A 72,089-nucleotide genomic window follows, 5' to 3' on the forward strand; every position below is an offset into this window, starting at 1 on the left:
AAAAGGTTCCATGCAGTATGGTAACTTTCTAGAAACCTACAACCTCCAGATGTGCCCCCGGACCAAATGACCATAAATGCAGAGGCACCAATCTCTAGAGAACACAAACTAGTTCCATCCCCCTATCTCATACTATCAACATCTCCTCCCAACATGGAAAAGTTAGAATGGCCATAGCCCAAATACCCCTAAACAGTGGAAGAAAGATTAAAGGTGATGGTGCAGTTATACAGAGAAGGTAGGGTTTAACAAATGAGTATGATTGTTGAATCATTACATTGATATTTTTTTTAGTCTCCTGTGTCTTAGAGAAACTAGAAGTAAAAACCTAAAATTGTGGAACTATAACCCATACCACACTCTGAAATCTGTTCTACAACCAATTGTTGTGGTGTGCTGTGAAATTCATTGCTTTTTTTGTATATATGTTATTTTTCACAAAAAAAAGGAAAAAAAATTTGGTTGTTATAAATACATAGCTATATGATGATATTGTGACCCATTGATTGTACACTTTGGATGATTAGTTGGTATGTGAATATATAATATATATCAACAAAAAATAAAAATAAATAAATATTTGCAAAGTCCCCTTGAGGGACTGGGGAGAAAGGAGGAAATATTAAATTTCCCTACCTGAGGAATTCCTGATATTCTCACAAGCAGTCAAGCCAACCAATTTAATAGGCCAAGCCCTCAATCCTGAAAGTTATTCCTGCAAAGGAGAACCTAAACCTACTTATAATTATGCCTAAGAGTAACCCCTAGAGAAACTTTTCTGTTGCTCAGATGTAAGCCAACTCAACAGGTAAATTCATTGCCTTTCCCCCCTACATGGACATGACTCCCAAGGGTATAAATCTCCCTGGCAATGTGGAGCAGAATTCCTGAGATGAACTAGGACCCATCATCATGGGATTGAGAAAGCCTTCTTGACCAAAAGGGGGAAGAGAGAAATGAGACAAAATAAAGTGTCAGCGGCTGAGAGATTTCAAATAGAGTTGAGAGGTTATGTTGAAGGCCATTCTTATGCATTATATAGATATCCCTTTTTAGTTTTTAGCATATTAGTATAGCTAGAAGGAAATACCTGAAACTGTTGAACTGCATTTCAGTAGCTTTTGTTATTGAAGAAGGTTGTATAACTATATAGCTTTTATAGTGTGACCGTGCGATAGTGAAAGCCTTGTGGCTGATGCTTCCTTTATCCAGGGTATGGACAGATGAGTAAAACAATAAGGACAAAAATAAATAAATGAACAATAGGGTGGGATAAGGAATGAAAACTTTTGGTGGATTGCAATATTAGTGGTCAATGAGAAGGAGGGTAAGGAGTACGTGATGTATGAGATTTTTCTTTTTATATCTCTTTCTGGAGTGATGCAAATATTCTAAAAATAATCATAGTGATGAATACCCAACTACGTGGTACTGTAAGCCATTGATTGTGTACTTTGGATGGACTTCTATGGTGTGTGAAGTAGCCCAATAAAAATGTTTAAAATAATTTGTCTCAAAAAAATAAAAAATAAAAAATAAATTAAAAAATAAAAAAATGATTTGTCTCTATTTTAGAATGCAGGAAACAACTTACAACATTTAAATGACCATTATTTAATGCTTAACTACTAAATGCACATAAATAACTGCACAACCTATAGCTTTGATGTCCGTATGTGATGGATTTTTCAAGACTTTCTGAATTTTTAAATATTTGGTTTTGCTTTCTATTTAAAAAATCTAGGCTCTGCAACTGACCCATGCAAATGCACTATCTACCATTAGGCCCCACCATGGAGAGAAGCTAAATTAGAAGAAAAAGCCCTAAACAAGGAAGGGGTCGGGGGATGAGTAAAGCTAATCTATAAAAGCAAAAGATCCCACGTTGCCTACTGCCTCTTGCCTCTATCCTTATGCTCCTTCTCTGCATGTTTACTCAATAATATTGTTTCTACCTACATGCTCTAAAAAAAAAAAAAAATTTTTAATGTAGGCTCTGAAATTGTCTGTTTTTAGCCTTAAAAATATTGCTGAAAAATATGATTGAAACAACTTCATCCCCTCCAAACCTCTGTCTAACCTCTTCTGAAATGTATGTACGTTTCTTCTACAGCCTACATTTTATCCTGTTTCTCGATTCCATCAAGCAAATCCATCATACTCATTTAAGCCATTATTTTTCCCTCAAGACTCAGCCCAAGCTATCATTTTTCACCATATTAAAACCATTCCCTCCTTGCTGAGACTAAGTATATTTGATCTACCTGACTTTACCCCTTTCTCTCCTACATATTGTAACTATAAAAAAAGTTTATCTTAATTGTTTAAAAATATAAATTCTTTTTTGGGGGGGAGGCAGGGATTGCATTTTTTTACATACTGTAACTTTCAACCAATTGTATATAAAAAATCTTGAAGTGCTGAATTAGCAAATGAATCAAGGCACCACCAATTCTTCCTTAAATGTCACATATTTTTATCAAGCTAAAAATATTTTGCCATGGTCTTGGCATGCAGCATGTGACATGGCATCTGCTCTGAAAGTGACAATGGAATTATAACAGACCTCTCAACTGCTATTTTGAGTAAACTATGCTGTCATCATAAAATCTTTTGTTAAAACGGGAGAGACTATAATTATTCTCTTTTTTTTAACAACATCATGAATAAAAATGCAATTGCACTTACAATAGAAAAATTATCATTGAATTGTCTATTAAGTTTACTTTGGAGTCATCTTAGTACTGTATTAACTCTTGGGAACAAATTATATTGTCCCCTAATTTACTTCTACCTCAATAATCTAAACACTACTTTGACCATAGTCTGTCCTTGAGGTTTTTTTTTTTTTAGGGGGACAATTGGATAATGATTCCTTTCCCAATTAAACAGAAACTGGGGAATGCAAAGATATCTGAATAATAGATTACCTAAACTGATACCAGGAAGTCTGGTACAATAGAAACAGACGGATGAACTGGCAGTACAATTTGTCCAGAGAATTTACTTGACTATAGCCCAGCTCTACATACACACACACAAGTACTTTTAGTTTCTAGGCTACAGATGATCAGATTAAATCAGATTAAACAATTAAACATACTCAACTTAATTTGTGCGTGATGCCAAAAAATAAAAATATAAATGCTTGGATTACTGTTTTGGTTTTCTAATGCTGCCAGAATGCAATATACCAGAAATGAGTTGGCTTTTAGCAATGGGAATTTATCAATTTATGGGTTATAATTCTAAGGCCACGCATAATACCTCTGCACCCACAAGAACGGGTTAGAAGAACATGGCTTTTCTGGGGTACATAACAGGTTCAAGTCAGCACAATTGCTGTTCCTCCTATGAAATGACTAGTTGGTTAATTAATTAGTAGGCTATTTACTAAGACTTTAAGAACAGAGTATTAATGATCTCTGAATTATGATTAGAGACAAAAGAAAAGTAAGTAGAAAATGAAGTAATTAATCAAGTAATTATACACATTTAAAAATCTAATGCAGAAGAATCAGTTTGTACCTAAATCCTGATGATGCTTCAATATCAATTTAGTTTGCTGTACAACTTCTCAGTTTTCAGTTTGAAAGATTGTTCATACTTCATCTAGCTTTTCTTTATCTGAGTAGCAAAATTAAAAGTGAGCATCCTTAAGTTTATTTTTCAGAATCTTGAGCCTCCAGAATGTTCCTTTGCCAGATAAGCCCTGAAACCCAGAGGGTCCAGTCTCTTCAAGAGCAGCAACCAGTTGCAGACCCTACTGATAATATCGACACCCCTTTTCAACAGGAAGCAGTTACAATGGTCTTTGCCTATATATCCCTGGAGACTGAGAGAAGGATCAAATGAGAAGGAGGAGGTGTAACTGGGAAGTTAGGATTTAAGAAAGGATTATGATTACTGAATCATTATATAGATGTTTCTTCTTAGTTTCTAGTGTGTTATAACAGCTAAAGGAAATACCTGAAATTGTGGAACTGTAATCCATACTATTCTTTGAAATTTGCTCCATAACTACTTGTTAAACTATACTTTGAAAATTATCACTGCTCTTCATATGTGGTATATTTCACAATAAAAAATATTTTTAAAAAAGTGAGGATCATGCCAGAGACTCAGGTTTGATTCCTGGTGCCTGCCCATGCAAAAGAAAAAAAAAAGTGAGGATCAACAATTTTCACTTTCTTTACTTCAAAATTTAAAAATCTTATATTTGATTTATGTAAAATTTTTCTCTTTGCAGCATTACATATGCAAGCATCTTTGTTTCATAATATAGTCTGGGTTTATGTCATCCTTAAAATCCATGCAACAATTTCACTCCATGGCATCTGTATTTCTGTTCCAATGAAAATACTGTTTTTCTTTCAAACTTTGAGTGAAATTGACTGTTAGGAAGGATGCCCCAAGCTTATGCTGCAGCTTTGCCCTCCACCTTCACACAACCAGAAGTCAAGATGTCCCTAGCTAGGGTCTTTCTCAACAGAGCTCTCAACAAAGGGCTGTAAGTCCCCCTATGAGGGCAGGGATCAGGTAGATCAGCCAAAGTTTTATTTCCTTCAGAAAGTGGAGTCATCACAGGTAAGGAAGATGCAGATGGTTTTCTATTTAAAGGTTTGCTGCTTTCCTTTTGGATCTTTAGCATATACCTATACAAAACAAATTCTTGATTTATCCATCTTCTAAAAATCACCTCCTCTCCTAGATTTCAATATCTGATTCAATGGAACTATTGTCTATCCATTTACTTAAGCCTTAGGGTTCTTCTCTTTCCTTGATACCCTGCATCTAACCCCTCAGCATATATTGTTTTTGCTGTATTTTACACCCAGCCATTTGCCTCCACCTCCACCGTTATGAACTAACCCTGAACCTGAAATTCTTTTCTTCTCTCACTTCAGTCAGATCTCTTCATAAATGTATCATTGTCAGGGTTGTGTTCATCTACCTGAAACTACTGGATTTGCCCTGCTGAAACTCTGTTCTCATACCCTTGTTCTAAATCCTTGTAAGCCCTTCTGCTCTCTTGCCCCTTTTGCAATGCCCCAACCTTCATTTTCCATGGCCAGCCACCACCATGGAAGATCTTTGGTCTGTACATCCTAATAAACTCATGCCTAACTCTGTGCCAAGTGTTTTCTTTGGTCTTTGGACTGCCCCAACCCAAGCCCTCCAAAAGCAGGGTTGGCACGTGGTACATGCACACAGAAACGTTTTGGCCATTGTTGTCCTATAATTGCTGCCCTGGCAGAACATTCTGGAGTTGAATGGGCAGTGCTAATCTTGGAAAGCTTCATGAATGACTTTGAAAAATTTCTTGCTTAGGAATGTTTAAAATCCTCTCAGAGTGTTCTAAATAAGCCTGGTGGACATAAATCAAACCTCCTTAAAGAGACATGACTCTACTGATAACAATGGGATGTGCAGTGTAGAATTTCATTTTATTCCCCCATTAAGAGGTGTGCAAAAATATACACAGCCAGCATTAAGAATAGTGATGTGTACATAATTTTAATATAAAACCTTTAACTATAAAAGCAAGTGACATAATTATAGCCAACATTCCTTAACCACTTAGTATGTGCCAAATATTTTTCATATACTATTACCAATATCCCATCAGCTATGCAAGACAGACATTATTAGATATTACATGATTCACTTGAAACCAAGTTGCTGAACAATTGGACACCTTAGATTTTCAATCCTATCCTCTCTGTTTCCAAAATCCAACTCATTTGCTCATTCCATCCTACTTCATTCATTCTTTCTTTCATTGAAAGAGCATTCCTTTAATACCTACCATGTGGCAGGCACTGAGCTTTTGAATAAAATAAAACCCCTGCTCTTATGGGGCTTGTAGTATACTTGGGCAAAAAGGGAATAAATCAATATATAATAACACAGAACATAGCAAAACATAATGCAATGTAATGTTACATAACAGTGTATTATTAAGTATGTAGTTGTACCTTCTATACATTAAAAACAAAACAGGGAGGGGTGCACGGGTAGTTCAGTGGTTAGATTGCCTGCTTTCCATGTGGGAGACTCGGGTTTGATTCCCAGACCACACACCCCCAATAAAAATAAAACAAAAAAAGCCAGGGGAAAGAGCTAGGAAAATATGTTCTATAATTAGTTCAGAAACATGTCTTGAGACTGGACTACTGAGGACCTTGTAGGCCACAATGAGGAGACTAGATTTACATATCAGAGGTTCCTTTTAAAGACTAAGGACTAATAGAACAAAGATTCCAAGTATAGTTATGTGGACATATCCAAAAACATATTCAGCTTCAGACAGAATTAATTCAACCCTTAATTTACTCATTCTTTCAGAAAAAGTTTATGGGGGATATTTTAGTTTCCTAGGCTGCCTTAAAGCAGTTAATCATGAAATGGGTCAGCTTAAGCAATGGGAATTTATTAGCTTCCAGTTTGAGGCCTGCCCAAATCAAGGCATCATCAATGTGATGCTTTCTTTCTGAAAACTGGCTTCCAGAGATCCTTGCCTCCTCTGCTACATGGCAAGTTCTCTGCCTTCTCTTCCAGTTTTCACTGATTTCAGCTTCTTGCATCTGTGGCTCTCTCTCTCTCTCTCTCTCTCTCTCTCTCTCTTCATTCTATTTTAAAACCCATGAGAAGATCCTACTTACAATGTGTCCACACCCACAGAAATAGCTTAAATTTAAGAGCATGTCTTTCCAGGTACATACAGCTTCAAGCCACTACAGGGAGAATTTTATGTCTCGGATATGGAGATGGTGTTGGGGCTTAAAAGCTGAATAAGTTATAGTCCCTCCCCTCAAGAGGAAAATAAAAATGTGAACAGAGATATTCATTCATAAGTTCAAAAACATTTAATGAAATTCTGCAATGTCCCCAATCTAAATGGTGTCTCAGACATTGAAAAGACGGCATAAGAAAGCTGTGCACTTAGAGAGAAGGGAGTATGAAGACATCATCACATTTAAGCAGAGGAGATAGACATAGGAAAGCAGAAAATTATTCAGGGAATTGCTATGTTTAGGGACAGTGAGATGATTAGGGTTGCTGGAATAAAGGGTACAATTGACACAGCAGCAGGAGCTAAGGCCTGATTAGTGGGTGGGTGCTTAACTCTGAAAGATACAATATTTGAAGTGTGGATTCAGTCTGTAGACTATGATGAGAGACTCTTTTAGACTCCTTTTGGAATGTTTCTGTGAAAAGGACCTTCCAGTGCCCTCTTACCCACCTCTTTTACTTTCCTCCTCAGGTGAGGAAGAGAAGTGCATAGGAAGATGAATTTGGGGAAGGAACACAGCATGTGGTGCCCAAGCACACCTCTCTGCTTCTGTATGAGGTAAGCTCATAGCTCACTGTCCCTACTGGCCAGTGATAGGGTGAGAGAAAGCCTATTTAATTCAGGAACAAAGTATTCAGAGACCATTTCCTGTGGGACTAAAGTTAGACCCTCAATCAGTTTTTTGAGTATTAAAGCTGACATTTCTATGCCCTTCAGTCTCTGTGACTTCTGTGCATGCGCTTTCTCTGTCTCTGTCTCTGTCTCTCTCTCTCTCTCACTCTCTCTGGGGTCATGAGTTTGAAGAAGAGTTCATTCATTGGCTTCCTTAAAATTCCAATGCACCTGTGCAAGGTAGAATAACGCTGGTCCCAACCCCAACCCCACCCCCCCAGTAAAGGAAGAAATGTCCATGTTCAAATCCTTGGAAACTGTGAATATTCTGGCAAAAGGGACTTGGTAGATGTGATTAAGGTTAAGGCCCTTGAGATGGGGAGATTATGATTGATTATCCAGATAGGCCCCATCTAATCACCTGAGTATTTAAAAGGGGAGAACCTTTCCCAGCTAAGTCAGAGAAAGATGCAAAAACGGAAGAAAGGTTGGATAGATGCAATATAAGACGGATGCGACCTGCTATTGCTGGTTTGGGAGATGGAAGAAAGAACTGTGGTGAATTAAATTATGTGTCCCAATTTAGAAATGTTCTTAATCTGCATTCCTATAGGAGTGAACCCATTGTCAATAGAACTTCTTGAAGATGTTATTTGTAGTGAAGGTGTGGCCCAACTGAATAAAAATGAGTCTTAATCTAGATTACTGGAGGCTTTATAATTAGAACTAGAAGTCAAAGGGGCTAGGAAAGGAAAGGACACTGTCATGTAATGGGGCCAGAGATACAAGCCTTCAGAATCCCACTCGTCACCAGAAACTACAGTTTTCAGGAAGAAAGAAAGCCTTGTTGATATCCTGATTTGGGGCTTTTTTTAGCCTCAAAATCATAAACCAATTAATTCCTCTTATTTAAGCAACCTGTTGTGTAGTATTTGTCATACCAACCTGGCAAGCTAAGACAGGAGCCATGACCCAAGAAATGTGGGCAGCCTCTAGATGCTGAGAACAACATCTGACCAAGATAATCAAGAAAATGGGGACTCTGGACCTACAGCCACAAGGAATGGAACTCTGCCAACAACCTAAAGGATCAGGAAACATGTTCTTCCCTTAAATCTCCAGAAAGGAATGCAGCTCTGCTTTTAGCCCAGGGAGCCCTGTGTTGGACTTTTGAACTTCAGAGCTTAAGATAATAATTTGTATTGTTTTAAGCCATTAAGTTTGTGGTAATTTTTATTGGCATCAATAGAAACCTAATAAAAGATCACAGGATACAAAAGAAGTTTTAATTCAAGAGAGGTAACGTGCTAGTAGAGGCTGGCTCTGAGAAAATGTTTGTGAGAGAGTCGATCACTTTTAATGACAGAACGCACAGGTGGTTGAAGGAGAAGGATATTCCAGATTGGGCAGTGGGTGGATGATCACACCACAAACCACGATGGAGATATCAGAAAGAGAGACATATTTAGAAGAGCAAATAATGAACTCAGTACTGACATATTGAGGACATTCCACTGAAGATTTCCAATAGTTATCAGAAACAAGTACCAAAGGTAAAGCAGAGGATGCCTTGGTAGTGGATAAGACAATGCAAAGTGAGAAACATTTTTAACTGTAGATCTAGGTGTGGTTTGGATCACGAACAAAAAATGGTCTTAAGCAATTTATGCATCTCTTCACTACTCAGTCAGTAATCTATAATGTTACATACAGAAAATATGTCCAAAGTTGACCTTGTAAATCTATAAGTGACTTCCTAAAGGTCACTTGAAGTCTGTTGAATTCCGTGACATATCCAAGATATGACCCGGCATTTTTATTTGTATTGCCATTGTATTTCTATATCTTCAAGTCATCTTTGAGAAGCTCAAGACTTTTCAGAGAATTCCACAAATAAACCCACCAGACCTCACCCCCAGAATCACACATTTGACATTGCTTTCAAATCATGTAAGCACCTGCCATTTTCCATGTTACATGAATATCTTCCTACTTTGGTTTTCCCTTCTGCAGTCATGCTAAGGAAAACATTAGTAAATTCTCTCATAGTTTAACTGAGTGTTGTCTGTGAAACTGTATTCAAATCCTTACCTCCAAGCTAAATTTCATTGCTCTAAATAGTATGCTTAAATAATATCTTTTTTCTAACTCTAAAGTTGAAAATTATCTTTGTTTGCACCCAGTGAGACCTAAACTAGCTTTCTATAATCAGAAACATTCAACATATAAGTCTCCCCTTAGAGTCTCACAGTAGGTAATTTTATTTAAGGCAAAAATGATCAGTTCTCAGGCAGGGACAGCACTTCAGATTGGCCAGATCATTTCCTTTACAAAGTTGAATTTGCATAAGTGGCTCAAGAAATACGTCTTCTTGCAATGGATGAAATTTTGAAAGTTTTGTTTTTAAACTTTTAATTTTGAAATAATTATAAAATCTCAACAAGCTGTAAAAACAGTGCAGAGTGTACCCCATTGATTAGCTTCCATCTGCAGAAACATCTTAGGTAACTATAGTACATTATCAAAACCAGGAACTTGATATTGGCTCCATACAATTAAATAGACTACAGATCTTACTTGGATTTCACTAGTTTTTGAATGCGCTATATGTTTGTGTAGGTCTGTGAAATTTTATTACATGTATAGATTTATATAACTACCATCATAATCAAGGTACAGAACTATTCCATCATCACAAAGGAACTGTCTCGAGCTACCTTTAATAGTCACATTCTCTTCTCCCCAACACTTGGCAACCACGGATCTGTGGTCCATTCTTATCATTTTTTTTTCCATTTTGAGAATGTTGTATAAATGGAGTCATACAGTACTTAACTTTTTTTTTCTTGTATGCTCTATGGTGGAGGTCACATTTCTTTCTTCTTTAAGAAAATCAAACCTTCTGCATAGCAGGTAGAGAATTCTAACATTGAACTACCCTGGTACCCCCAGTATGTAAGTTTTTGATATCAAATTTTTTAAATTCAGCATAATCGCCTTGAGATTCATTCTGGTTGCTGCAGATACGAACACATTTTTCCTTTTTGTTGCTGAGTAGTATTCCATGGTATTTTATCCTTCACCTGTTTAAGAATAACATTTGGGTTAATTCCAATTTTAGTCAATTACAATCGAAGCTGCTATAAGCATTGTGTACAGGTTTTTGCAGGAACATAAACTTTCAGTTCTCTAGAAAAGATCCCCTGGAATGTAATTGTTAGGTTATATAGTAAATGCGTGTTTAATTTTACAAGGAACTGCCAAACATCTAGAGAGGCTGTACCATTTTACTTTCCCACCAGCAATTTATGAGAGATCCAATTTCTTCACATCCTAGCCAGCATCTGGTACTGTTGTATTTTTTTTTTTCAGTCCTTCTAATAGGTATGTAGTGAAAAACAGATGGATTGTTAATGTTATTTTTGGAACGCTATGTAGACACTTAAATGAGCTCTTTACAGTGAATACAGTTTCCTATTCCCAGATATGAACATAGTACTTTAGGTAAGAGGTAAAAGAACAGGAGGTTGGATCACAACCCTTTATATTTGCAAGTGAAAATGAATATAGAATCATGGAAATTTAAGACTATCAACAACCATAAAGTCTTGTTTACTTGTAGCAGACTTCCTTTTGGAAGGCTTGTTTCCACTTTCTGGAGGCAATAGAATGAGGTCCCCCTGCTATTTACTTTGATGAACTGATTCTCAAGGGCCAAATAACTGCAAAGGAGTCTTTGGAAGCTTTTCCAAAGTTTGACATGCTTGGAGCAGAGAATGGTAACATCCAGGGAGAATCTTCTTGGTCTGAAAGCTCAGTATTCATTTAAAAACAGATATAGCTATTCGAATGCTATTAGAAAATACAGTTAAAATACTATCAGTTTTCGTCACTAAGGGAATTTTAGCTAGATAAATGAACTAAAAGTCAAAAGGATTAATTTTAAATATATTCTGTCCCTTTTAATCATATATTCTATAAATATCCTATTCCTTCTTCTTTTGTTGATCAACTAAATTAAGTAATGAGTACCTCAGCTACTTAAAACATTACAGCCTGCAGTATCTTTCCACTTGCAAAGGATTATATTGAAATTTTTCAGTGTCTGTTCTAAGAAGTAATAGTTACATAGAATGTGAATAAATGCTAAGACAAAGAAGAGTTCCATGGACAAAAAGGTAATAGCTTCTTTTCTGAAGATCTTCTCAAAGTCAGTATTAATTGGATGTACAATATGAAACTCCAAGAGGTCAATGAAATATTGAGAAATTTCACAAAACTTGTTCATCTATAGAATCCTGTTTTACACTGACTATCGCAAGGGACTAAATTAGAGACCCTGGATGAAGTTGATTTAAAACATGATTAATGCATAAATTATTTATGTATTGTGTAAATTGTTTTAAGGAGGAGGGCCATCAGAGTTGGTCTTATCTGAAAATTTAAAAAAAAATTAACTTCATGATCGTTTACATAGTTTTAGCTATGGTCAGTTGATAAAGAAGACTAGTTCAGATTTGACTGTTAGCATCTTGTGTAATTCAACATTTGTTCATTTGACAAGCCTAGATGTTATTTATTACATATGAGAGCTATAATAGCCATAACAAGAAAATAAATAGTGCTAATGATTTTTAGCTGTCTTATTGCTATTTTAAGACAAGTCAAAGTACTAATAATATTGTGGGATAAACAAACCTCAGGAGGAGAAAAGGCAGAAAAGCAGAAGCAAAAAGAACCCTGTGTAGGAAGTCTGGATACTTCGTTCTTTCTATATATTTAAGCACAAAGTTGCACCCAAAGATAAGATAGTGGTTTAAAAATAACATTGGAGATTTAAATTATCAGCACGTATCTAAAAAATATCACTGATTTTATTTAAGCAGTACTAAAATAAAAAGGAGATCAATGAAACCTCTATGATTTCTTTTTCTATGCTTTTGAGTGGAAACTTAGAACTTGTGAGCAGTACTCCTAGGGAATCTGAACGATCCCTAACAAACTACATGAAATTGAGCAAAGTGTTGATGTCCTCAGAACAGTAGGGACTTCTGTATGTTGAAATAAAAAAAAAATACTTATCTTTAAGAGATTGAAAGCATTAAAGAGCGTTTATGTGTGCATTTCTCAATCTAGCAATGATGATACAATGTAGTGGAAAGAACATGGGTTTTGAATCCATAATGACCAGTTTTAGTAAATAATTTAAACTTATTGTTCCTTAGTTTCTCATCTGGAAAACAGGTATAATAATATTGGCTCTAGGGAAGGTTTGGAAGATTGAATGAAATAATAAAATAAAATGTATCAACATAGTGCCTAGAAAATCAAAGTTATACATGCACACAAAATTATTACTTTCCATTCCTTTTCTTCATGGTGTGGTAAAAGTATGCTACCAGCAATTGTCTGAATAATAATGAGCATACACACTATCTTGTTTGCTAGAGTCATCAACCCATGGGGGTGGCCATAAGTTTGGTTATCTAGCCTAAAATATCATCAGTTAAATGACACTATACTATAGTGGAACTGAACTAAAATTTGAACTTAAACAATAATCTAGAAGAGTCTCACTTAAACATATATGTTTTACACATTCCTTCCAAATCCCTTTACTTATTTGGAAATCCTTTTCAAATACTAAGAGTCATAAAGTTAACTCAACTACAGAGCACACAGAACTTGAAGCCATCAAACAGAATTTTGTGATGTGTTCAAGTTGCATCCACTGTGGATTGCGGTTCTTTCTGTGTAGCAAGGAAAGAAAAAAAAAAGTGTGATTTGTATACATCATAGAGAAATGATACTGAGGGCCCTATAAGTTTACATTGGTCATTTTTAATATTAACCATAGATATGGCCACAAAGATGCTTTAATACTAGGTTTCTGGAGAGAAAGGAAATGAATTAGAAAGTGTTTATAAAAAGCTTATGCTTCGCATATTCCTTTATATGCTGTCAATTTATAAATGTAAATATACTGTTTTAAAATAAGGCTGACTGCTTACCCATTGTTAGTCATGAGCTTTGATTTGCTTCTGGTTATGGTGATGAATTGGAAATGATTCTTAACCCAGAAGACCAGAGAAGGGATTACTACAAATGGAAACTAAATACCTTGCCATCTCTCAGGATTAGTTTAGGGAAAGGAAGATGAGAAAACTTTGTACTAACCATTATGTACTTTATATGCAGTATTTAGATTAGAAGGAAGACTATGTGAAAGTGCTGTAAAGATGATGGAAAGGCCAATTTGCAAGATCTAAGGCTCAAGTCTCTTTTCTTCCAAACCAAACTAAATCACAGATTCAATTTTACTTGGGAGTTTTAATTCTGCACATCAATGATTTAAGCTCTTGTATTTTTAAAAATAGGCGCGTCCCCTTGCACTATTTCTACTATTAAGGGAAAAGAATAGTGGGGATGTAGTTTGAATATATGTGTAAGTGTAAATGTGTGGGAATAAATATCTATATGAAATATCAACAAAAAAGAATAATGTAGGGATCACCAGATTGGTTCTCTCTTGAGCAGAAGGCTCAAGAAACTGAAATGTCTCATTAGGTTTACTTATGCACATATTCTAAAGGACATATTTTCTACCTTGAACAAGGGCTTCTTAAACTGGAGATTAATCTTTATCTAGGCATTTATTACTGTGGATGTTAAAAGCCATATAATTATAGTCAATGCCTTTATCTTTTCTCAATAGGAAATTAGAATAAGAGACATGAAACTGCCTTCTTAAGAAAGGCTGCATTTTGCCTGTCAAATTTCATTGTTTCTTAATCATTTAACTATGCCTCATTCGTATGTTCTCAGTTAGAAAAGTATGACCCAACATGATTCTTTCGAAAAAATACATGTACATGTTTTTCTTTTGTTTTATAAACAGGATTTTGAGAATTAATCAAAGAAAGGTTGCATTGGGTTGGGGAGATGTCATTTGCCTCAACCACTGTGGAGCCTCCCTTTGGTGATAGTCCCTGGACCCAAAGGCCAAACTCAGCTCTTATACTGTGGAGTCTGGAAGTCCACAGTGGGGCTTTCGAGGGGTTCATATTCAGCATCATCTACAAACTATGTCTTTTAAATAGTAAACTTCCACAAGATTATCGCAGCCAGTCAGGGAATAAGATACAGATTCTTACTACTCTACATTTTTCATCAAAACATCATTGCTTAGCTGCAACAGGGCCTTCTTTCTTCAATAAAATATGAGATGTAAATATTGACATATAAATACATTTGGACCTAATACTTTTTATATACAATAAAATTAAAATTATCCAAAGTTGGCAAGAGGTAATAACTTGCCTTTTTTCCAAGTTATATATATATATATATATATATATATTATATATACTTTTCCAAGAATAGATTAGGAAACATAAATATTCTAGACAAGCTGGAAATTTTTAAAATTTATCGACTAGTGTTAAATTTCATCAGAGCTATAATTATCTGATGGAAACCATATATTTTTTATAAAAGTGTTATTAGTATTGAACTATATGGTTATAAGTAGCTTTCATAAAAGTACCTTAAAGTAATCCTTACTTGTTTTCTTGCACATGTAAGTAAATGAATGCATAGACCTCTACCAAAAAAAGAGTATTTTACTTAATCTAAATAACATTATTCAAAACCACCTTTACGCATATGGTGCTTATGAAATGTCTTATTAACTTTGTCCTAAAATCATCTCACAGGACTTATTTTTTTTACATTACTTTTAGAGAGGAAAAGGTTTGATTCATTTTATAGCTCTTTCCTTTTAATCCTTGATCTTTTTCCATGTTTGGTTCTTTCAGTGCTTATAACACATTTTTCTTCATTTTTTAATCTGGGAAAATTTAGCTTTGCAGCACCATCTGTTTCATAGTGAAGTGCTTGTATTCAGCTTCCCAGATGGATTGAATAATAGAAAAAGGTTAAGTGATTTAACTTGAATTCACACAGTGAGTCGTCTGCCCTGAGCCCAGGCATGACAAAGGGAAAGATTTTCACGTTTTTTTTTTTCCTTTTTCATTACACTAACTCAGAGATCACACATCTTTTAGCAGCGCCTTCTCCAAAGAGGATAGAATACCAAATACATTCAATGTTGTTGAATGATAATATGGATTCCAAATTTATTTATAATATTAAAGCAAGGCACTTTGTAAAAGTAAAAATTCCCTTTAGACAAGAAATTAAACTTAACTTTTTTGAGCCCATTCTACTCTTAGTTGGTATTCTAATCTCTCTTTTCTCTCTTTTCCATCACATCTTTTAAACTGCTCCCATATTAATCTTGCAACAACATGCCTTTTTTTCCATCTCTGCTGAAGAGTGGGCAGTTGCTCTCTAGCATCAGTGCATAGACCAGCAGCCCTCTAAAGAGTGTCTGAAATCCATGTTCTTCAGTGTTTTCCATCTAAAGTGAATGCTTCCATTCAGTTCCAGGATTTGGATAACAAAAAAAGCTCCCATTACAAGAGACAATGCAGATTGCAAGGGATAGCTGGATGGATAAAAGCGTATGTATTAATTCAATTTATTTTATTTTAATAAGATGAAAAGAGGGTTAGGATGATTTATTCAACCTTGACCAAGTTTCCTTGGTGTAGAGTTCTAGTTGAGATACAATCATGAGGTTCAAAAAAAGAAATAGGGTGGTGCTTGCCCTTGAGGAAATCAGCCCCTCAAAGGGGACCATAACCACTGGTACCATGAAACAGGTTATTTCCTTAGTGAACTCACTTCTGAGAAATTCATCTCCAAATCTCGTGGACTGATTTTTTTCCTGGCTTGCTCTTCTTTAACTGTTCACTCAGTTATGTGTGTGTTGATATTGTCAAAATATAGGAAGTTACCCTGCATAATAACTTTATGTTTTATGCACATAGTTTATACATAAGGTTTATGTCTATGCATAAAGGTATTAGTCTTATTTGATAGATCTGTAGATGCATCTTAATATATATTTGAAGCTATAATGACTCAATATAATTTACTTGCTTCTTAAACAATCTGAAAAAGAAGAAACCCTACTATTTAGGTAGCTTAAATAAATAGATTTTAAAAAATAAAACAACTGTGTTATAGGGGACTTACAAATGCCTCTTAAAATTATATATGCATGTATATATATATATATATATGTGTATATATATATATATATATGTATATGCATATGTAATGTAGCACTATGCCTGGAATATCTTTACCTTTACAGGAAATGTGTATTATTCACCTCTCCAATGATAGTATCAATTTAGATAATTAATCTGAGTATTTATGCCATGTAAGACAAAAGCTTTTAATAAAAGCAACATTAAAGATATTTTGAACTTCCAACTTTATTTTTGAAAACATGAGGTTTCATATATAGTTATCCCTTCACTGGGCCTCATCTTTAAATCGAATTACTTATTCAATTTCTTTCTTCCCAGCTACACTGTAAGCTCTTGAGGACACAATTATGTCTACTTGTTCAGGTCTGTCTCTCCAGCCCCTGCACTAGCATCTGGAATATTGTAATAATATTTTGTTGACTTGAATCGCATTGAAGATTATTTGCCTTCCATTTTAGGAACTCACAGATTATAGGAGAGGAGACATTTAAAAAAATTTTTTAAAAAATAAGCAGTTCAATACGGGTATGAATCACAATATATGCAGAGCTAGTTTTACACAAGAATTCACTGAGGAGGCAAGGTCTAGCCTGGGTCTTGATGGGTGATTAGGAGCCATCCAAATAAACGAAGGGTGTGTAAGGTATTCATTACAGGCTGAAAGGAAGAGACATGCTATTCAATAACCAGAACTGAAGAAAGATCTCCTTTACCTTATCATTTACCTCATCTAGCCAAAGAGATGTAAAATGTTGAATACATTTCTTTTAATCACATACAATTTAGAAAGATGCCAGCAAGACCAGATGGATGGTTTTCAGTCACTCTTTGGAAACACACAGTGCTTCTCTGAGGCAATTGTGTACTGTTTCTTTTAAAATAGCAGAAAGCATATGGGAACAGGATTGGATCTTTAAGCTACTATCAAAAGAATGACGAGACTTTTCAAAATAAATTAAATCAAAATCCTATAAAAAATTTTTGTCACATTTTGAAATTCTAAAATTTTACATTTGTAGCTACACGCATATTTAAAAAGAAAAAAAAATAACCTCCTTTCTTTTTTTTTTTTTTTGTGAAATCACAATCCTTGCCAGAGCTGCCAAATCTGAAGCAAAAAAGAGAGACAAGGTCAGTATAATGAGAGCGTCTGAAAGAATTTAATTGATCAAGTGTTATTTTCATTATTCACCAGTATTTCACTTAGTTTGTATGTATTTCACCAATATTTTACTTAGGAAAAGTTAGGTGAAATATATGCAAACTAAGTTTGTTGTAAGTTTACTTAGGAAAAGTAAAATATTGTAAAAAGTAAAATATTGGGAAAAGTAAATTTTTCCTAAGTAAAAGCATGTATAGAGAAATTTGTGTATTTTCCTCTGATGTCTCTAGTTTTTTAAATAAACAGAAAAACAACATCAAACTTATATGTTTGAAGTCTTGCTTTAATTTAAGTAATTAGGTATTATAGTTGTCTGTTGCAAGTTAATAAAAGCTTTATGCAAAAGCATCTCTCCCTATATCCCATTAAAGCCTTCAAGCAGAGCTGGGTGCCTTCCCAACAATTTTAACCACAATGAGTCCATGAATGAGTTTTATAACCAGGTCAACTCTCCCTAATGTTGGATTCATGACTCCAACATACTCTGTTTTCTATGGCAATTTAACATTCCCAGAATTATTATATGGTATTTAAGGTGATTAAACTTCAAGGAGAGTGAAGCCATAAGTTTGAACCCAAGGAATTAAAGCAGCTTTAGATATCAACTTTCTATTTTAAGGAAAAAAATTTTTCAAGGAGGATGACTTACTTTGCCTTTTTTTATCCATGCAGGTCCTTGATCTCAGATAAAGTAAAGGTTCTGCCTGGGGCTTCGAAGTCTTCCACTATCCTTTTACCATCAGGAATTTGCATTTCTGTTTTTAAGCTTCACTTAACACCTAAATCTGTAAAGTGTCAATATGAAATTTAAAATATTAATTCTGAAATGCTGGTATGAAAATACATTAATATGTTACTCTCATTAATTAACATGTTCTCTGCATAACATTTATTAACTTCTGGGCTAAATGTTCTAAGGGCCTCCTGGAGGAATTAGATAGATATATCTCACCCTCAAAGCGTTCACAGGCTCACAGGAGTACTAAGACACACAAATGACCATGGTGCAAGGAATACAGTGTTAAGTATCATAATGAAGTTACATATGAAGTGCTGTGGAAGTTCAGAAGAGCGAGAGCTGGTATTAGAGCTTTGGCATTCTTAAACATTTGCTTGATCTTTTTTTGCTGAGGGTATTAAAAGAATCCCTTAACACTGTCAAAATGTTTCAGTCAAAGCCAGCATGTCAATGAGCACAACTAGCCCATGAAGTTTTATGTTTCTACATGCTTCTAAGTCATTACAGTCACCATTACGATTCCAGCTTCTTGTCAAAGTCCTTCTGATACTTTGTCGTAATGACAGACAAAAGGAGAATGTGACTAAGAAATAACATATACTTTGTTATTTATGGTATTTATGGTTTTACAAATGAGATTGCCAATATTTAAAATCCAATTTTTATGTAGCTGAAACTTCAATTAAAAATTATATAAAAAAAAAGCTTTCGATATTGGTCTCAATTTTAGAGGTCCAGTGTTCTCAATATAGAAATATTTATTTGATTATTAATGGCTAAGCTCTATTTATGTTTTCAAATTTACTTTTCTAAATGACATTAGAAACTGGAAGACTCAAAACCTGATATGCTTAAGAAGCTCTTGTTAATATAACTTAAAATATTGAAAGCATGTGCATTTATATGTCATATTTTTGTAGTGTGGCAAACCGAGAAGAGGTTTCTTAAAGCCAGATTTAAGAGGAAAGAAGCAGCAGGATTATTGCCAAAGAAACCAAGATGATAACTGGAGAATTAAGCTTCAAGACTAGATAACAAAGTAAGGTAATGTAAGAAAAAGCTCAAGGTCAGTAGACAAGAAGATGAGAAGAACAAAATCTCATTTGATGGAGTGATTGAGAGAAAAAATTCAGGAAAAAAATGGGTCTCAGAATTTCTTTGTTTAGACAGCATTTATTTAGTTCATGTGGTTGGTGTAGGCAGAGCAAAATAAAGGAACTGTACCAAGAAGTTTGGACATTACTATGGATCTATCTACTATGGAAGCTATCATTCAGTTTCTGAATAAATGTATTGCAGACAGTCCTGCCACCAAACATTTATGTAGCAAATATCTATCTTCACGCATGTCATTTCAATTTCAAGACCTTTAGCATTATCAAGAAATAACGATTGTTCCCAAGTATTGGGGCCAGGATTAATCACTGTTTCCTTACCACATTTGGTAAAGGAATCACCTCCATTTCCCAGTTTCCACATGAAATCATAGCAACTAGTGAATTTGCCAAGTCATAGGCATTTGCCAAATAAACAAAATTCGTACAAGATCAATGAAAAAATCGCATCTAAATTCCAATGTTAAATAAAGCATGCACCACCGAAAATAGCTTTGAACATATGCTTTGGAGGAGCACTTCAACACCAAATTTCTAGTTCAGCCATGCATTTCAATTTTAATATATGCAAAACACTGCATCATAAAGTAAGCACATGCTAATAAATAAGCGTGTTCACCATAAGTAATGCTTTCATTAACAGAGAGCTATGGGTAATTTAAGCTTTTGGACATAGAGGAACTCACATTTAATAAACTTACACTAATACTATGATTTTTTTTGCTAACTATTTTTCTCGTATTTGACCAAAAGGACGTCACATTCCAAAGATTGAAGCCTGCATCCTAAAACATGATGAGGAAACCAAGTCTCTTTGCTTACAAGCATTTTGGCCTCCAGGTAGCAAATATTAGGAAACTTTTTATTAATAGCAAAGTCAACACTAACTTCCAGAGAGATGATAGGTAATGCCTTTCTCCCTTCCTCCTACTTGAGTATCCCAAAGTCGTTCATGATTTGATGGAAGGTCATCTCCCCTGCTTACCTGCTCTTAAGGTTCCCCTGATAATACAGAGCCTTGGAAATGTGGATTGGGTTTGCTGTGTCCGCATCTCTCTCTCCAGTATCAGTTTGTCTCCATCTGTGCTCCTGTATGGTTTTTCTATCTCTGGTATAATCTATCACATTCTGTTGAGCAGTGAAGTCAATTCGTATTTCCCCTATTTCATTGTGAATCCCTTGAATGCCAAATCTTTTTCACTTTCTCATTCCCAAGGCCCCTAGGACAACACTTCACATGCTATAATTTAAACGAAGGAAGGAAGGTTGTCAAATTCAACTGTCCAAATGGAGCACCAAGTGGACAAAAGTAGTGTTGGGGTGTCATATGGGAGAAAAACTGGCTTTGTATCTGAGACCTCACGGTGTGAGCTAAGCGATTCCCCACAGACACTTGCAGGCTCAAGATGTTGACTTTATCTCTCTTGGGGGCAAAGCTACATTTGCCTAGCCAAAGGAATTAATGTGTAAAATCACAATGTCAGTATATTACTTTATACTGAGAAATGTAATCCTCATGTGGACTGCACTGTTTGTGTCAGCATGGCCACCACGCTCCCTTTTGGCAGATTGGTATGGGAAGTGTATTTTAATCAGAAGCTTGTTTGATGATCATGGTTCAGAACAACAGGATTTATAAGAGAAGGGGGATGTTTGACTTCAGCCTGATGCATTCTTCACTAGAATGATTGTGTAGCTATTGCCACCATCATACCTGAAGTCCGTTGGCTTAAAATTCCTCTCTCCCGGACATTCATTGCAAAAATATTTAATAAGCACCTCAGTGTGCCAGGGGCTGTTCTTAAGGTTGGAAATGTAACTGGGAATAAAAAGGCAAACAACCCTACCCAGCTGAGCTTAGAAACATTGGCTTCAACGACTATCCACTTTCTATACATCCTTCACTCACTGCCACTCCCTTGAATTGCCTGCTTGTAATTCTTTTGTGGTATTGGATACATTTAGTCAGATTGCTGGTTTTGGAATCTATTCTGCTATCTCTGTTCATTAATTAGGGATTTAAAACTTAATTATCCAAGAGAAGTTTTCCCACCTATAATTCAAATTTCAAGTGCTTAGGATGTAGCTTATAGCAATATCCAAATACAGATAATATTTCCAGACTCTCATGGAAATGGATTGATTGTCCTTCCCTAAAACAGTACATCCTAGTAATTGTGGGTTCCAGGGTTCCCCAATGATGCATCTGGGTACTTACCCTGAGATGCTGCAGATGCTCTAGAAGTTGCTCAGGCAACAGGAAGCTAGAATGCCTAGAACTCTCAAAGAACATGAAATATTGCTACATATTGAAATTAACTTGGAAGTGACAGCAAGAAAACCTTCATGGGAATAAAATTTTATATTGGGGTTATTTTAATTTTATTATTTCTGCTAATTGAAAAAAGAGCAACTTAGAGCACCCTGGCAATTTGAGAGAAGACAGGTTGAGAACCACTATGCATTGATCTACACATTCATTCCTTTAATTGTGGTTTAAATGAGCATATGCTATCAGAGTCCTAAAAATAAAGCTTTTTTAAAAAATTGCATTATTCTCATTAATTTACTTTTACACCTAATAAAATGTGACCTTAAATTTATATAAAGAGAAGCAATTTAAGAAATTTTGTGGACTACACAGAAAATTCTTTCTGTACACAAAAAGATCCAGATTTCTACAGTCTAGTTATTGAACTGCAGATGAAACTATTTTCAATAATGTAACTATTTTACATGTCTGATTAAAAACTGGGTTTTACTCCTGGCCCTTTTGAACTCATGGTTCTGACTTGGAGCACCAGTCCAGGGGATTCCACATAAAACATGATAGAAAGGTATGCAAATTTTGTTTACCAGCAAGACTGGCATTAATAGGAAGAGGCAACATATTACTATAATTTAAGTTTAAACCACATGGTTTCCAGTAACCCAGCTACTCTCTTAGGATTATTTCCAAGGAGACAGTATCAATTATGGTCTGAAGAAAAAAAATGTCTCTAAAGAAGAAAGATCATTTATGGGAATTTAGAATTTACTCCTTTGGTACATTTTAGCTAACATTTCCACCTAAATTAATGGCATTTGTCTTTATTTGTTGCTTGACCAAGTCTTTATTCTATTTGAAGAAAGGCCTCTTAACTATAGCTTAATGAACTGTTCAGTAGACATCTTTTTCAAAATAATAAACACACATAGGCTTTTATTTGTTTGTGAATGAAAAATTATAAGAATAATTGTAAGCAGCAAGACAAGAAAAACTGAAATGTGTTTTTGCTAATGAGTCTAAGCTGCAGCTTATGGCATTCAAGGATTAAAGATGTAAACATTTTAAAATCCCTATGTTTTAATTATGTTTAAATATTTATGAAATATATATCATATTAATCATTAGTTTAATCTGATACATATTGTAAATAATATGTGAACATTAAACAATATCTAATCACTGCCCTGTGTTGAACTGAACAGTTTAAAGGGTGTTTCAGTGTAATACCAGACTGAACAGATAAACTAAGACATCAGCAACAACTCGGTTATATATACATTAGAATTTCTCTATGCTATTGAGATTCTCTGTCACCTTCAATAAGTAGCTTGAAGGTGGTCATCTAAAGGATTTAAGATGAGGCTTAACTAGAGGCCAAAGAACCCTCGACAGGAAACGTGTAACATTAAAAATGGACTTTCCTGGGTTAGATAGCAGATGCTTTTTGAGGAGTCTGCTCAACTCACACTTCCCATTTCCTGAGAACTACCACAACAGAGGGTGGACCCCAATAACCACATACGCATTAAGGGGACTTGGCCCTACAGCCGCAGAGGTTCAAATCTGTGGGGACCCAACCAAAGTGGAGGCCAACCATATTCTCTCTCCTGGAAAATTGAGACCAAGAATCAGAAGTGTTAGTCAGTCTTCGGTAGGAGTGATAAAACTTGGGTGATATAAAGTAAGGGTTCAGTTGACTATGCTCCAGAGACTATCCCCCTTGTCAGAGGTTCCTCATACTTCCCCAGTGTCTAGAGAAGCACCTGATACATCATAGGAACACCCTTGTCCTTTTCAATGAGCACTTTCAGGGTGCTAGACCTAATATGGAGATTTTATATATATTAACTCACTTAATCCTCACTACAACCCTACAAGAGATGGGTATTGCTATTGTATCTGATCTCAGATGAACAAACTCAGTCTCAAGGAATTTAAGTAATTTTACCAAGATGAAACAGCTGGTAAATAGTAGCCTGGGTTTCCAATCAGGCAACTTGGTTCCAAAGTCCAAGTTCTTCACCACCATCTAACCCTATATTCCCGGAGAGGGAGGGAAGGGGTGAGGGAGAGGAGTAGTTCACACAATTTTACAATAGAATGTATAACTCTTTTATATTCGCCGAGTTGATAATAATGAATTCCACTATTTGCGAACAACACTGAAGTTCCACCATCTACAGGACTTAGACTTTGCCAAGGCCCATCTTAATCATGCAAGGTGACAAGGCTAACACACTGCTGTGCCTGGCGTCGTCAGCCACCTCTGCCTTCACCTCAGAGCAGCTCTCTGCTCCTCCAGTGCTCATGACAATAAAACCTTTTTTTCATTATAAAATGACCATCAACTCAGAGGCATCATTTGGTGAATGTAAGACATGAGGCTACATTTGTGATGTGAGGACTGACATGTAAATGTGTTACTGTGAATGAAAATGTGATTCAGCAGAAATCCAGGAAGGAGCCTGCCCAAACATTTCGGTATTCGGGAATTTAGTAATTGAGATAGTTTCCAGACATATTCCTGGAATGTCAAGGGTCTTACTATGGTTTATCTGATTAGTCAATTAGGTTTGAACGCTTGGTATTTGGAGTTACTTCCTTGCATATGAGGTTGCTTTTAACTGAGAGTTTGGAAACCGTTGTATGGGGAAAATCCAAACTGTTTTAAGACGTATTCATTTAACTCACTGAAGTATTTCACTAAAAAAGAGAAAAGTAAAAGAAATGAAAAACAGATCCAAGCATCCCTCTGAAATTAAATATAGAGAAAGAATTTAATTTTAGAAAAATGTAAAAATTGTATTAGGAATGATCTCTTTGCTTAGATATTGTTTTCTTGTACTCAAGGTTCTAGGCTAATGTTACAAAGGAATGCTTACACAACGCCTTTTAACAGCAATAAATAATATATCTATAAGCTAAGAAATGTCTAACCATGAAAAATAGTCCCTCTCAAATATATACAAATATCAAGATATTGGATTTAAAAAGTAATAAAAATATGTACAATATTTACAAGGACACACTTGCTTAAACCCAGGGTCCCTAAGAGCTGGGACCAAATAAGAAGATCATCCCTCCCTAAGAGAATTTTGGACCATTTTTCTTTGACTAACACAAAAACATCAAGTAAACCAACTCGCGGGTCTCATAATTTATCAAGAGGCTGAATAGATATTCATCTTCTTTATGCAGCTAGAAAGTGGTGGGCATACACAGGGAGGAAATGGAAATATTCTTATATCATTAGAAGAGAGAAGAAGAAGAAAGGTTGACACAGGGCTCAAGAAGTAAATTCAAACTCCTCTTGGTCAAGGTAGGACAGTTTTAAGTTTCTTTGTTGGGAATCTTAAAAGAAGCCTGGAGATTTCTCCAGGATGCTGGAAAAGGACAGTTCGTGTTTTCTGATTTTTTGTTGTTGTTGTTTTTACTCTTTAAAGCTTTGGGATATGCAAAATCAAATAATACATTAATGGCTTCTACTTTTCACATATCTACAAAGCTTGCTTGAGTTTTTCAAGCCAGTGGGGAACATCCCATAAACTCCCTAAATTAAAGAGCAATTTTGAAATTAGCAGTGAGAATCATGTATCATGCAATTGTAGTTCTATTCAGGTCTTGCCTGAACTGAGTTTGGACCACTTGGCCTTTTAAAGTACCCCCAACCCATCTATGCTTCCTTATAATATTACATTGCAACTGCTCTAGAGATTATTTTTTAAATAAATGCCCATTTTCACTGTGGGCAGTTATATTTTCAATTTGGAATTTTAATATCTCAATTTATTCCAAGATCTGTATTGAAAAGGGATAATTCATATTCACATATAACATATTCACATAAAATTCTTGTCTTGAATTTTCTATCACCTTTCTGGTGCATTTCACACAAATTAAGCTTAACCAATAAACTGAGCTTAATTTCCTAAATGAATGTTTTGTAGTGTCACACAATTGACTAGGGACAAGTTGGGTTTAATTATGCACAAGCTTGTCATCTAAAAAAGGAGAGAGACAGAAGCAGAGAGAGAGAGCGATAAAAGGAGTTGTGTGAAATTATGAGACCTCAAAGCTCCTGTTAATTTCATCACATCTTAATGTCTTCTTTCCAGACCATACCAGGACTTCTAAACAGCCCCCAATTTGACACTTCACTTTTTTGAGTTACAGACAATTGCATTCCTTAAAGTTGGTGACAGTCGCAATGAAAGAGAAAAGATTCACGGGAGGAAATAGCTGTCAAGGATGGCTAGACTGAAAATTTTACTTATCTTGACAGCGGTTTTGACTGCAATGGATTAAGCCGCAGGATTAGTGTTTGCCTGCTTTTACCTTTCCATACCTCTCCTTTTAAACACTTGACTGGATCACTGTGATGTTGTTCTATTGTCTATAGACATTTTTGGTTGTTACAACTGGGAGGAGGCATCTACCCACTGGCATCAAGAGAACTGAGGTCAGGGACACTGTACATCATACAATGTATAGGACAGCCCTCCCCCACCCCCTTCCGCATAAAGAAGAATTATCTGACCCAATTTGTCAATAGTGCCAAGGTTAAGAAACCCTGTCTAGGCCAACCTTTCATATGCATGTGTTAAGGACAATGCTTATTATCTGATGTAGAAAGAAGGCCTAAATCTGTGCTCTTGTCATAATTCAATGCAGTAAAACATGAAATAAATGAATGGTATATCCTTCTGTAGATGAAATATCCTTCTGTGGTTAAAATGTCATATTCCTCAGTGACAAGAAATAAAATTATATGTAGCTGAGTTAGCCATGGTACAAAGGAGTGAAAATTGCTTGCCACCGTTGGATAATAGCAATTTGCAGCCAGTTAAGTCATTTTCAGCCTAGACTTCATATTATTACCTGGGGAGCTTTTTAAAATACTGGTGCCAGGACCCCAACCCTTGGGTATTCTGATTTAATTGGTCTCAATTTGGGCTCAGACTCAGAGGTCTTTCAAAGCTTACCAATTGGTTCTAATGTATAGCCAGGATTGGGAACTAATGATTCTAGCCTGTGTGCTAGGTCAACAGGTTTAGAAATTCTTCTGGGGGTGCAAACTAGGATTCATTTTGGCAATTATCTAGGTAATTAGAGCTTTTTCTACCATTTCACCTTGGGTTCTAATCTTATCAGTTTCCTCTGGAAGGCTTTGAACCCCAAAATATTCTTAAAATCTGTCATTCCTGCTAAAGCAGAATTTAAAAGCAACTCTTATGAATAGTAGATGAGTACATTGTTCTAACTTTCTATGTCTTCCCGTGTGTGTTTATCCTTTCTTTGCACTCTTAATACCATGTGAAGTAGAAGGTGGAAAAGCTCATCTTTTGCTTATTAACTGCTATTAAAAGTACCTTTTCAGTAGTGAGGATGGGATTGTATTTAAAACAAAAAAATTAGGTAGAGTAAATATATTTTCAAGGGCTAATGTTACCTATTCTTCTCATTCCATAATCACCTGGGATGTAATGAAGGCTCTTTCCCTTTGCATATTTCCCTCCTTCCAAGTGCCATCCTCCAGGTTAAGCCTTAACTATAAAACTGAATATCATCTCTACAAATTTGGAGGAATCCACAGTGGAAATCTTCCTGGCATTGTGGTTGAAATGTAAACTGGTGTGTGTGTGCACACTGCATGGAAGGGTGCTATAGGGGAAATTAGATGAAGTAGGGTAAGGTAAAGGAATTTAACAAATCCTCAGCCAGCTCTCTACAAGAGCCTGTCTTTCAAGCCATTGTTTGCTCCAAGGTCAGGCTTCTGTCCAGTCTCGCTCTAAAGTGGTAGATCATGGCTCAGCCTTGAAAAAATGCAAAAGAAACTTGATTCTAAGGAGGACGATTTAAATTAATTAGTTTAATATTTATAAAAATATTATTCTTGTAAAAAACATATATTTACTGAAGTCGAGTCTATCAAACTCAAGCAATGAAGGATGCATAACTGTTTAGTCAATGTTAATTCTGGAAAGAAAAAAGGTATTCAATTATTATCTAGTTTATTTGAACATGATTAGTATCAAGTGCAAGCATGACATAATCAAATTCAATATGAAGCAATACGAAACTATTACTGACTCCTGACAAACCCAAGCATGTGTGGCATGTCATTAAGGGTACCCTGTTAAGGCCTATCAGGCCATCTCAGAATGTGTTGAAAGTTGAGAAGGTCAATTGAACCAAAGCAATGCAAGTATGCTCTTCTTTAATAACCAGCTGACTCTCTTCTCAATATATCCTCTGCTATTTGTGTGTGTGTGTGTGTATGTGTGCTTGCACCTGGAATCGAACCCAGGTCTCCAGCATGACAGGCGAGAACTCTGTCTGCTGAGCCACCATGGTCCACCCAATCCTCTGCTAATTTTAAGGCAGCTCTCATCAGGAACCTTAGCAGCAATAAGATTATATAAACAATTGTATGTTAAATACCATCAGGTGCTTCTATTCCTTTAAATAACTGGGCTAATTATGCTTTATGGAATATTCAACCGGAGGAGATAGTCAACACAGAACATAGACTCACAGAGACCAAAGGATCTACGAAAATACTGGTCTGTAGTGCTGAATGCTTTCTCATAATTCCAAAAGAGAAAAACGTCTTGGCCCATTCTCAAGTCCTATAGAAAAAGGAATATATAACTGCTTGATTAATTTAAACCTCTTTATTAATTTTAAGACATGATGCATTTGTTTTATTTACCAAAATCGGCCACTGATTTATGATATATGAGAGTGCTGGAAAAGCACTGTCATTGACATTAAAGGAATCATAAGAAGCAAAAGTTTCCAAGTCAGATCTGAGTTTGAATAATTTCATGGACATAGCCCAAATACCCCTAAAGATTGGGAAAAAAGATCAAAGGAAAAGGTAGAGTTATAATAGAGAAGATAAGATTTAACAAATGAGTATGACTGTTGACTCATTATGTTGATATTGCTTTTAGTTTCCGATATCTTGGAGCAGCCAGAAGGAAAAATCTAAAATTGTGTAACTGTAACCCATGCCAAGCTCTGAAATCACTTTATAACTAATTGTTGCAGTGTACTTTGAAATTTCTTGCTTTTTTGTATTTATGTTATTTTTCACAAATATAAAAAATAAAGAACTAATAATGATACTAGCACTTCCTGGAGGTTATCTTTGGTTATCTTTTAACTTCTCTGCACTTCAGTCTCCTTGACAAGAAGTAAGAATTATTGGACACCCACCACACAGCATTGCTGTGAGCATGACAAGTGACGTACTTGGCACAAAGTTGGAACCAGAATAGGTTCAGTACATACTAGCTGCTGTTATGATTCACAGAGCATTCTTCTTTTGCCTCTGCATTTTCCTTCTTTTACCTCCAGCTTCAGGCCCTTCCAGGCTCTTCATGTCCTCTGCTCAATCACAGAAACTGAGTTTGACTATGTAAAAATAGGATTAGGTCAAGTGACCAAACAAAGAGTGGGAATAGTAACTGGGGACACTGGAAAGTATTAGCTCATTGGGATAAGGAAAATAGCCTTATGGTACTAAAACTCGATCACACTTATTCCTTGTATTTCTTTGCTCACTCTACCATAGAACATTTCCTTAATTCTTGGTGACTATGAAAAATTCTAATTTCAAATTATTAGCAAAAAGAAATATTATATCTTTAGACAATTTTGCCTTTAGAATTTCTTTTAGAATTCCTCCCTCTGATTTTATTTTTATGTTTCAATATTGTGTGATGTATTTCAAGATACACCTTTATTAAAAAGTGAATAATTCTCCTTTTTAGTTGATTGAATTTGAAGATTTGCCTCCAAGATTTCACTAACTGCACAAGGTTGGTTTATTTATTGGTAAAATTAGGATAAGACTATTCACCCCAAAGGATTGTTGTAAGAATTACATTAAATATTTAGTTGTATGTAAAGTATATAGTATGTGCCTGATAAATGCTTATTTCCATCTTCGTGCAGTGACTGTTGCTCAACATTCATTTTTCAGTATCTGCAAATGGTTTGAAGGAAAAAGGTAGATTAAACTATTATTTCTTCAAATAGTCCAGATTATTGCTTCTTCTTTTCACAGATTTCAATGTGAAAGAAAACTTCTAACAGAGGCATAAAACTAAAATTTAGTACTTTCTGAGTACAATACGCTTCAGTATTTGGCATTGCTTTCTCAAAAACATCCTGACTAAGTACCTAAATGTATGGAAGCCTATTACCATTTGGATTCTGCAAAAAGAAATATCTTTGAAAACTATAAAATCCTTCTAATTTAAATCTACTTGCGGCAAGAAAAAAAATCTAGGTAAACCTGGATTTTATTCTAAAGAAAAAAACTATTTCTCTGTCCTTTAATATGAGCTTCACAGGAATCAAAGTAAAGTCAACTGAGAGGACATTTAATTGGAAACAAGCTGGATCCAATGCTGTGCGAGTAGGCTGACAGTCCCACCGGCCTCCGCCCCAGTGGACTGGGTCACCAGAGGGCTTTAACCCTTAGTGTGCATTGTTCTCAGAACAAGGAAAGGACCTGCCTGAAACCTGAAGGCAAGTTTAAATTGATTCAGGGCTGTATTTCTATGCAAACATTCATAACATAACTTTTATTCCACATTATTAAGAGAGAGGCAGAGGCATTGTTGGTGAGACACAGTGGAGTCACTGTTCAGATTGTTCAGCTCTGGGGCAGTTGGCAGAAAACATGTCCAGTTCCTGAACCCGGAAAAGATAACAGTCATCAAAAGTAGTTCCAGATGCCCCACATAAACAAAATGCATCTAAGTGCAGGTAATGTAGGTTGAAAAAAGGTAAAGGTGGGTGAATGTAAATGCCATGCCATCACTTTTTATTCATCTTGATATCTAAAGGTAATGAGTCGATAATGGTTCATGCATTTGGAAAGAGCATTTAGTAAGGTTTAGTACATTATACAGTTAGGGATCAGGTCCTCAACTCTCCTAGTTCTGTGGAAAATTCAATTGCCAGAATATTTATTTTAAATATAAAAGTTAATATGTTAACTTTGAGAATAATAGCATAGAATTTTCCCTTCAATTTTTATTAGAAAGAGATTAAGTATAATTTTTTATAAATACATCTTTAAAAAGTCAATTAAATTTTGCTTTTAACATGAGCAAAAAACTGGAATATGCTAATTAAAATTTAAAACTATGCTCATTATAATTTCAAAATAGATATTTTGCAGCATTAATATTATGTACAAGATTGAATAACATAGCCATGCCTGTGCTAAAATGTTGGCTGAAAATAGTAAGAAACAAAATTTTACATATGGTTAAGATCTCAACAATCTATTTTTAAAAGATGTAGGAAGAAACTGGAAGGAAATATGCTAAAGTGTTCATAATGGTTTCCTTTGAATGGTGGTATGGCTGGATTTTTTTCAGCTTTATATTTCTATTTCCATGTTTTGCATAATTTACCTGCTTCTTTCAAACAATGCTAGGGGTAAACTTTCTTTTGAATATCAAAATAGAAATCTATGTATATTTCTCTTTCCTCAGAAAAGAATCAAGAATTCTTCAGCTTTCTTTCTATTCTTTTCTTTGTTACTTGCTAAATTAATCTAATCATGTCAGGGTATTTTTTTTCCATTTCTTCCTAATCTCAGTGATAATTTTACTTTGAAACCAGGAGCTTTAATTTTTTTTTCCTACCCTTAAACATTTTTTGAGCTTTTTCTTGAATCCAAATTAGATGCCCTCACCAAACTAGTTTCAAAGACTGTAGAAAAAACTGCCTCAATAGAGCCCTTAGCTAGCACAGTCGCTGTTACTTTAAGAATATCATTTCACCTCCCCCTCACGCCCACACACTTGTCCTCTCTTTGCACAGCAAGTGCCAAGCAGTGACATCTACTATAGTTTCTAGGACACGATGGTCTCTGCTCTACAGGGAAAAAAGGGAGAGCAAGTGAGAGAAAGAAGGCGGGTGGTGAGGGAGAACGAGCACAAATCCAGCTATGTTCCCAGAGGATGAGTCACTTCCTCGCCATAATCCTGAGATGCTGTTTATGGCTTTTCTGCTGATATGAAGCCCAGCTCCATTTCTCAGCAGAGCTGCAGGATGCAGCCTCCCCCCTGGCTGTCCATTAATCACGAGGGGCTGTTACCAAGTGTACACAGAGTGGGAGCTCTGCCTATGAGTGGCCTCTAGCTGTCTCCAGCTCAATGAAATGACCCTGTGTGAAAACTTGTTTTATGAGAGATTGGTTTATTTGTAACTAAACTACTTCCTCCGTTATTTGATAAGCTCAAATATTTGCTACTGATAGTCTGAGAGTGTCACATTTATTATCCTATTTCGGTGGTTGCCTAACTCTCTTGGAACTGACTCCATTAACCCTTTGACGGCCAGTAGTAGCTTTTAATGGACCAACTTCTGTTTTCTTTCAGCACAGCCAGTGCCATTTTTCGAGTTGTCAGCATTAGTTGAGACCAACTATGACATGGGAATCAAAGAGAAGCCTTTCTGTTCCAAAACAGAATACGGACAACTTAGAAGCAGAGGATACCTGCAGGCCTGCTGAGAGATTCTGAAGCCACCAGCTCACTAACAAATATCTATGTTAAGCCCACATGAGCATTTCTGAAATAGCAAAATTTAAATGTGCAGCAATGACTTTCTACAGTTTCTTAGTCCCCCAGATATCATTTGTGCAGGGTGTGCTGTCTTTTAGATCGTGTAGCATTTTGTGTTTTGAAACTTCCCCTTTTGGAGGCAGGGCTCATTTGCGTTTGGCAGAACTCGATTTCCTGCCTCTCCAGCACAGGGCGGTGCTGAAAGCCTTCCCAGAACTCCCTCAAAGTGCTCAAAGGGCTTTCTGAACATATACAACTACGTTTCCAAGAGTTAAATGAACCAGAATAAGGCAGATTTCATTTGAAATGAAAAAAAAATACAGGCTTTGTTACATGCAACACATTTGCAAAACCTAAATTGAAATATCTCTCCTGACAAACCCACATTGGGACTGTGCTTCAGTTCTCTCCCTTCTCTGGTCAGCTACACAGAGCTCTCAGTGAATCGAGAAGAGGCTAAGGAAATAACCACTTACGTGTGGCAAAATGTTCCAGCCTTGCAGAGGTTTTCCCAAAATCATTAGACCCACTGAAATGCTTTCCACCGGCCAGGCCCACATTTTCTCCCTCTGATTTTCCATACTTTTCCAGCCATCTTTGACTCCAAGTACTGTCCTAAGACAGCCAGGCATTTGCAGCTGAAAATGGAACTGAGTTTACTCTCATAAACCAGAGATCTTCTTGATTGTCAACCAGAAAAGAAAGAAAAATAGCTTACCTCCTAGCTGGTTTCAAAAAGCTTGAAATGTGAGCATCCATACTTCCCACCCGCTTCCCCACAACCCCTCTAAAGAAGGATGTATATTTAGGACAGCTATACGGAGATGGTCATGTAGACGGGGAGAGAGCCAGCCAAATGCGCTCCACCATGATGGTGAATGAGGAGGGGTTAAGGGTTAATTGCGTGTATTCCACCTCTGGTCTCTTGTAGGCCCAGTTCTCAGCAGGGGGCCTCCCTGTGTCACTGCCCCAACTGCCCATCAGGGGAACAAAGCCTAGCCCCGGGAGAGGGCCTGAATTGTCATCTGCCATGGATTTGCATTCAGAAATAGACAACTCATATGTTGAATAGATTGCGTTTTTTAGTTCTCCCGTCCTTTGCTTCATCTCCGTTTTTTGTTTCTTTAGAAGTTCGATCCATGCAAAACCTTGCATGCTATCAATTGAAGTGAAGTGCCGATGGGATAGAAAAAGAATGGAATTTTTTTCAGAAACCTAGTTTTAAGTTGCAACTCCAGCCTTTGTTGGCAATATAACCTCTGGTAGATACCTTAATTTCCCTGTGTCTTGATTTCTTTTTCTTTTAAAGAAGTATAATCCCATCTACCTTAAGGGTTGCTTGGAGAACTAATGGGTAAAAGAGTTTTATAAACTGTAGGGCACTATAGAAATGTTCAGTATTGTAAATTTTGGATAAACGAAACATTAATTCTGTTAAACCCTACCTCCTTCTGAAGATAGAAAGCATGTACTCTAGAATTCGATTTATCTAGTCTTCGTCAAGTCTGCATTATGAACTGGGTAATGACCTTTCATGTCCCTTTTGACATGTGAATACACAAGTGATTTTTTTTCTAAGAAAAACAATGGACAACAAAGTATACGTATGTGTGTGCTTAATATGCTAAATGATCTTGAATTAATCCTTCAAAAACTAGGTATCATCTTTAAGTAATCAATTCATTTTTAAGGTGATTTTAAAAATATATTTCTATATTAAAAGCACGTCTGAAAATTGTTATCAGTTATCTTCGGTCAGTGAGTTACAGTTCTGAGGACAGAAGATTATTCATGGTTGAAATAGCAATGAAAAGGAGCGAAAGTTCTCCGAGCCAGGTTCTCTGAAATGAACTTTCCTCTACTACCACCTGGGCTGGAGAGAGGAGTGAGATGGGTGATTTATTCTCCCAAGATGGTGTCCTTTATTTCATGCCCTACTTTCTTTGGTTCTCTTGTGTTATCCGTTCCACTATATTGTTTTTCATAGTTCAAAATGCCAAGTCAGTTCAGTGGCACAACCAATGTTTACTGGAACGTGAGGACCCCTTGGGAGTATAAACCATATAAGCAGAAGTTAATTTCCTGCACACGGTCATATTACTTAGTTAGCTGAGTAGATCCTTCCAGGGCTTCCAGTTTTCCCTTTTTACCTCTTCTAGTTCACAGTGTCTGATGCTTATTAGATATTCATATTGTAGAGATTGTTCTTGTTGCTACGGTTACTCTTGTGCCTACCCCTCTATTCCATTTCCTCCAGATGAACCAGACACGTCTATCAGCACGACTTGATTCTGTTGTCTCTAGCTCCATTTCCTTGCTAGTCCATGCTATTATAGAAAAGCAGGATAATAATTAAGATTTGTCATTAAACTTGACCTACATTTTAATACTGGCCTTTTACACTATAGTTCTGCAACCTTAGGCAATTTGAGCTCACTGAGCTTCAGGTTCTTCATTTATTAGATGAGAATAATAATATTAATTCCAAAATGTTATGAAATGGATAGGTAATGAGGTATGTAAAACACTGAGGTCAGTCAAGCCCACATATAAGTTTTCATATTTTTTTCTTTTGAAAAACGACAGCACAGAGATATTATGAAGAACAACAAAAAATTCACAGATTTATTTTATCTTCCTCTGCTATTTCAAGAGAAGCGCTATTGATTAGTTGGGATTTTACCAATCACAAGTGGTAGAAACTTCAGATTTAATGGTTCACAGTGCCAAAATGTCCACTAGTGGAATTCAGGCATAGCTGAATCCAGGTTTCAAACAAAGTCATAGAATACGATTTTAATAAGCATTCTTATCCTTACTTAAAGATTTTATTTCTAGTTCCCCAATCTGGATTAAGTTAATCTCTCTCTCTCTCTCAATGTCTCTCTTTTTTTAATTTTCTTAGACTATTTTTTTTCTAAAAAAGTCTTCTAAAATCACACAACTCTGATGCCAAGCATCATCTCCTTCTTGCTAGCACTAACCTAAAACCACGTGACAATGTTGAAAGGAAACTTTACCTGATGTCACAGAAACTGCAGTGTTTCTCTAGGTGGTAGGTGTGAAGCTCAAGCTGTGTGCAAGAAATTAAGGACCATTACTCCTGCTTTTTCTGTCTTCCACTCTATCCTCACATTAAGGTGGTGAATAAAAGACACCCTATAAAGGAAAAGAAAGTCAAAGATGAAAATTTAGAAAAATGATCACTATCTTAAAACATTTTCCTACTAGATCTAAAGTAGTTAATCTAATTTGCATCTTATTTATATTTTACCAACATTACCTCCTTATTTCCCTGACTATTGAGTGAGTTTCCCAAGACCACAAATAATGTCTAATTTATTTTTATATTTATTCTAAAACTTAGCATAGCATCTGGTTTATGAGTGGATATAAAATGTCAAACATTCTGTTTTATTCAAAATCATAGTTAATATATTTGATCAAGTTTAATTATGTATTTCAAAGTAACTTTCTAAAATAATGTTCTTTTAATTGTGTAAGTTTGTAAATTATAATTTGGAATGTAAAAACACAGAAACTTTTTCTGTAAAGGGGCAAGCTGGTGAATATTGTTGGCTTTCTTGCAACTACAAAAGTCCTTGTAGTATGGAAGCAGCCAGAGACAATCCATGAATGAATGGAAGTGGCTATGCTCCAGTACAACTTTATTTACTTGTTCTAAAAAAAATCAAAAGGTTTGCAAGATAAATTTACACTTTTAATAGTGATTAACCATCCAGGTTGGACTGAGATGGAAGGGTTTCCCAGAATATCAGACTTTTAATTTTAAAAGTGGAACAATTCCAGGCAGACCTGCACTTTAAAGCCCTACTTTTCCCAGGTTTTAAAAGTCATTCACTCCTTCACTCATTCATTGATTCATTTAATATTGGGTGCCTACTGACATATCAAACCAAGCTTGAGGTTTCAAATTAACAAAACTGACAATGTTCTAATATTGTCTGACAATCTTAAAACATAGAATTTTGAAACTAATTGTGAAGGGTATTATTTTATTTTATTCTTTTAATTTAGAAATATGCTTAAAAGAACACAGTGTGCTAAACACCATCATAAAATAAGATAAAAGGATGTCACATGAAGTAAAGAGACAGAAATATAGCAAGATAAACTTTTATCAATTTACATCATAATGAAGTTCTTCACTTAATCTGTTCCACTAACACATATTTTATTCAGGCAAGAAATGATTTCTTCCTGTAATAAAAATCTCAAAATTAGATTTTTTTATAGGCAAGAAATTTGAAGAGGCTGCCAAACATGCTTAGAAAACATCCCAGTGACTTCATGAGTCATCATTTGTACTGAAAATTAGAAGGTGAGAAAATTGAAAGGAAAAAAAAATCACTAATAAGGATTAAAAACAAGTGATTCTCTTTTTAAACTTTTTTCAGAGAAGCAAGTAAAGGGGGCAAATTATAGGCCTGACAAACCATAATTAAGGTATGAGAGGAATTATGGGGGATTGAAAGATGAAGAAAGCCATGTTTTAACTTAAATATCAATTTCATTTAGCATCATTAAAATGAGCTCTTTTCTGCTACAAATTCTTTTACTTGCTTTAGTCACTAATTAATGAAAGGGGAAATGGAATATTAGAGCCCACATATGTAAATCAAATGATTTCAAACATGAGAAGGAATTTACATAAAATTTTTAAATAGTATTCAGACACAAAATTGGATAATATTTTTACCTGGAAATTGGAATGGAGGCGTCAAGTCCAATAGTCAGGGGAGCATTAAGTTCATACATTTCTCTTTTTCTCTCTTTGCAATTTGAGTGTTTTAAAAGGGTTTCTGAGATGATCATTACCTTGAACAGCGTTTCTCATAGGATAATTTTAAGATTTAGCATTAAAAATGGGCCCGGTTTTCAATTGTAGCATTAATATAGTAAAAAAGTCAATATGTTGGAATGTCTTGAGAATGGAATGACTTTTAAGTAAAAGTTTCTTTAGCTGATTATTAACCAGGTGTACATTTTGTTTTAGAACTTTCTATTTTCTTGCATATTTCATTATAATAACATGGGAGAACCAAACTTTTCCTTCAATAATTGAATAAAAATAACAACAAACCTTTGACCTGAAAAAACAATATTTTATTTTATATTATTTCATATTTTGAATAGGTACAAAAATGACAGTGTATGAAAATGGATACTTTAGGTGTACATTGAATCAGGCAAGAGAGTTTGGTTTTGTGATTCAGAATTTTAATTGCATTCATTTGTAATCCGGTAGAGGAAGTAAACAGCATACTGGTAACATTCATTAATGAGAATAGGGTAAAAAGTGATTTCAATAGAGTCTGGCTGCGTGAGCCTAATCAAATGAGGCCAGCAGTGTTAATACTCTCTCCCATTCTCTAGGTAATAACAGCTCGTTCATGTAAAAGTTTATAATTATTTTATTAGCCATCCTTGTCAAAGGTCTAGTAACTTATTTAAGAGTCTTTGACTATGAAAAGAAAATGGAAGTATAAAAATGTAAAGGGGGCACTTGTGGTCTGAACATGGTCCACGCAGTTAGCACATCCCCCTTTCCCTGCTGGAAAACATCCAAAAGCAACAAAGAGAACGGGAAACAAAAATGCAAGCTCCGTTTTCAGCAAAAGTAGGAGACGGCTAAGATCCCTAGAGCCCAAAATAGGTGCGAGGGCTGCCAAAAGCAGTAAGACTGAGAAGGGGAGAGGAGGGGCTATGTGGGAGGAAGCAAAGAGAAAATGCCACAGAGTAAATTCTGTAGCAGCAGCCAGAATGCAAGCATTTGCTGCAGGTATTAGAAAGGGAGCAATATTACAGCTTTCAGAAGTGAGGGATGCAGCCGCTTGTTAAATCTACATCCTTGTTTGCAGCAACATGATCGGGGTACTTTGACTGGAAGCAACCTCAGACCTGCTTTGATTCTGAGACAGAAGTGGGAGATATTTATAAAGAATTCTACACAAAACAGTCGTTTTTTGGAAGCAGTCTGTCTTGTGACATCTGGGTTCGAGATAATCTCTGCACTGTGAAACTCATCCTATATCCATTGGCTGGGGATAACTATTGACTGAATGAACTGAGATGCAAAAATCCAGCTAGCCTGGAACACAATTCTGGATTCTTCCCCATACTTGAAACTCCTACAAATAGCTGCACCAGAAAAATACACCTCTTTGAATGATGAGTCAGTAAAGAAAAACAAGAAAGGGGTAGAGAAATAGATACCACCAGGAAAAGAAGACATAGACTATAAAAAATAAATAACAATGGATACTCACCCATGAAGCAGTATAACATAGCCATTAATGCAATGAAGTCTGGAAGCAGACTGTCCATTCACAAAACTCTGGAGAATGTTAATTCACGTCTTTATGCCTCACTTGCCTCAGTTTGTGAAATGGGATCAAGATAACACCTATTTCATGGGATTGCCATGAGAATTCAATGAACTAATATTTGTAAAACACCTCTAACAGTGCCTGGTACACAGTAAATTCTATAAAAAGAGTTAAATTTTCTTAAAAAAAATGATAAATGAAGCACATATTTCTTGTGACCAACATTTATCTTGATTTTCCAAATAAGTTAAAAGTGTAATCACCCTTATAAAGCAAGACCACACAGTAGAAATACAATAATTCAGGGAAATAATTCAGGAGAAAATAAGAGATGAGCCTAGCATTGCTAAGAAAAGGTAAAGGAAAAAAATCACAAAAATAAAGACAACATTGGCCAGATCATGAAATGCAGTACACAAAATGTGGAAATGAATAAAGTGACAAAATAAGGAAAACATTAAAAAGAAATAGTCATAAAATGCTGCTATAAAAGACAAGCAAAAAGATACAGCACAAGCATTGAAGTCTCTGAACCAAAGCATAAAACTAAGATAATGTAACCGAATAAATATTCAAATATATTTGAAGAAAAAATTTATATAATATTCAATTGTATAAATTTTATATTGAAAATATGAACTGTATGTCAAAGAAAATTTACTTAGTATCAACAGGGAGGCATTTCATCATGTATTAATAACTTTTGAAAATTTAAACCTCCTTTGGATAGCCAAGCAAAAGGATTAGGTAACTTATGAGATGAGGGAAAAAAAGAATGTTTGAATACAGACTTCCCCACATATCATTCAATATCATAAAAGCAACTCCAATGAAATTTTTAAGGAAAAAGAAACAGTGTAACCCAAAGATTTTATACTACCTAGCTAAGTTGTTATTCAAATATTAAGATAACACACTGTGTTTAACATTCAATAGTTCAGGCAATCTTGTAGATTTTGTGGAATCTATTACAGAACCAATGGGGAAACTATGGAAAAAGGACTGATGTTGGCAGTGAGAATTGCCTATATCCACCTGGGCAACTAAAACTAAACAAACAACACTAGAGTGGTGAAACAGAGGTAAATTTATGTGGGTGTATGCATTTATACAGATAAACATATGTACAGTTTGAATTTTAAAATTATGGAGAAGACAGAAAGATAGTGGAAAGTAAAAAGTGCTGATTTTTCATCTGTATTAACCAGGAATCAAAGGATATTATTTAATGCTAACAATTCAAATAACAGAAGTATAGTCTATTTAATAAACAACGGCAAACACTAAGGAATTAATGTAACTGCTTAAGATTGGATAGTAGAAGGGGTGCAAGGGTAGTTCAGTGGTAAAATTCTCTCCTGCATGCGGGAGACCAGGTTCATTTCCTGGTCTATGAACTTACCAAACGAACAAGCAAGCAAACAAACAAGCGAAAAACCAAACAAACAAAAATTCAGCAAATGGCGTTGCAATAAGGGGATACTCATATGGAGAAAGAATGAAATGTGACTGCTGTCATACAACATAAAAAAAAAAAAGATTGGATAGTAGAACAAAAAAAGGAGGGAGGGTAGGAAGAGAAAGGAGAGAGTACATCATTTTCATCCATCATATGTAATAGATACTGTCTATTGAAATAAAGACCTAACGGTGTAATGCAGAGTAGTAATTATAAAGGTAAGGACTATGAAAATATCTACTCTTTTAAAAGTGTGAGAAGAAATATATTCCCCCAAAGAAGTGGAGAAAAGATAAAAACCTAAATTCAAAGATGTTTTTAAAAGCCAAGAAAACAGAAAATATAGCACAAAACTTAGTCCAAACAAATTTAAATTTAAGATTTTTAAAGATTTAAAGCAAAATTTTTATTGCATTAAACTGAATTATTAAGAGAGAAAAGGCTTTCATGTTGGATCATAAAACAAAACTCGAGATGCACCAAAAACAGAAAGGTTTTCAGAATTGTTTAAATGAAACAAAATGTGAATGTTGAGTAAGTAAGCAAACCACAAAGGAATACCTATAGCACAATCTCATTTATATGAAATTCAAGGTAGACGACATACTGTGTCAGGATAGCTATGTTGAGGATAAATTATAAGAAAGGGAAGGGAATGATGATCAAAACTCAAGACAGCAGTACCTGTAAGAGGGGAGAGGAGGAATGAACTACAAAGAGGATTCTCAAAGGGTTCTCAGAAGAGCTGACATCTGAATTATAATGTGAGGATATAACGATGTTGGAAAGAATTCTTTTCTTTGCAGAAAATCTCTTCCTAATACAGACTTACACTAAAGTACCCCTGAAAGATTAGTGAATAAACACTAATTGTGGAAAGATGTGTATGGGTGTGTGTATGTGTGTGTGTGGGTTCTTCATAAGCTACAAGAGACCTAGCCAAGGTCAAGGCAGATATGGAGATGGTGTCTTCAACTCATGCAAAGGTGGAAAGAACTAAGGCTCCTGCCCTTACTGAAAACTAAGTGGAATTGGATGTTTAATGTCCCAAACAGAACAGTACTCAAAGTTGAATAAGCCAGAGGTGGTTCGACGCAGACTTAGCATGGCCTGTTGCCTTTCCTTGGGACCCACAAATACATCCTGTACTCAAGCCCAGGTGTGCTAGCCTGGCAGCATAAAACACAAGGGATGAGAAAGTAAGGAGGGGCCTGCTGGTACATTCCTTCCCCTATTGTCCCGAGTATGTGTAAACCTTCACCAGAGGCAGTCTGATTCTGGTGGGTATGTTTCAGGACATCCAGCTCACACCCCCATGATAGATCTGTCCCTGGCAGAAAGGAAGCAGGATTCCTGCCACTACAACAGCACACGAACACAGGAGAGCAGTTCTGTGCATAGAACATCTCCCGGCATACCCACTGGTATTGGGGAAATGACATCCACTAGAGAAGCTGAATTTATTCTGTCTCTTCTCTATGTGAGTAAAATACCTTTCCATCAGACCCTGTGTGAATTGTGCTTTTGCTGGCAACCCTGGCACCTGTATTGGAGTACGTTGACATCTCTTTAGGTGTCTCTCGCTCTGACCAACACCAAACTGAAAAACATATTCTTTGGCAAAACTTTTTCGACTATATTCTACAAGCCAAAGTTCAGGGCCACATCTGGGAAAGTGAATTAAATACTGTATGTAGGAGACTGGGTTATTAGAGCACCAACCTCTAAAGGATGCTCTAAACCATCAATGAAATCAGTAGAAAAATGTAAGATCATGCTGCACAATTCCATTTAGGACTGGTGAAATAGAAAATGTTCTTGCTCCCGCCAAAACAGACATCACCTTTGAGTGAAAAGAAAAGAAAAAAAAAGTTTCTTGCTTATGAAGTCAAATATGCAAAAATGTTATCTCATGTTGAATCTATGAATTAATTTCCCCTTCACATTTAAAAACATATTTAATATTTTTATTAATAGAAAATATTTGGGGGTTTTTGCCCCCACTAAATAAACATTGAACACTTCAAAATATCAGTTTGAACACTAGCCAGAATTTTACTTGCCATGAGTCCAATATGACTTCATTGGGCTTAATAGGAGTGAAGGTTTCCTGCCTGAAAGGAATTAAAACATCCTCTGTCAATCACCCTGGAAAGAGTAAATTCTTGAGTGGGAAGGGAACCTCTGATACTGGGCATTATCCTGGAGTAGAAAAAACTGCCACCTCTCCCCTACCTCCTCAGCCTCCAGTGAGTTGGTGTCTTGGGTATAGAACCAGACGGAAGAGCCCTTCCATTGGGGAGTGTTAAGTTGACCCCTTCAGCATAAAAACGGATGCGAGGACCAGAAGGAGGCCCATGGAGGACCTCTGGGGAGGATCTGAGGACTGCAGCTTCTAAGGGCAACTACAGCAAGCATCTAGTTAAATTTGCTCTCAATTAGTCTCAAGTCTTTATTGGTCTTTTTTAATGATATAAAAATACTTAGCCGACACTATGATGAATTATGGAAGGAGTCTCTGTCCAAGTTTGGAGTCATGTGGTCCAGAGAAGAAGAGAAGGGACATGAAAATTTGGCCTCGAAATAGCAAGAGAGCAGAGGTCCTGACCCATGTGGAAAAGAACTGAACTGACATTTGAACCCAGGCAATTGGATCCCAGAGTCTGTACTCTTTTTTTGTGTGTGTGATCATACCAAAACAACATACAAACATCCATGCATGGTACACAATCATTGGCTCATACCATCATCACATAGTAGTATATTCATCACCATGATCATTTTTTAGAACATTCATATCATTTCAGAAAAAAGAAATTAAAAAAAAACTCATACATACTTATACTCCTTACCCCTCCCTCTCATTGACCACTAGTATTTCCACCTACAGAGTCTGTACTCTTAATCTCTCTTCTGTACTATTCCTTAAATTGGCAGAAGTTTGGATTTCCTACAGTCAAATGGTCTGTCAGATAAACTAGGAAGAAATAATCACTCAAGGAAAGTGTGACCTGGCAGTCACAGGAAAGGCAAAGAGATGAGGAAGCTGAGTCTCAGAGAAGTTAAGTAACTGGCCCAAACTTGACAAGAATTTGAAGACTTTTGGACATCAAAAGCTGTACTATTAATGATAGTGGTAAATCATAGTCATGAATCATTATCTTCTCTGCTTCACTGACAATTGTTGTAAGAATCAGAAAGAATAAATTTTTGAAGCATATAAGTAACTACAAAACATTATACAAATATATGTTATTATATCATGCAACATACTTGGTTTCACTTTAGAGAAAGAGAGGATATTAAAATCAGAATAGGTATAAGATGGTCAGAATGAAATTGAATTTTTCCTTTTCCTGTCTTCATTTAAAAAAAAAAATTAAGAGAAATTTTCACACATATACCGTCCATCCATAGTTTACAATCAATGGCTCGCAATATCACAATATCAATATTATGTATTCATCACCGTGATCATTTTTAGAACATTTGCGTCACTCCAGAAAAAGAAGTAAAAATAAAAGAAAAAAATTCATACATCCCATACCTCTTATCCCCCTCCCTTTCATTAACACTGGTATTTCAATCTACCCAATTTTTTTGCCCCTTATACCCCCCATTATTTATTTATTTATTCCTTTTTTTTTTATTATTCATCTGTCCATACCCTGGATAAAAGAACGCAAGGTTTTCACAATCTTCCAGTCACATTGTAAAAGATAGATAGGTATACTGTTGTCTTCAAGAATGAAGGCTACTGGAATACAATTCAGCAATTTCAGGTATTTCTGTCTTCTCTCAGATATGAACATTCTCAACTGAAAACCGTTTACCAAAGAACAGCAGATATGTTCAAAACCCTGTGACTTTCCTGCCACCCTTTCTGAATTGTCTATTTCCCAAAACATCTTGCCTCTCAAAATCATTCTTGTCATTATGAACCTTAGATCAAAGGTCACCTCCCCTGGGAAATTTTTCTTAACACTTCCAGAAACTCAATGCTGTGTTACTATTCAGCTGTATTTATACCTTTAATCTAATGTGTTTATTGTAAAATGGCTTTTCCCTTCCACTAGATTGTGTGCTCTCTTGAGCACAGAAACCAAGTCTTTTACTTCTTTGATCAGCCAGGCTAGCACAATGCTTAAAAACCCATGGGGGTCATTGCAACGGTGGCTCAGACGCAGAGTTCTCGCCTGCCATGCTAGAGACCTGGGTTCGATTCCTGGAGCCTGCTGAAGCAAAAAAGAAACCCATTAGGGGTTTAGTAATGTTTCAACAGACATCTGGTTTTGCCTAAACTATTAGAGTGTATATATTACCTAGATGATAATTGGGGTGGAAGATACCTTATGCTGATCCTCTAAATGTTAAGATATTTTAGTTATTATACTGAGATGGAAATTGTCAAGAATTTGTTTGTTTCTATTTTACTCAGGTTTCTAATTTTATTTTTGTTCATGGTTACTAATATAAATCATAGACTACAAGGATTTTTGCTTTTGTTGAGTGCATTGTTTAAAAGTCAGAAGGTAAAATATGAGATAATAAGAAAATTAGGGTAGATAGAGGTGGAATGATATTTCAGGCAGGATTTCAGTACTTGGGATGAGGAGGTGTGAGTTAGCTGGGCCCAGACTAAAGATTCTTGAGAATTAGGACCCAAGAAAGTGATGTGCTGTTGGTACTGGGCTATGCAAAGTGAAAAGGGGTCTTCTCTCTTGCTTTGCGTTCCACTGAACTACTGATAAAATAGATCACTGATGTCAAATTCAGAGATGAATCTATTCCAATCATGACTAAAGAAATTTACCAGAAGACAGATAACCACTTACATGACATTTAAGAGAATAACTGAATATGAAGGATATTTCCAGGAATCAGGGAGACTGAATAAAAGAATAAATTTAAGCCCCAAACTGAAATACATCATTTATTTGAACTTGTTCTTTGATCTTTAAAACCTAAAGTTCTGTGTTCGCTGAGATTTTCCAGGAATAATCTAACCACAAATTCAAAACATTCTTTTAATGTTTCCTTACTATATTTCACAAAAACTCTTGTGGGAAGGAGTAAGATTTATAATCATGCCCATTTTAAGTTGTGTAAATACCAAGGGAAAAACTATGGGGAGCTGGCCTGGGTTTCCAGGATGCAATAGTGTTGGGTGGCTTTTTTTTCCCTTTCAATTTTTTTACTTTTACAAAAGTTTACGCTTACAGAAAAGGTACACAAATAGTAGACATACCATTTGTCTTTCATCTAGCATCCCCTGAAGTTAACATCTTACTTAACCATAGTATAATTATCAAACCCAAGAAACTGACCCTGACACAATGCTAAATAACCAATCTACAGATCTTATTTTGAATTTTACCCGTTTCCCACTAATGTTCGTTCTCTGGTACAGAATTCTATCTAGGTTCCCATATTTCATCTATTTTCATGTTTTCTTAGTCCATGATTTGTGACAATTCCTCAGTCTTTTTATGATCTTGTTACATTTAAAGAGTACTAACCAGTTATTTTGTAGACTGCCCCTCAATTTAGATTAGTCTGATGTTTCCTCATGATTAGATTGAGTGCATGCATTTTGAGAAAGTTGCCGCAAAGGCACTATGTCCTTCTCAGAGCATAATATCAGAGGGCACGTGATGTCGTTGTGTCTTGTTATTGGGCATTTAACCTTTACCACTTAGTTAGGATGTGGTCTGACAGGTTTGGCACTGTAAAGTTAACAATTTTTCCCTTGGTAATTAGTAAGTATGTCTTAGGGAGACACTTTGAAACTATGCAAGTATTCTTTTGCCCATTTTTTTCTTTATTTCTCTTTTATTAAAGAAGTTGAAGGTTTACAGAAAAAAAATCATGTAGAAAATAGTTCCCATCAATTTCTACCTTCAAATCTGTCAATATTTGCTTCATATATTTGGGGGCTCTGCAGTTAGGTGAATATATTTATAATGGTTATGCTTTCTTGTTGAACTGACTTCTTTATCAGTATATAGTGACCTTTGTTTTCCTTCCTAACAACGTTTGACTTAGAATCTGTTTTATCTGATGTTAATATAGTTACTCTACATCTTTTTTGGTCACTGTTTGCATGGTATTTTTTTTTCCAAACTTTCACTTTCAACCTGCTTGTGTCTTTGAATTTAAGGTGAGTTTCTTGTATGCAGCTTATAATTGGGGCATGATTTGTATTTTATTTTTCCTCTATTCAGTCTTCATAGAGACCGCCAAAAATTTCAGTGTTAACTGTATTTCAAATCGTCATGGTGGGTATTGGGAAAAGTTTTCAATTTGCAATAACCACACCAGTTAAACCTCATTGCCACTGGACAAAGCTGGGTTATGTTTTTTTATCCTTTCTTCCAATCTCTGTCTTTTTATTATTTGATCTTTGTAAATCTTTTATCATTTTTATCACTCCATTCTTTCATTATTGTGTACTTCCATAATTTTTGTTAAATTCTGAAATAATAAATGCCTTTTGTATACGTTAACCTATTACATAGTGTGCTGGTCTGAAACTGTTTTGTACCCTAGGAAAGCCATGTTCTTCCAATCCAATCTTAGACTTATGGGTAGAAAATTTAGATTAGGTTGTTTCCATGGAGATGTGCTCTCTTCACTCAAGGTGGGTCTTAACCCACTTATTGGACTCTTTTAAGGTCTTTTAAGGACCCGAGCTTGGGTCTCCAGCATGGCAGGCAAGAATTCTGCCACTGAGCCAGAGACATTTTGGAAAAAGCTCAGATGCTTGGAGACAGACAGAAGCTTAGAGAGGAGGCCACTGGAACCAGGAACTGAAAGTCAAGAAATCTGAGAGCAAAGGACAAGCAGACATCACTATGTGCCTTCCCATGTGACAAAGAAACCCCAGACAAGATCAACCTTTCTTAAGTATCCTCTTGTTGATGCCTTAATTTGGGCATTTCATAGCCTTAGAACTATAAATTTGTTACTAAATAAATCCCCTTTGTAAAAGCCAATCTATCTCTGGTATATTACATTCCGGCAGCATTAGCAAACTGAAGCACACGGTATTTGCTTGAGCAGCCAAAGAAACTAAAACAACAGTCTATACAAATTGGCTTTGCTTTGGCTGGTGCCTATTAAGATCAGCCTAGGGTGAATATGAAACTAAGGCCCACTATGTCTTTAATGAGCCTGCTTCTTGTCTTGGGTTTCTGCTTGATCATGACCTTAGGAATTCCCCAGTACAGGAATTTGCATGCCCATTTTGCTTCCTATAAAATAGATGTTCCCTTTTTCTAGGTGCTCTCTTGCACAACTTAAAGCAGATAATCCTTTCCTCCATGCTTCTTTGACTAATTGTTTCTTACATAACTTTTGCCAGCTGCAAGCTACTTCTATCTGCAGGTAAAGTTCTGGGAGGATGAGTCAGAGATGAGTTTCCTGGTTCCATCTTTCAGGCTGCCACCCATTGGATTGGCACAGACATACAAGCATCCCAGATCTTGTATTGAGGCTAGTCTTCTCTCTCTGGAACAGGGCCAGGGACCCACAATGGGTGTCCAGGCTGGCTCCATACAGAACCAGGGATGGGGTGGGAGAAGGGCCAGCAAGGGTCTCATGAGCGTCTACTGTTATGAAAGTGCTTTCTTGATTCAGCATCTGCCCAATTACCAAAACTCTTTAAATCTTTTCCAGAGTTTTGAGGAATATGGCTTTAGCAGTTTTTTGCTAGTTGCTCAAGATTCTGTTGGGGAATAGCATCCTAGAGTGTCCTACTCCATCATCTTGGTTGACCAGCTTAGGTTGTATTATTTTACTTGTGGCTGATCTATCTTAAAAGTTTCTATCGAACAGAGGAGCACTTCATTTCCAAGCAGCATGCCAATTTTTCACTGGATCTCTGCTTCTAGGTCTAATGAAACCACAGCATTGTGGATGGACAGTGGAGGACTTTTGATGAGAATAATCCTCTAAACTGTCTGTTATCTGTGACAATAAGAAAAATGATAACAATAGAAACCTATAAACATAAAAACATTCTATCTCTTCTTCAAGGCCAATTAAAACCACCTCCTCCATGGTCCTTTGTCTCAGCTCCTCAATCATTTTAATCTTGACTTTCTTTTATCTTCCATATTGTACTTAGTTTAAATGCACTTATGATGATTTACTTAAACATTTACATTCCTTATGCTCATTTTAATTCTTACCTAAATAGACTAAATTTATTACCCTGAAGTACTTAGTAAAATGTTTTTTATAGGTACTCCAAATAAGTTTTAATTATAGCATAGTGTAAGTGTTAACATTAAATAAATAACCATTTATATTAATTCCTAATAATTATTTCTCTTAACGAGTTGAAAAATTAAGGTTTTCCATAAATAATTTAGTAATGTATTTATTCATGCGGGAGATTTTGCTATTATTATGTGCCAGGCAGTAGGGATACAGTGATGAACAAGAAATAAATGTCCCTTCACTCATAGTATTCAGTGCATAAAGGGAAACGAGAATAAACAAGTAAATAAGTAAATCAAATGATAAGTTCATACTGTGATAAACGCTGTAAAGATGATAATATCACAGGATAATATGATAGGTGATTGAGTGGCTACTTCAGATAAAATTATTAGGAAAGTCTTCCATGAGGCAGCGACGTTTGAACTGAGAGTTAAATGCGAAGGAGAGAGCCTAGCAAACATTAGTGAAAAGGACACTGTATCACTGTGTGCACAGAGATTAGCGGGTACAAAGGTCTTGAAAACAGCTTAGTATGTTAGAAGTACAGAAAGAAAGTCACTGAGGATTGAGTTTATTGTATTCAGGGAAGTGCCGCATAAAATGATGTTGGAGGCGGTTATTTTCTAGTTGCAATGGAAATAATGCAGCTTCCCTAAAAAGATTTGCACACCACCTTCAGTAGCACATGGGCAGGCCTGAGTGAAGAGTTCTCACCAACAGAATATGAACAGAAGTGCTCTGTGAAACTTCCAGGCCAATGCAGCCAAGCAGTGTTCCTCCTCTCTGTTTACTAGAGATAGAGGACTGTGTAGTCCTAAGGATTTCAGAACTACAAGATGAAATTAGCCTGGAGGAAAGCTTCTCACCAACCAGGAAAACCAGCATTGGACCATTATGTGAGTAAAAAATAAACTTCTTGGTCTTAAATGATTGAAATTCTTAAGTTTCTTTGTTATAGCAGACTGCAGAAACCATGTAATGATGACTCAGGATCCTTACAAACCTGAACAATTGTCGTCCTTATACTTCTCTACTTGAGACCACCGGCTCAAGTACAGAGGCAGGGAAACGGGAAGATGTGACTGCAGGGGTCTTGGTGAGCAATGACACTCAGTTACTTTGTGCAGTAGAAATGAAGATGGAGAGAAGTAAAAATATTCGGAACGTATTTTGGAGGTAGATTCAGCAGAACCTATCGGTGGTAGAGAGAAGAAAAGTGAGAAACATTCTGTCAGCCATGTTATGTTTATTTTTGCCTTATTTCACAAAAAAAAGCATCCAAATCAGAACAATCTTCCTCTTCATCTTTTCACCCATGTGGCAGGTAAATGTTTTTCTCTCTGGAGGTTCTTATAAAACACTTTTTCTTATTTAATTTAATCATATTTAATAATCTTGAAACATTTATTGAATGAGGAAATAGAAATTAAGCTGAAAACTCTTAACATAGCCTAATCTTTTAAATAATGGCGTGTGGTTGACCTGAACAAAGTACAGTAGGATTACAGTCTCCTTTGATTTGGAGAATGCACCTCAGTTTATGTAGTGTAAATTTATGTTTACTTTCTTTAGTAACCACATTATATAGCTATCTTATTTTGAGCTAATAGGTAATACAACTTCCCAAATCTTTTTTTTTTTCTCTTTAAGCCAGCTAGGAAAGTTCATCTGATGGTAAGAGAAATTCAACTACAATGTTTTCTGTTTTTCCTTGCATAGTAAGAAATCCAAAAGTTATCAGTCCAGAGATATTGTAAGGAGCAAATCCTTGCATAATTCAAATGTATAAATCAGTCTTTTAGTTAAAATATCATATAGTTGAAAAATTGGAATGGCCTAAGTAGGAAACACAAAATCTAATAGCATTTTAGCTGTTACAAAGTAAAAAGATTGTGGATTTTTAGTACAGAATGGATAACTCAACAATAGCACCATAAATGGTTTCTAGGCAGAAAAAAAAAAAACTAAACACAAGGAGGAAAAAAAGACAAATGTTAGTCTATTTATTTTTATCATGAAAACAATAAAAATCATAAATATCATAGAAGTTCTTTCCATAAAACTTCTACTATCTTATGGCCAAAATTGATTTAATGGCCACCTAAAGCTACAAAGGGATCTGAGGCAATTATGAATTTTAATCGAGCACATCAACATTCTGAACAAAGTTGGGGTTTTCAAGGGAAGAAGGGGAATGTATTAGATACGGTATAGACTAATGTGCTTTAACAAAAACCACCCCCAAATTACATGGTTCAACAATCCAGAGTATCTTAGACCTCCTACTTGTATATCTAACATGACATTCCAGTCTCATCATTTTCCAGGCATCTGGAAAAGAGGCAGAGACTAGAGGAGCAGACATCTAGCTTCTTTTTTAGGGGTGAAACTCACAAAGGGGATCCATTAATTCTATTCTATTGACCAGAACTTAGTTGTATGGCTCTTTCTAGCTGCAAAGGAGGCTAGAAAATGTTGTGTTTAACTGGGTTCCATGTGTCTGTTAATAGTTGAATATGAAGATTGGTAGATATCAAGAGATTTCACCAAAGACGTCTCTCTTCCTTTCAGGTTTGTAGGGATCCTTCAGTCAGCTTCCTCTGGATACAATTATTCAACAATCAAAACACATTAATCACATCGACACTTAGTTTATGATTCTCTATCTGCTGAAAATATATCATTAATAAGGAAAAGACAGGCTCATTCATTAATCCAATCATCATTAAACAAACAGTGACTGAGCACCTAGTTTCCAGCAGAAACTAAGTTCTAAGGGAAGAACATTGCAGAAAAGAACAGAAACAGTGTATGAGGGTAGGAAAGGGCACTCAGAGAAGGATGAGTGGTTTGATGGGCTCTTATTACACAGGACAACAAGAGGAGGAAAGGGTGAAAGGTAGTTAAAAGTGGATGCCAGCTTATAGAGTTTGAATTTACTTATTTGAACACTTTATATAAAGCTATAAATAAAAGAATGGCATTTTCAGAAGTGTGTTTTGGGATGCAAGTGGTTGTTGTTCAGTAGAACTGAAGTTCAGCAGGGATTCATAGCATTGCAGTAGTCCACATGGGAAGTAATGAAGGAATTCATTTGGGAAAGAGAGAACAAATTTGAAAGACACAGATGTAGAATCAATGGGATTTGGCAACTCACCGTAGCTGAGGAAATGTGGGAGAGGATAGAATGAATCACAGTGGCTAAGCTGTATGACTCGGAATCTGGTATTGACATTAGCAGAAAGGTGAAACACAGGAAAAACATGTGGGGAAAAGAAGGGGAAACGGTGAGTCCAGCTTTGAACTTAAGTTTGAGATCTCGTTCAGGAGTGGTGTAGTAGCTATGGTATGTGACTAAGGAAAATAAGCATTTTGTGTTCTGCAACAGTTGGGACTATGGATATTCTCACACTATTCTGGGAAACTCTCCCAACTCAGCATTTGGCTGCAGTCATTGTAAGCCCTTGAGAGTCATTCAGGAAATTCCATGTGCTTATGACTTTACTTTGAAAGTGTACACCCAGGAAAAGGCACAAGTTACGAGGCACTTTGTAAAGTCAAAACTGTACTATGCTGACAATAGGCCTGAAGAAGCCAAGAACCCTTTGGGGACTTCCTCTAAGAAACACCATATGTCTGCCTTGGATTTCATGAGCAAGACAGATCTAAGGGCACACTTGAAATTTGCACCCAGTGGTATAAGATACAGTGACAGACCATTAAAGAAAGAATAAGAACCTATAATAAAAAAGCCAGCTGAGTTTCCAAGAATGTAATGAATAGTTTTGTAGTAATATTGTACTAAATTTCATTAAGCTAAAGCGCCACAGATAATCAATAATACCTTCATGAGATGCTGGACATGAGACGCTAACCAACCTCTATAAAGGCAGGAACATACAAACATATACGTAAAAGTCTACCATGATGGGAGACTAATATTAGAAAAATTTGTCCCAAACCAATCCAAACTCTGCCTTCAGGCCCATGTCTTCATATACCATGTCACCAAGGCTATATTCCTTCTTACATTCCTTGATTTAATCTTTTTGCTTTCCCTTTTTTCCTATCTCTTTCAAACATAAGCATTTCTAAATGTCCTTAGTGATGGACTCCCACTTCAGTCCATGCCGGGTTGCCCTTTGTCTGGTTTGTTACATTGAAAGGTCCTCACTGAAATAGACCCCTGGCTATGCTCTGAAACTGTTCTCCTAAAACATGCTCTCAGGGCCTCCCAGGAAGTGAGCCTGCCAGCCCTGGCCTTGCCTCCTTCCTACTTGCGCTTCATTGTCAGCCAACTAGGAAAACAGGTAACGATGTATACTTGAATGCCTGTGCACTTAGATTTTTAAGAGTTGTAACCTGTAAGTTTGGAAATAATTTTGTCGTCATGTATTAGAGTCATATCATACAATTAGATTTATCATCAATAAAAGTAGGGAGCGTTCTCAGTTTGTCATATTCAACAAAGATTTTGATAAGAGGAATCCTGGAATTACTTTAGCCAATGAGATTACATTGGTGAATGGATGCACTGACTGCCCTCAAAGAAATGATAATCCAGTAACCAAGAGAATTTTTAAAATTTATTATTATAGTACACTAAGATAGGTGATGGGAGTTTGCACAGAAAGGTTTTCCTACTTTGTTATATGTAGACATATATTTATACCTAAAAAGTCTCACTTACCCCAGTATCCAACTGCAGAGTCAATTGAAAAATCATACCCACTAATAAAATGTCTATATTGATTATAACTGATTACAGGAATTTGTTGTATAAGAAACTATGCTTGTATGGGGCAAATATGTTTACTAATAAAACAGCAATGGCTAGTCACAGCAATTTTCAATATTTGGTCTAAGACCCTCTTGGGGGGAAGGGATCCCCAAAAATCTTTCAAAGGGCCTGTGGGGTCAAAATTATTTTCATAATCATACTGAGACTTCGCTGTTTTCATTCTCTTGAGTGCAGGGTAGGGCTTTCCAGAAGCTACATTAAGTAAGATATTGCAAAGGATTGAATGCAGAAGCCTATATGAGAATCCAGCTGTCTTCCCTGAAGTCAAATATTAACAAGATTTTCAAAAATATGAAACAATACAACTACATTTTCTCACTACATTTTTTATTTAGTTAGTATAATTATTTTCATAGACATGCTATTGGTCTGAACATGTAATGATTTATTATCGTTATTTTTCAGTGAATTAATAAATAAATACTTAAAATTTCTTCCCAGTTTTAATTCCTAATATGGTAAATATTGATAGATGTAACTCATATAAAAGCCCTTTGGGGTTCTTAAGTTTTCTGAGTGTGAAGTGTCTTTGAGACCAAAATTTTTGAGAATTGTGCCCTAGCGTAATTCATAGTATCTGGTGTTCTACCTGAGGAATCTATATGGACCTATTCTTGCTTTCTTGGCATTTTTAACATCACACAGACTGAAGAATGTGGACATAAATAGTAACAAAAAAAGATAGAAGTCTGGCAATTTGCAATAGAAAGCAAAAATAAATACTAGAGAATTGCGTATCTAGTTGAGGAGCCAGGGAAGCATTGTTTTCACATAAGGGCAGAGAATGAAATTATATTTCATCTTATCAACCTGGGAACATGTGCTGTCTGAATCTGTTATGCACCCTGGAAAAGCCATGTTCTTTTTTTTTTTAATTTTTTTTAAGCATAACAACATACAAACATGAACATTCTTACCATATGATCATTCCATCCTTGGTATATAATCAATAACTCACAATATGATTGCATATTTGTATATTCTTCCCCATGAATCATTTCTTAGAACATTTGCATCAATTCAGAAAAAGAAATAAACACAAAAAAGGAAAAAACTCATACATACCATATCCCTTACCCTTCCCTCTCTTTGATTGCTGGTATTTCCATCTACCCAATGTATTTTAGCCTTTGCTTCCCCTATTTTTTTTCTATACCCCTTATACTCCCTTTCATTGATCACTAGCATTTTAATCTGCTAAATTTATTTTAACATTTATTTCCCCTATTATTTATTTATCTTTAATCCATATATTTTACTCATCTGTCCATACCATAGATAAAAGGAGCATCAGACACAAGGTTTTCACAATCACACAGTCACATTGTGAAAGCTAGGTCATTATACAGTCATCTTCAAGAAACATGGCTACTGGAACACAGCTCTGCATTTTCAGACACTTTCCTCCAGCCTCTCCAATATACCTTAACTAAAATGGTGATATCTATGAAATGCGTAAGAATAAACTCAGGATAACCTCTTGACTCTGTTTGAAATCTCTCAGCCATTGACACTTTATTTTGTCTCATTTTTCTCTTCCTCCTTTTGGTCTAGATGGTTTTCTCAATCCCTTGATGCTGAGTTCCAGATCATTCCAGGATTTCTGTCCCACGTTGCCAGGAAGGTTTACATTCCTGGGAGTCATGTCCCATGTAGAGAGGGGGAAGGCAGTGAGTTTGCTTGTCATATTGGCTGAGAGAGAGGCCACATCTGAGCAACAAAAGAGGTTCTCTGTGTTCTTTTAATCCATTCTTATAGAGGTGGAACTGTTGTGGGTGGGACAATTTTATTTAGGTCGTTTCCATGGAAATGTGACCCAGTCCATTCCAGGTGAATCTTAATGCCCTTGTTGGAGTCCTTTATGAGAGTACAAAAGGCAGAGACACTTTGGAGAGAGCGCAGAGACAGAATCAGCTCAGGAGAAACAACTAAGGACCCACAGAAGCCCAGAGACAGTTTGGAGAGGACCATCTGACATTGCCGTGTGCCTTCCCATGTGACAGAGGAACCATGGATGTCAGCAGCCTTTCCTGAGAGAAGGTGATTTCCTCTTAAAGCCTTAATTTGGACATTTTCATGGCCTTAGGACTGTTAATTTCTAATCAAATAAATTTCCATTGAAAAGTGAGCCCATTTCTGGCATGTTGCAAAATTCATTTGAAATGAGGCTGTATAATGATAGCATTCAGAAATATATGCATTTACTCCATGTTTGCTCTCAAGAAATCAACTATCAGAGACAGAAATTAGCTGGAATAGCCAGAATGATTTTAATATCTGAAAAATGAAAGCTTATATTTAAACGCCATTTTGAACTTCAAATAACCCTTTCAGTTCACACAGAAAATTTTGGCATGGATATTCATAGAAGCTATATTCATGATAGCTAAACTGAAGAAACAGTGCAAATGTCTATCAGCAGGTAACTAGTTCATTTGTACAATAAAATACTACTAAATAATATTAAAAATTGATCACTTTTACATACAACAAATGGATCCATTGCAAAAAAAGGAGACAGACACAGAGTGATGTATGCTATATGCTTTCTTCTGAATACATTAAATTCCAGAAAATGCAAAGTAATCTATGGTGACAGAAAACAGAACAGTGTTTGGGGGTGTGCAAGGGAGAGGCTGCAAAATGGTATGAGGAATCTTTTGGAGTGACGGAAATATTCTGAAATTTAATTGTGGTACTGGTTCCACAGGTAATAACCTGTCAAAACTCATCAAGTTGTACACTTTATATGGATTCAGTTTACTGGAGATAAATAAATTATACCTCAATAAAGTTCATTTTTTGAAAGCACTTTAATACAAATAACCTCATTTGATGATCTTAACAATCCTGTGACATAAAAGAGAAAATCATGATCTTATTTTGTGAATGAGGAAATTAAGTCTTAAGAGACTTGCCCATGACCAGCAACTCTCAGAGCTTGAGAAGACAGTTGCAAAGAGTAATGATTTTCAAGCTTTTCAATGTGGATTTTTCTTATTATTTTTGTTAAATACAATACTCTGCAGAACTCCATTGTATAAAACAGTAAAGGCTGCCTGTTCTGATTGGAACAGAGATGGGTATGAGTGTGGGCTGACCGGGGATGCAGGACAGAAGTTCCTCTACAGGAATCTAGGGCTCTAACACAGTTTGAAACCCCCCAAGATGATGGAAAAAGCATGGATTCAGAAAACAGAAACCTTTCCTTTAACCTCTGCTCTGTTCTTTACTAGACAAATAAAAAGCATAGAATTTTTCAGGGACTAACTTGTCAATACAGTGCAAGATATCTAAGTGGCTAATATTTTGGATACTTTCAAGAATGCTGAGAATGAAGATTCCACGAGTAATGTTGCATGAGACTAATCGCCTGGGAGAAATCATAAAAGTTGAACCAAATGAGTTATATCAGTGACAGTAGGAAATCTCTAGGCAAAAACTTAAGCCTTTTTTCTTTCCCTAATTCTCCCACTTCAAGTCAGTCACTGCAGCAGATTCACTCAGCTGATTTGCACACTGAAGTAGGTCAACATCTCTCATCTCCATTATTCAGAACAGCCAGCATCCCTCTACAACAGCAAAAGTCCCCCCTCCATCCCTATCCAGTCCACTATACACACTTCAGCCAGAATAGACATCCCCAAAAGATAATCAGTTCCTTCTATTTGTCTGTATGAAATTCTGCTGGGAACACCATTCCCTTGAGGAAAATGTTAAAACTCCTCCTCATGATTTCCAATGTCTTAATAATCTGAATTCTACTGCTCTTTTAGTAACTCTTTCACTGCACTCAACCTGAAACTCTTCCCTTTAGCCAAATGAAATGTTTCCAGTTCCTTAAGCACAAGCCCAGTTCTGGGCTTTCAAATATGTTACTACTTCCTCTCTCCAAACACTGCTCCTGCCTCTACTCATCCTTTCATGTCTCAGCTTAGTGCTTATTTCTTTTGGAAGCCTTCCCTCATATCCCACACCTTGGCCAGGTGCTCCTCCTATGTACTCCTTTAATACTAAGTGCTTCTCCCATCATTATGTTTATCACAGCATTATAATTAACTGTCTATGTGCATGTTATTTCCCTCAGAATTGTGAATTTCTGGACAAACCGAAATGCCCACCATTTTCTCTTCAGCATCTAGGGTGCACCTTACACAAACTATGTACTCAATAAACAGTTTTTGAATGAATTGACTGAATAAGCCATAGTAACAAATGGTCAGAGGAGATGGTCCAGGAACTTCTGGATAGCACCAGATTAAGATAACATGTTTATTGCAGCTGGGCCATGTTGCTTCCTTCAAAAATGAAGGTCATGGAAAGTGAGTGTGTTTTCATGACTCGACATCTCTCTGGTTGAATGCTAAGTGAAATGGGTGAATTTAAGTGCAGCACCAAAGATTTTAATTCCTGTAAGGAAAATATATGGAACACTAACGTTTTCTAAGATATTATTCTTTCCCAGACAAGAAGGGTTTTCTTACAGTTCAATCCTTAAAGCACTTCTATGATTAGGTTTACGACTTGTTTTGGGTATAAGGGCCCAGTCCAATGAAACTAATACAGCAAGTTAAAGGGGAAAATATCGGTAAGCTGTAAGCATGTTAGGATAATTGAATCCAACATGCATAAATTGCTTTCAGATGAAAGACTCCAAGAACTTGTTAAATCGTAAATATTGAAAACAATTATCTGCATCCAATCTAAAGTAAAATAGATTTCCATTTGTACAACAAATTAGATTCAGGTATTTCTGTGGGTCAGCATTTTTTTTTGAAGGTAGGGGAACTCTTCTGGCATTTACTGCTTCTGATTCAGAGATGGAAGGGATTTGGTAACCGTGTGGAAGCCTTCGTCTTGCACTTGTCTCACAGCAATTACATTGGAAGGGGTCCTAGACTTGTGGGGTGTGGGATGTGGGATAAATTTGGAGAAAGACCACAATATGTAAATAAAACCTGCCAGTTTTCCAAAATACCTAACCACAAGACTTCACATTTTGGCAGCTTAGAAAGAGTCAAATGTGCTTTATTCTGAGAACAAATTTTATTCTCAGCAGGGAGAATTATGAATCCCAGCTAAAGCAAGCAACTACCAATAACCAAAGTTAGAGGAATTTAAAAATATAGCCTATGTAGTAAAATTTAGCAATCACACATTGTGAGACAATTTTAATAAAAAGTCCAACAAGATCAATGGAATCTTTGAAGTGGGTATGCTTTTAAGCTCTGTCTATAAGAAATCCTACAGAAGAAGATTGTTTCTGAAGATGAATCATTGGCATTAAAACACTTTATGTTGATGAAATCTGCGAATTTGCAGCATCATTAACTCAGTGACAATATTTGAGTCTGAGATAAGGGCTTACTACAATTTTAAGTTAACAATGTCATAAAATGGTTGCATTTTATATCATTGGTATGTGACTTTTCTTAACTCTGGGACCCTTTAAGGCAGTCTGAAAGTCAAAAATAGATAATCCATCTGAAAATATTGTTATACTTCTCCAGAACATCGGTATTGCTGTTGGCCAGTGAAAACAACTGGTTCAGATCCCAAATAACACTAAACTTGTATGATATCCATGACTGTAGGTCCCACTGCCAACCCACATTGAAACATGGCCAACAGAGCTGTTCATCTTCTCGGCCTGCTTGAAAAAAAATGGCCTGCAGGGCTCACTCCCTCTGCCACAGGCCTCCAGTGTTGGATTTTATCACATCTAGAGATCCAAGGAGGAATAAAGAATTCAGCTGACAATGGAGACACCTAGGGTACTGCCTTGATTAGTTTCCATTAAGAAAAAAGGTAATTATGGACTTCTGCTTCAATCTGAGGCTTAGAAGGCGGGGGTGGGGGAGTGGGCTTAATAAATCCCATGAAACAAGGAGTGGGAGGGAGCAATTCCAGTAACTGTCTCAGAAGGGAGTTGGCAACCATAGATAAGGACACAGTAGTAGAGATTTATTCAGATCAGATAGTGATTAGAGGTAAACTCCCTTTTTTAAAAAGTGTGTTCATTCACTTCTTCTTCCATTCATTCAAGAAATACACACTGAGAACTTTCTATGTACCTTTGTCTGTGATTAACTCTACTAGGCACTGAAGATACAGCAGTGCACAAGAATGGAACACTCTGTCCTCATGGAACCTCCTCTCTGGCAAGAGTGGTGTGAGTGTAGAAGAAGGTAAGGAAATAGAAAGATATAAACATTTCACATACCCATTTTGGAGGGAGGGCAGGAAACTGCAAAGAGTTGGGGTAGGGAGAGCCTCGCTTCCCACCTTCCCAGTGTGGAAGTTAGTGGGAAATAACTCTCATTTTCCGGTAGCCAGTACCAGACATGCTTTATCCCAGGAATCTGAGCCTTAAGGAAGTGATGCAAAGGCTCAGAAACAATTAGAAATTATTCATGAATGTTAGACTTGCAGGGTTCTGAATCCAATAGTATAGCACCAATATCAGAAGTAAAGTTCTTAAAAGACAGTAACTCTGGTGTGATGTGGCTCAACTTTCAGCTGTTCCAGACTCTGGCTTCCTGCCAAGTTCCCTATCCTGACTTTTCAGCAACTCATCCATCTCTTTCCTATACCTATTAATGCTTCAATTGAACAGAGTGGTATGACACCAAGAATGGTGACTGAGAGAGACATTAAACAAGTAGTACTGAGGTTATTTATGGTAAATGCTATAAAGGAAGGTTAGTCTTTTTGCATAGCAAACAAAGAAGATAGCCTGGAATGCTAGAAGCCACCAAAGGAAAGGAAAACACACAAAATGAGGACAAGGCAACACGAAGCTCCTACCTGGGTCTGAGAAGTTGAACCACAGAAAGACCCAGGTAGGATTTAACATTCCTGCTATGATACCCTTTACTAATCACAAACAATTCAACAAAAGTTTCAGAAGAGATTTGTATTCCTGCCTGTGTGTTACACAATCCCTATATTCAAGTGCTGATGGCTTCATATCTCTTCCATTCACACTACAATTGTTCAGTGCAGACTCCCATCATCTCTCTCCGGGGCTAGCACTGCAGTGCTCATTCTATACTATAGTGTGATTATGTCAGTTCAGGGTCACTCCATCAGTCCCTCATCTAAACAATAAAGTGTGTAACAAGGTATAAAATCCTTTCTAATGGTTTGTACTACTTCCACCTCTCCCTCCCACCTCAAACATTGCCTTGTAGCAACATGTGATTCCATTACTATGTTTTTCTTCACTCCCTGGGTTCTCTGGGCCTGAATTATACACTTTCCTCCACCCTTTACCCACCCTTCTAATTCATCTTCAGTGAAAGAGCTTCCAAAAGCTTCCCTGGGACCCCTGGGCTGAATTAAGAGCTCCTGTAGTAACTTGTATATATCTCTTGCCATAGCACTGTCTACATTTTGTTGACATTACTTTTTCATGTCTTGGCCAATTCTCGGTAAGTTTCTAAAGAAAAGGTCTGTGTCTATTTTGATCTCCCCAGCATCCAACAGTGTTTGAGTGAAAAAATAAGCTCTAAAAAATGTATGCTGAATGAAATTATGCACATAGTGTTCTTTTTAACAGCAGTTTTTAAATCTGGATTCACTGAAAGGCTTGATTTATGTAATTCACATTCTTATTGTGTTTGCTTTTTTTTTTTTCAGAGCTATCTCTTCCCCCTTAATCTCTGAACATTTTAATAACCAATAGGATCTTCCTTGAAAAGTTAAAAGATGGAGATGACAGAAAATAGGAAGATAAGAAACAGAAATCTGAGGGAGTAATGTTGCTGCAAAAAAAGATGAGTCACAGAGGGAGACATTTGCACAATGAAGGAGGAAAGAGTAGGAAATGAGGAGGCTTAATTATGGTGCATGATTCAACCACAGATTAGACTGCTATAGCTTACTTTTAGTTTTCTTCACTTCTATTTTAACTGTACTAATCAGTCTTCCTGAAGTAATCTATTTCTAGGAACATATATTTGGCCAGATGTGCAATTCCTATTACTGGCCACCCTGACCTGCAAAAGACAAAAAACAGATTCTTTACAATGCTTAGCATGGTAGCCCCTGCCTTATTTCCCCGGGCCACCTAGGTAGTAAGTGCGGCAAAGGCTATCCTCAGGGGAACATACCTCCAGCCTGGTACCCATCCTTGAGAATATCAGCCTTTCCCCTTCACTTACCCAAACTCCAATTCATAGACCTCCATCTTTAATAGAGGAACAAGTAGGATTAAAAAAACTAAAAGCAGAGGGTGTTAATGTAGATAGTCCTGAGTTAATTTCCAATTCTATTTCTTCTAGTTGTGTGACCTTGGGTGCGTTGCTTAACTTCTCCAAGTTCATTTTCCTCATCTCTAGAATCAGAGTGTAATAATGCCTAACTCATGGGGTTTGCAGTGACACATTAATACTAAGGTCTGCAAATGTACTTGTGGTACTCTGAGTGCCATATCAGGAGCATAGTGAGTACATGCAATAAATGACACACTCTTTAATTTTCCTCAACTGAAAGGAATCCATTTGGGTCCATTGGTGACCTACTGGGTCATGTGTAATGGGGTCTGACAGCAATTCTTTTTTCCGTTCATCCTCTACTGTGTCTTCCAGAGAACCAAGTATGCAGAAAGCTCCTCCACCAAGTCTTAGTCATTTTCCTAGGAGATGATGGCTTTCTACTTTCTGGCCTACAACATCATTCCCTTTCTGGAGCAATAGGATGCTCCTGATACCAACCTGGAAGATCCTTCTTTGAAGTATGCTAAGGCTCATAGCATTTGCACTTTCAATCCTTGAGGATTTCATTGCATCCATGCGTGCTCATCATGGCTCATGTGTGGAAGTAAGTACTTAGTGAGTAATCCTGGCTGATTACTCAGCCCCTGCATCTTAATTAGTATTTGTGAATTTAGGGTTTCTGGAAAGTTTCATGATTTTCCTTAGCAAATGTCAAGGCATTACCATATATGTAGAACCCAGACTTCCATGGAGAGCTCCATGTGCCATGGAGGAAGGTCCTATTATGGGGTTTCCCCAAATGGATTATAGAATGGACTCTTCAAGATACACCTTAAATGTCACCTCCTTCTATGAACTCCTCTCAGACCTTTCTCAAATCAAGTGTGCTATTTTTTCCTCAGTGCTTCCATGTCACTGTATGTATAACCATTATAACATTTATCACTTTAGCTATTGGTCTTGTTAGCTTTAGATATTTAGGAACAGAAACTCTATCTTTACCTTTGTATCTCTAGTACTTATATATTATCATTTATAGTGTGCAGTTATTTCTCTCTATTATTTTCTCCTAGGAATTAGCCAGGAAAGACAGTATTCATACTATGCTGGTAGCTTTCCAAGTCATACAACTTTGGAATTTGGTAATATCTATTGATTCCACTAAACTGTGAGGGTGGATAGATGGTTCTACTCTTATTTCAGTCGTGGAGGGCTTTCCTGGATTCTTCTATCATATGAAGGAATTCCACCTAGATTGCCATCCCTGAAGCCCCCAAGACTTGGCCTCCCCATGCCTGCTGTTGTTTGTAGAGGTCATGGAAACCTAGCAGGTTACCCAAGCCTGCTCGGGCTGGATATAGAAAGGAGAAATTCTCAAAGATATGAGAAATAGCAGATGTGTGATTCTCCTACTGTCTTTTTCATCCTGGGGTAGTGCACAGAGACTCTAGGAGGTCTGGGTTTTGGTCTCAAAGAAGAGGGCTGAGTGATTGGGAATTATTAGTTCTGCTCTGACAGGATCAGGGGCTAAGATCTAATAGCAACATGTTGGGGAGCCTTAGCTCCATTCTTCTCCTGTCAGCAAAGCGCTGATTAAGGAAGCAAATGTGTTGGGAGTGAAACTACATAATGCAGTAAGTTGATAGTATTCTTTGTACCTCAGTATTCATGGTTGGGGAGCACCAGCATCTCCCCTGGAATAATAGGAAGACTGGGATCAAGCTGCTTACATGATGTCGTAGATGGGTGACCTGATTCAACACTTTAGCTCTCTTATAGGAATCATTGCCCAAATCACTCAGCTGTTAGCTGGTCATGTAGCTTCGCAGAAGATTAGCATGTAGGAAATTTGTAATGGACAGGTTAACTCTTATATTTCAATGGACTTAGAACTAGAACCTTTTGAAGGCTCTAATTAATTAGCATCCTCTGAGTCTAAGCAAAATTAATGGATCAAATTTAGCCAGATTGAGTCACTTCTTATGGACAGTCATTAACGCTTTGTAAAGAGTAATCATTAAGCCCCTTCAGGTCCGGAGATCAGTTGAACACCCGAGTAGCACACATTACTAGCACCTAGTATCTTTGTTAAGTGATGAATCTTCAATTATAGTAATCAGATCAACTTCGGTATCAAAGGGTTTCGATATGTTTATTATTTCCTGGATGCATGATTCCAACCTAATTGTAATAAGGGCTAATACTTAAGGGTGTCATCATTTTTATATCCTACCTCTCAATTTACTCCATCTGTCACACAGTACCCTAATACCTTCTTCCTGCCATGTGAGAAGTTCCTTTAAAATAGAAGGTCATGGATTTAGTGAGTGTTTAACAAAGGGCAGGAGCAAGAAGGCCCTGCTTCAACAAAGAAATCCATCAAGAAGCACCTCTAATAATACCAGTGAAGGGCTTATTTTAGGGCAGGAGCCTGCAAGAGGCACTTCCCAGATAATATCGTGTAACAATGGCATCTATTTATAAGGCAACATATTAAAATCACCTGGAGAGCTTGTTTTAAGAAAAAAATGGAGATTTAGATGCCACTCTTAAAGATTCAGGTTTAACTGGTCTTCGGGGGTGAGTGCTGGGTGTGACTGGAATATGAAAGCACAGTTGAAAACCATGCTGCTTACAACACTATTCAAAGCATGGTCTAGTTACTGGTGCTGATCATGGATTGCTTTTTTTTTTTTTTTTTTTTGCATAAACAGGCACCAGGAATCAAACCCAGGTTTCTGGCACGGCAGGCGAGATTTCGGCCTGCTGAGCCACCATGGCCCATCCACGAACTGTATTTTATTGGTGTTGTTCAAAAAAGCACAGAAACTTTTATAGCAAATGCACAGAATAATTGTATGTCTGTGGAATCTAATAATAAACTATTGAGGCTTGTATTTTCTATGTCTATTTTATTTTATTTTTTTTCTATGTCTATTTTATTTTTCACGTTGTTTCATTTTTCTAGTAATTCAATTCATTTTTATCATGTTTAAAACAATATCAATCTGTGATGGGATTTATATTAAAAAAAAGAAAAGCTAGTCCTTTACTTTACCTTGCTCTGTCTCTGTCTTTTTCTCTCTCACACACACACACTCACACACATAAGCACCCCCAGTAGGAATGGCAGATAATAGATGACATTAGGGTAAAGGCTGAATTTTCAAAGGTGTTTGGAAACTGCTGCTCTCTACCTGCTCCCAATAAAAGAAGGAAAGAATGATAATCAGGCAAGTACGTGATTATTTTCTGCAGTAACTTGTCTCTAGTAATGGGAAATGCTAAGTGGTTAAGTAATATCTCTCAAAAGCCCCCTCCCAAAAGGATTGCATTTGGCAGATTCTCGACCACAGTCAGTCCAAGGGGCTACTTTTTCCCACCTTCCAGTTCTAACCCTGATAATATCTATTCCCAGTGTCTCGGTATTATAGGACATCCAGAAGTAAATCTGACGAAAGGAGGAAACAGAGAAGGAAAAGAAGCAAGTAGAAGAGAAAGAAAACAGAGAAAAGAAAATAAGAAGAAAGGATGGAAATTCTTCATCTCACCCTGTCCCAGTGCTGTATAAGCTGATGTTACAAGTCTTTCCTCTCATGGCCAGAGACATAGAAGTTTGCAGCATCTGTATACAGCGTTTTGGTGGTACACATCTTCCCTTGGCCTACCTTTACTTCCTAGTTATGTTCCTAGTGATCCTCTGGTGTCTTGTTAACCTCAATAGCTGACTCAGAGAACAGTATCAGAGGAAAGTATATTGAATTAAGTGTCATGAGCCTTGAGTTCCAGTCTCACTTCTGCCATTAACCCAGCAGAGAGTATCTTGGAAAAGCTTATAGAAGTTGTGAATTACAATTTTTTTTTCACAAAAAGATTAAGGAATAGGGCTCGAGCATTTCTAAGATCTATAGTAAAATTGTTTTGTTTTTTTTTTTGACATGGGCAGGCCCAGGGAATCAAATCCAGGTCTCCGGCATGGCTGGCGAGAACTATGCCTGCTGAGCCACTGTGGCCCGCCCCATGGTAAAATTGTTTTGTTTCAAACTTTCACCCACTTTATATTATCACAAGTTGCCTACTTATATAAAAACAGACAAGATTAAAAGCTAAATCTTTGCCTTTGATTATTTAGAATGAGACACATGTGAGCTTGTTATGGTTATTACTGTTTGTTTGTTTTTCTGAACTTGATTATGGTCTGTTGGATCAAAAAATCCTACTTTTTTTAGAACAGATTATCAACTATGAAACTATGAGAAAAAGCAGCATGACTACCTTATAATAAATGTAAGTTGTATTTATTACTTGGGTGGTTAAAATAATTTATTAATCTAATAAAGATAGATATAATGAGAACCATATAGAAGATTTCTGTTCCACATTTATTTTATTCTTATACCATTCAGGAATTAGGAGGTTGAATGATACTTAAGATGGTAGTAATTTGGAAGATTTGGCTCTAGTGTGGATAATCAAAGGACGCTGCATACAGAATAGGAAAGTTATATGAGAATATTTTAATAATGATTTCCTTATTAATCTTTCTAAATTATTAATAATCAATATTATTCCCAATGATTATATAACAAAACATCCATTAATTTTCTGCCCACCGTTCAAAAAGAAATCCTTTAGCAGTCTTAGAACATACAGTTATAGAAAAGGCTACGTTTTCCTATGCAGGACCATTTTAGCCCTTGAGAAAAATCTTCCAAAATCAAAATTAGACCCTTAAAATGTTGGGTGGGCCATGGTGGCTCAACAGGCAGAGTTCTCACCTGCCATACTGGAGACCTGGGTTTGATTCTTGGTGCCTGCCCATGCAAAAAAAAAAAAAAAAAAAATCCTTAAAATGTTAAAGTGAATATTACTTCTCCAAGCACCCAGATGTTGGTTTCTAAAACCATTCTCCAAAACAGGAAGCAGGTTCACTGGAGAAATTCTCAATTCTAATGTTAGGGTAGGAAATATAAAAGATGAGCCTGGAGCATCTTGTGATGCCAAAAAGGTTAGGAAGTACTCAGAAAGCTAAGCTAAGAGAGCTTCCAGTGGCCAAAGCTGAAACAATTTGAGCTAGATTAAATAGTATTAGATTATAGCCAAAGTATAAAATAAATATACATCTATGCACACACACACACACATATATATATATACATATATATAATTTTAAAAAGAAATAAGTGGAGGAGAAATGACAAATCTTTCTTACAGAAGAATTCTAAATAATATATGTAGATATTTCCCAATAGTCAAAGTAAAAAATTATATCAGAAAATATTAAATAGTCAATAAAACATAACTTTTTTCAAAGCTATATGCAATATGGAAGAGACAGAAACTAGAAAGTTATCATGCTAGGTGAAAGACAAGACCAAATTTGAACTCGGGACTGGAGGGTTTAGAAAGACTGCAGTGTGTTATGGATTGAATCATCCCCACAACAACATGCTAAAGTCCTAATGCCTGGTCATGTAGATATGAACCATTTTGTACATAAGATCTTGAAAGATCACATTAGGTGAGATAAACCAAACTGAACCACCATGGGTCTCAATCCAGTATCACTGGAGTCTTTATAAGGAGAGGAAATTTGGGCATAGTAAGTAGTAGGAGACAGAAGGAAACAGATGGTCATGTGACAAAAGTAGAGATTGAGTTATCTATTCCTGACAAGCCTCTACCAGAACCTAACAGACTTCAGAGAAATCATGATCCTACTGATACTTCGATTTTGGACTTCTAGCTTGCAAACCTGTGAGATAATAAATTCCTGTTAGTTAAGCCAACTAGTCTGTGGCATTTTGTTTCAGAAGTCCTTGGCAAACTAAGACAGGGAGCTGGTAGAAAACTAATGAATGACATTAGAGGGAGGACAAGTTTTAGGGCAAGGGGGATCATATGGATCCCCCTTGCCCTATCTGAATAGTATAAGAGCCAGATGTGCTGGTCTGAAGCTACTATGTACCCCAGAAAAGATATGTTCTTTAATCCTCATTCAATATTGCTGGGTGGAATATTTTTAATTGTTCCCATGGAGATGTGACCACCCAATTATGGGTTGTAACTTTGGATTAAATGGCTTCCATGGAGATGTGTTTCCACCTATTCAAGGGGGGCTTGCTTACTGGAGGAGAGAACCATTTTGGAAAAAGCTTTAGAGCCACAAGAGCCACCAGAACCCACAGCCAACATAACGGACAAAGCCCTGGGTAAGCCGTAGAAGAGAAAGCTAGATCTTGCCATGTGCCTTTCCAGCTGAGAGAAAGCCCTGAACATCATTGGCCTTCTTGAACCAAGGCATCTTTCCCTGGATGCCTTAGATTGGACATTTCTATAGCCTTGTTTTAATTTGGACATTTGTACAGCCTTAGAATTGTAAACTTGCAACTTACTAAATTCCCTTTTAAAATCCATTCCATTTTTGGCATATCACATTCCAGCAGCTTGCAGATTAGAACACCAAAGTAGGAAGGCCAGGAATCTAGAGGCCAGGAGAAGGCTTTCTAAAGTTTAGTCAAGCTAAGAGTAAGCTAAGGCCTTCTTGGTCACTAATACAAAGCGTGGGAGATTTCTTAATCTACCCTGTTTTCCATGATCACAGGTTTCAGGTAAAATTCAACATTGTCATCCTCTAGGAGATGAGGTTTAATCTACTCCCCAACCTTCTACCTTGAGTGTGGGTTAGACTTAGTGATTCTCTTCATGAGTATAGTATGGAAGGGAAAAATAGTAATTTTACAGTGAAGAAACCTGGCAAACACTATCTTAAACAGGTGATCAAGGTTGACATTACCTCTGATAAGTGAGGTTGATATCAGGTACCCTGTAATACCTGATAGATGTTCTGTGAAAGACACTTCATCTTTATGATATTTTCCCCCCAAATCCAATCTAACTCTGAGAACATCAGACATACCCACACTGAAGGACATTCTATAAAATATCTGCTCAGTATTTCTCACAATTGTCAAGTTCAAAAGAACAAGGAGTCTAAGAAACTGTCACAGTCTAGAGCAGCCTAAGGAGATGTGATGACTAAATGTCATGTGGTATCTTGGTTGGGATCCTGGAGCAGCAAAAGAGCTATGGAAAAACTAGAGAAATTCAAATAAACTATAGAGTTTAGTTAGTAGTAATGTATCAATACTGGTTCCTGTTGTGTGACTGTGAAAATGTCTGATGCTTCCTTTATCCATGGTATGGACAAATGAGTAAAAATAGAAGGACAATAAAGAAAGAAATAGTGGGACAGGATAAGGGGTAAAATAAATTATGTAGATGGAAATACTAGTGTTCAATGAGAAGGAGGGGTAAGGGATATGGGATGAATGAGTTTTTTCTTTTTTCTTTTTCTGGAGTGATTCAAATGTTCTAAAAATGATCACAGTGATGAATATATGACTATGTGATGATATTGTGAGTCATTGATTGCATACTTTGGGTGGATTGTATGTGTGTGAAGGTATCTCAATGAAAACTTTTTTTAAAAAAAAAGAACATGTCTTTTGTTTAGTGGGGATCATAATTCAATCTACCACAGTTTCTTAGATGTGACAAATATAGTAATATAAGCTGTCAACAATGGGAGAATTGTGCAAAGGTGCTTAGAGGCTCTTTGTATGATCTTTCCAAGTTTTTTATAGATCTAAAATTATTTTGACAAAAATATTTATTTACTTTTTTTTTAAAAAGTTGACAGTATTTGATAGTTTGACAAAGGTGATTATAGTCACTTGACTGTAAGTGGGCAGAGACATCTAAGACAGGGCTTGGCACATAGTAGAGTTGACAATCTCTGTTAAATAAATGCAATGACTAAAAAATATTTATATATAATATAAGCAATTTTTTGGCAATTAAAAGAGTTTTAAAAAATAGTTAATTTTTCACTAGAAGACTATGTTTATCAGTTGACAATGTCAAAAACAAAAAGAAAAGTAAACGGCATAGTCCTGTCAATCAGTCAACATGACAGGAAGTGCCTTTTGATTTTTTCTACCACCATTATCAAATTGATTCATTCTTTTTAACCAATGGTACAGTAGAGCTCATCTGACAGAGAGCTCTGCTACCTAAGAGGTTTAGAGTATACTGCCCAGATTTATAGAGATTTTCCTAACTCAATTAAATACAAGTGATGTTTGATCAGTTTCTTACACAAAATGCAGTTGTAGACACAGAAGGTAAAAAAAAAAACAGTGCTCTTTTTTTATTAATGGGGTTATAAGAGCTCAAGTATAACCAGAAAAACAAGAAAGATCTGTAAGCTTCTAATATCTTGCCATATAACTCAGCTTCCAGTGTAGTAAAAATAAAATATTTTTAATAAAATATAGTTAATTTTTAAGTTTACAAGAGAAATTACTCAAAAGGAGGGGGGAAAAAAAGCAATGTTTTCATTTACTAAAAGTTTCCAAAGATATTCAAACCAGGGATAATTTAAGGAAAGTTATGGAGGAGATGGCATATGCAATCAGTTAAGGAGCTGCCCAGCCAAATGGAATATTGCTATAAGGGAAAATGGAGAGGATCTGATTAAAGTAGGTATGTTTTCTTTTGTGAACTTTAAAAATTGATACCACTTCCTCTTCTGCCTCTTATTTGTTGTGGTGAGCTCTAGACTTCTTGCTTTCCCTTGTTTGCTTTGCTTTGCTTTGCTTTTTCTCCTTATTGGGTTTTCTTACATTTCACTTTTGTTTTTCCTTTCTTCTCTGATTATCTCCTCCTTCTCCTTTCCACTTCTTATGACCTGGCAAGCCCCAGGGTGAAGGTTGATTCACTTTCATGTGAATTACTCAGTATCCTTTCTTTTTTCTCTGGCATTGGACCATTCCATTGCTTGTTGGCATTTTCTTTAGGGACACTTGCATGCCTTTATAAAGTTCTTTGCGATTCACTCTTCTTATGTTGTCTACATCTGAAAACAGATGCCTCTCATCAGGTCTGCTAATTTACAAATATGGAAAATATTGTAGACTTTGGTTGGAAACTTATTTTCCTATGAACAAAGTGACACAATAGCAGTGTTGTGCTCATTTGAAATACACACAAAGCAGAATTATCTGGAAAAAGTTAATTGGTGGAAAACATATTTGTCCTTTTCTTTGAAATACATTTTTTAAACCCTCATCATCATTGATATTATTTTACTGCCTGTATAATCAGAAAACTTTGTTTCTGGTCTGAGGGACTCTGCACAAATCATTTAAGGCCCCTTCAAGATTCCATTTGTGAAATGGAAATAATCTATAATACTTTACTGAACCAGTCAATCCAGATTATGTCTAGTTGCTACTTCTACATATAAAATCTAAGATTCTAAGTTTGAAAAAATAGTATTTGAGAAGCAACTTTTATGTATATTTCACTTTGCAAGATAATGAAGAAAACATAAAATGTAAGATATCATTTCTGACTTCCAGGAATTTTCTATCTGGTTTGATATACAAGGCGTTCTCTTAAAAACGTTGTACTGATGTATATACTTACATATATAATACCTATACATAGTAAGTGCTATGAAATTTGTAGAATTTAGAGCTCACCAAGGGTTAAAGAAGTTCCTGAGGATTTTTTGGAAGTTGGGGAAACACAGTAGTATCGCAAAAGAGATGCAAGCCTTGCTCTCAGGTATGGATTCAGATACTGGCTCAGTCATATAAGAGCTATGAGATCTTGCACTAATTACACTTCCCTTATAGTCACAGAGACAATGATGGTAATATCTTATTTTACAGGGCTATCATATAAAAAAGATATACCGTGATAAGCTTATGAGCTGATTCAGCAGAACTGATATAACACACTGTCTATCTGGAAGTAGAGGGTGGAAAGAAAGAACCAGAGATGAAGCTGAGCTTTAGTGCTAGGTGTTTGGCGTAGTATAGATGCTTCTTATGAAAGGGGGGAATCATAGAGGCCTTCAATGCTTAATAAAGAAGATGAATTTGGTTTTGAACGTGTTGAACTTTAGGTGACAGTGTTTACCCCAGTATGAGCTTGTTCTGAAGGAACCATAGACAGAATCCTGGACCTGGGGAAAGGAAGTCAAATTTTCCTTTAATTTGATATAAACAAATATTCTCAGTAGATGTAGTCACATTAATATACTTAAGAAATGAATCCATCATGTACTTCTGAACTCTGAGTGATTAGAAATTTTTCCTATTTTCCCTCCCTCCATCCCTCCCTTCCTAACTTTTTTTAAAAAAAATATATAAAATTCATGAGAATAAAGATTTTCTTTGCTCATGTTATTTCACTGAACCCCCAGCACATAATATATTACCTTGCACATAGCAAGTACTCAATAAATGCCTATTAAATAAATAAAGGAATAAATTAATTGTTTATTTAGAGATTTTTTTTGACAGATTTTTACTATATGTTGTAATTTTAGCAGGCAGGGAATGTGAGAGACCAAGATCGCTGCTGTCCTGGGACTTATGTTCAATAGACCAGCAAGACACAGGTAATTGCCCACTGACAAATGGTGTAAAAGAGGCACTCTGGTCCTGGAGAAGAAACATGGAGCCAGACAGGACTGAGGACTGTGAGGACTGATCACACTCCAGACAGAGAAGTGGCAAAGGTCCTGCATTGGGAGACAGAATGGAACATT

General features: G+C 36.2%; 2 long non-coding RNA genes and 1 pseudogene across 6 annotated transcripts; 1 reads left to right on the plus strand and 2 right to left on the minus strand.

Moving 5' to 3' along the window:
- Positions 1-9,752: 9,752 nt before the first annotated feature.
- LOC143679429 (uncharacterized) lies at positions 9,753-34,620 on the minus strand. Of its 2 annotated transcripts, none has more exons than XR_013173747.1 (3): positions 34,561-34,620; positions 18,342-18,477; positions 9,753-10,491 (listed from the first exon to the last, which is right to left on the minus strand). It is a non-coding gene; the product is annotated as an uncharacterized LOC143679429 (long non-coding RNA). The 2 variants fall into 2 exon arrangements; XR_013173748.1 differs by having other exon boundaries at positions 34,512-34,602.
- Positions 34,621-46,443: 11,823 nt separating this feature from the next.
- Positions 46,444-46,568, minus strand: LOC143681752 (U4 spliceosomal RNA; annotated as a pseudogene).
- Positions 46,569-48,993: 2,425 nt separating this feature from the next.
- LOC143681456 (uncharacterized) lies at positions 48,994-65,837 on the plus strand. Of its 4 annotated transcripts, XR_013174646.1 has the most exons (7): positions 49,358-52,755; positions 54,801-55,286; positions 58,841-59,054; positions 59,346-59,434; positions 61,838-62,069; positions 64,884-65,110; positions 65,412-65,837. It is a non-coding gene; the product is annotated as an uncharacterized LOC143681456 (long non-coding RNA). The 4 variants fall into 4 exon arrangements; XR_013174647.1 differs by lacking the exons at positions 49,358-52,755; positions 65,412-65,837 and adding an exon at positions 48,994-49,341 and having other exon boundaries at positions 64,884-65,390; XR_013174645.1 differs by lacking the exon at positions 65,412-65,837 and having other exon boundaries at positions 64,884-65,390.
- The last annotated feature ends 6,252 nt before the right edge of the window (positions 65,838-72,089 follow it).

Source organism: Tamandua tetradactyla, chromosome 4, assembly GCF_023851605.1.
Source record: "Tamandua tetradactyla isolate mTamTet1 chromosome 4, mTamTet1.pri, whole genome shotgun sequence".
Lineage (NCBI taxonomy): Eukaryota > Metazoa > Chordata > Mammalia > Pilosa > Myrmecophagidae > Tamandua > Tamandua tetradactyla.